At 38.7% G+C, this 72,089-nt stretch overlaps 1 protein-coding gene across 1 annotated transcript; it reads right to left on the bottom strand.

Annotated features, from left to right (window-relative positions):
• Positions 1 to 48,329: 48,329 nt before the first annotated feature.
• On the bottom strand, positions 48,330 to 71,167 carry FH (fumarate hydratase). Its single transcript, XM_023216187.2, has 10 exons — positions 70,979 to 71,167; positions 68,532 to 68,666; positions 64,939 to 65,049; positions 63,194 to 63,370; positions 59,591 to 59,773; positions 56,988 to 57,153; positions 55,032 to 55,235; positions 53,440 to 53,567; positions 51,145 to 51,298; positions 48,330 to 48,684 (listed from the first exon to the last, which is right to left on the bottom strand). Exons 1-10 carry the CDS (start codon positions 71,108 to 71,110, stop codon positions 48,542 to 48,544), a joined length of 1,533 nt encoding a protein of 510 aa, XP_023071955.1. The 5' UTR covers positions 71,111 to 71,167; the 3' UTR covers positions 48,330 to 48,541.
• Between the last annotated feature and the right edge of the window lie 922 nt (positions 71,168 to 72,089).

The raw sequence follows: 72,089 nt of genomic DNA, 5'->3' as shown, positions 1-72,089 counted from the left end.
TGAGTTAGACTTTTGTTTTTTGGCCTAGAAATGTTCTGCTTATACAGATCAGTTAAGATTTTAGTAGGTTTCCTATCTATTTCACTTTGAGAAACATCATGATTAACTAGCCAACAGCATACGTGTCCTGGAGTCAGACTATTCTGGCTGCTGCTTTGACTCTGCTGTTCATTATAATAACCATACCCACTTTGCCTTTGGTGGTTAAGTGCCACCGCCACCACTTGACTCCTGCCATATTCTGGGATCTAATTATTCCCATTGCATTTAGGTTTTCCAATCAAATGACTGTGGTTTCCTTTGTAAGGTGGGGCCTACAAAAAAGAGCAACCACAAAGCTTGACAAAGATGCTGGGTATCCCTCAACATTTATTTATTTATCCAAAGTATTTCTCAAAGTATTGGTGAAAGGTATGTCTTCTAGATTATTCCATCATAGGTGAGTAAGGTAAATGACAAATCCACTCTAATCTTCCAGTGTCCTTAGGACTTTGAATTTCTTCCTCTCTATTAAACTAAGTAAGGTCAGGCATTTCTAGTTCATTTATGGTGGGCCATCTTTTTATCTTTGTTTCACCCAGCCAGTTAGAGTCCTTTCTGCCAAGCCATAACACTGAATGCAGAATCTCTGCTTATTGAGCCCACATCAATAAATTCAGCCTGATCCAATTTTATGTTCCTTCTACCATTTTTCCACACCCTTAATTCCCACACATGTTCCACATCCATAATTCCCATACGTGTTTCCGGGATTTCTGCTTGTATGAACTAATAACCCCAAGGAGTTCTTTTGGAATTCAGTGCACCCTGTTATGGGTCATACTTCGTACCTCACCTTTAGGGCTCTGCTGGGACTTGAGTCCAGTCATAGGTCTAGAAACAAAGAGGGGTGGTCAGAATGAGTCCTGAGGAGAATCAGAATTGTCTTGCATGGCAGTTCTCTCAGGAGAGACCATTACCATTTCCTCAAGCAATGCAGGGTTAAACCTCTCAGACAGAGGTGGACAGGCCAATACCACTGACACTGGGGAGGTTGCTGTCAGGAGGGATGGGGAGGCCTCTTCTACTGGGGCTGGGGAGATTTCTCCCTCTGGAAAAGAAAGTTTATCAGAATTTAGGGGCTGAGTATCTCCAGATTCATCAGGGTCTTCCCATATGGCCCCATTTCAAATTACAGGATTCCATTCTTTCCCAATCAATGCCCTCACTTTAACAGTAGACACCCTGGGAGGCTGGGATTTCAACTTGTGCTGTAATTTAGCCAATCATCAGATGAGGTTCTGCATTCAGCCTTCAGCATTTTCAGCCCTGTAACTATTGGAGATAAGGCTGTCCTTCAGGGCACACCTGGAAGCTCTTAGGTCATTTGTGATTCTTCACCTGGAAATGCAACTCCCTGAATTGAACTCATTTCTTTTTTTCCACGATACATCCAGTAACATTAGGAGCAACCAGCCAGCATCATTATATTCCCTATTTTTCCATAAATGTTCAAAAGTATCATATAGAGAGTCACTTAGTTCACAACAAAATACCTACTAATGAACAGTCTTTAGCACCATGTATAGTACAGAAGATTCTGCTTCACCTCTGGCCTCACACACTGGACAGGGAAAGGAAGAGGGTACTTCATCAACTGGCAGCCAGTTTATAGATTGAAAAGCTTGCTCAAAAAGGGGAGCTGTCCAATAAAGGTCTTTCTCCACAGATCCTGAATAAAGAAAAAGGAAACAGTCCGGTAGCCACAGAAAATAAATGTGAAAGGTATTTGGGAAAATATAATTAAAAAGAAAACTTTCTCCCTATCAAGAAATCTTCTCCCTAAAGAGAGTTGAAGTGGGAAAAAATAGCGCTTTTATTATTGAATAAGTTTTGGCAAAAAACAGAACTTCAACAAATTTAGTTTAAAGATTGAATTGGCTTTTATTAGCAATTCATGAATCAGGCAGCATCCTGTCTAAAAATAGAGGGAGCTCTGTTGGGTAAGGTGAAACAGCTAGTTTTTGTAAGGTGCTATCTTGCCGAATAAGGAAACAGAATAATACAAAAAAGTGGATTGGTTAACATCAGGTTACTTTAGGTTACTTTCATTCTTTTCTGTAGTGCTGGCTCAGGTTGGCTGAGCCCTTTCTGACTGGTCGTTGTGAATCTCTTGTTTGACTATGTGACACTTAGCATGAATGCCTCCATTTGGGTTTGGTCTGTTGAGGCCCAGTACAGGAGCTCAATCCAAACCTACAGCCTTCCATAAATGTTATTTAATAGCATTAAACCAGAATGTAATGTGCACCACTACGAGATTGCAAAGACAGAAAGAAATCTCACATTTTTATATAGCCAAGCAGCCACAATCCATTACACATGTGTTTTCAAGGTAAGCAATAACTAATCCTCTAATAAGAGGCCTTGACAGCACCAACTGTCACACAAAGTTCATCCTAACTTTACCTAGGCATGGGGCTGACCACCTGTATTAGCAATTGGTTTTATCCAAAGGAAGAAGCCAACTTCTCATATCTTCTATTGGGGAGCAGTTTTGCAACTTGGAGCAAGATACTCACTGAAGTCAGACTTCTACCCTGACACAGAAACTGGGAGATGGGGGTGCTATGTCCTTTGATGTTTACATTTCAAAGAGATGGTTGCCAGATCCTTGGGAAGACATTCCAGGGTAACAAAGCTGAGGAAAGTCCTACCTAATCTTCAAAAGGATTTAAATACATTTCAAAGGGAGAAGAAAATACTTACAACTAGAAGTTTTCTAAGGTAAATGCTTAAAGAAAAAGGAAGAGAGGAAAATCTCTTTTCGTATTTTCAAGATGAATAATTAAGCCTTTTAATTTTAGTTTGTGCATAGTAAGTCCTCAATTAATGTAGTGGATAGGTTCTTGGAAACTGACTTTAAGCAAAATGATAATGAAACCAATTTTACCATAGGCTAACTAATATAAAAAAAGAGTTAAGTTTCTGTAACATTTCTGGTCACAAAAATGTTACCAAACCTCTAACAAAGGACTGAAAAATACTTCTAATATTAAACCTTGAAATAAATGAGAGCTGCACATACATTTAAGATCAATAAAAACAAGTAAGATAATTATTTACCCAATTTCGGAATCAGTGACTGAAGGCAGCCATAGGTAGGTTCAATCAAGGAATAAATGTTTTCACAGCTAAAATCATAAGGAGCACCCGCAATCACCATGTGGCTTAAAAAACCAACAATCGCACATATGGCAGCTCACTGAGTGCTTTCTTGCTGCATCCTTTATTGTTGTGCCTTTGCATGATTATTGTATACTTTACACATTCTTATTTGACAATGATTTATGTTTACTCATTCACTCATTTTCCAACCCACTCATTCCAGTTCAGGATCATGGGTGGCCGTGCAGCCCATCCCAGCAGCTTAGGGCAAGGCCAGAACCAGCTCAGGACAGGACACCATCCCACTGCAGGGTGCACTCACACACACCCCCGCACTGTCACTCACACTGGGACCAAATAAACACACCGTTTCACTCCATGTGCACAACTTTGGGATGTGAGAGGAAACCCGAATATCCACAGCAAACCCACACCGACATGCGGAGAATGTGTAAACTCCACACAGAGAGTGGCCCCAGATGGGAATCTATTTTTTTCCTCCAATGTTAAAATGAAACAAAGTTATGCTAGGACCTACTGTATTTTCATGAAAAGGTTCTGTTGTAGAGGCTGGAGGAGTCATGAGAAACCTGTGTGAGCTGGAGTTATGTGGTAACACAAACAATGAATAAGCAGAAATTATAAGGTAGATAGAAGACACCTATCTGCAGATTCATATAAAAATCTATAATTGAGAGAGTGCTAGTAGAGATGAGTGAGAAGCAGCCATGTGGCAAGCAACTGAGACTATCTGAGCAAATCCACCACTTTGCCGTTGCAGTTGCCTTCAATATGGAACCACCACTTTCCAGGCTTGGCTGTCCAGATTTCCCTGAGCTCCCCTGTGTATATATTATTACAACCACCACCACTCCCTTCCTCCATATACACACCATTACTTGAAGTGGCATGAGGGGGGTCTTCATTTCATGGCTAAAATAGTGCTTGCTTAAAACATGATGGAAATAGTTGTTCCTAAAGGGCTTTCTGGAAAACCTGGGATGCTACTGTGCTGAACACACTGTCATCCACATATAATGGACTCTTCTTGGGGAGCCTTGACATCTGGAACATGGGAAGGTCATTCTGTGGATTCAGGGTCACTCTGACAATACTAAAAAGGGCCTACACAGTGTTATACGCACGCAAATAAATGTCCTCAGGTGAATGAAGAATCACAAATATAGTAGCTCTGGTTTGTGAAAGGCAATATTTGATTGTCTTAAACAAAGGGCTTTTTTTCTGTTGTTGTTTTTTGTTTTGCACGATTCTTGGAGTCTGCAACTTTAAGCAAAATGACATGTGATGACCTTGACTGTATGTCGTTGGTAAGACCTCCTTGGTAAGAATTTAATAGAATTAGCCTTTGTGCAAGATATTCATCTGTTCTTCTGTTGCTCTGCTTATTTGTTCAACCAACCAACAATTACCAGGCCATGCAGGGTTCTATGAACTGAGAACACAACAGCTGATAAGCTAGACCAGGGCCCTGCTGTTGAGGCACTTATATCCCACTGGGAGACAGAAAACAAGCAGAGGCATACGAAGACATAATATATCAGCTGCAAAGTTCAGGGAGAAATAAAGCAAGGGAGGGTGGATACTATCTCAGACACTGTTCAGGGAGATCACATATTATCTTGTGTTCATCATCACTTAGGCCAGCAGTATGAGCTAAAATGTGGCAAACAACATTTTTCCAAGGCTCAGAAGGAAAGAAAGCACTGAGAGTTGGATGCTCTAAAGAAGTAAATATGAAAATTTCCTTTCTGGGCTACAGAGGTGTGGCAGCTTTTAAGAACCTTTTCTCTAGCTTCCCTCGGAGATCACTTAAAGAAGCCAAGTGAGGTATCTGGTCTTTGTCATTCCTATTAAAGATTTCATCACTGAACGACCCCTGACACATTTTCAAAAGTGATCCGATCATAATGCCCTATAGGAGGGCAGTGCTGCCAGAGGGGGAGAGCATCAGTCTAGCCACCCAGAGACCCCAGTCCTATTCCAGATTGATGCCAGATACTTATTTTTATCCTTGTATGATGTGTCTAGTCCACCTGAAGTCTCAGTACCAGTTTCAAGTAGATGAGATAATGGAGTTAAATGCTGTGCCTGTGTGAATTTCAATCTAGCGAACACAAAACCACTTCTGGGGTTGTAATGCAGCTGATTTCATGCATCCCTTCTCTCCTCTTCTCTCCTCTACCAGACCACAAGCTCCAGAAGGACGGAGACCTTGTCTTGCTCATTGTTTTTATACTCCAACTCATAGCACCATACTTGGCATGTAGTGGCACTTCATACATGTCTGCTTAATAAGTAAGATCAAATCAAATCAAATTATTTGTAACAGCACTGACTTCCTTGTCCTTGATAAGCTTCTCTTTGAAGCAAAGTAGGAGAAATAGTGATATAATTTCTGTTATTATCTGTCTTGTACTATATTTGGTGAAAGTGAACTGCTTTTTATAAAATAAGTGGCTAGGGCTGGGGAGTTTTAAAATAACTCTTAAAGGTAAAGGTTTTGAGTCCCTGAAATGAAATGCTCAATAAAGCAATTACTCCCCTTGGTGGCTTTCCAGAGTCCTGTACCTTTGGGATTAACTTTCCCTTTTCTCTGTTTGCACAGTAGTCCCTGGGGGAACTCTTGCTGAGGACACTTAGTAATGAGACATTGCTTGTTCAGGCTCATACTCCCTTCTGGGAGAAACGCTATACCGGGCTTCTCACTCCATCTCATCCCACACACGGAGGCTTCACCATCCTGGCAACCTTACTGTGCTACCTTTGACCACAAAACAGGTAAGCGCTCAGGGTCAGACATAATAAATCTTGTATGGTGAGGATATCTACAATGTTTGGCACAATCACATTGTTTGAATTTATAAATGATTACAGCAACAATTTATACTGTTCATATTAAAGTGAACTCACAGAATCACTGGAAGTTAGCAAAAAATAAAACAAGCCCCAAGTAAAGTGATAAATATTAAATTTTGGAGCGTCCAGACACCAAATGTGAGTACAGTCAAATGCAAACTCTAGTAAAGAAAATAGGCCGAGCGTGGTGGTTCACGCCTGTAATCCCAACACTTTGGAGTCCGAGGTGGGCAGATCACCTGAGGTCAGGAGTTCAAGACCAGCCTGGGCAAAGTGGTGAAACTCCGTCTCTACTAAAAATACACAAATTAGCTAAGCATGGTGGCAGGCACTGGCAATCCTAGCTACTCAAGAGGTGGAGGCAGGAGAATCTCTTGAACCTGGGAGGTGGAGTTTGCAGTGAGCCAAGATCACACCATTGCACTCCAGCATGGGTAACAAGAGTGAAACTCTGTCAAAAAAAAAAAAAAGAAAAAAAAAAGAAAAAAAAAAAGAAAAGAAAGAAAGAAAAAGAGAAAAGAAAATACATCTATGCTGAATTGTGCGAAACAAGCAGCCCTCTATGGCATCAAATGAGTGGGGGTTGGTAACAATTGTCCAATGAAAGCAGATGTTCTCTGTCAAGAAAAACAGGGATTAAAGAGGATTTGGGCCTGATTCATCCAAACAATTGCAATAGCTAGAGCACTAATTTCTCATACTCTGTCTTAGTCCATTTTCTACTGCTATAACAGAATACCACAGACCGAGTAATTAAAAAAATAAAAATAAAAATGTATTTGGCTCACAGTTCTGGAGACTGGGAAGTCCAAGAGCATGATGCTGGCACTTGGCAAGTGTCATCCTATACCAGAAGAATGGAAGGAGGAAGCAAGCTTGCAAGACTTGCAAGAGAGAGAAAATTGAGCCAACTCACCCGTTTGTGGGGAACCCACTCCCATGACAATTAACCTGCTCCCACAATAATGGCATTAATTCATTCGTGAGGGGAACTGCCTAATCACCTCTTTATGGTCTCACTCTTAACACGGTACAGATTAGGACACCAAAGCCCATTGTGTCTTGGCAACTTGTCCATAATCACACAATCAATAAAGGATTCAGTGAGACCCTCCACTCTCCTCTGGTAACTCCAGATCCTTTCCAATGCCACTCTACTGCCTCTCGAGCAGCCTCCAACCACCACATTCTATATCACATTCCATATCATGCTCTTGGCTAGAACCCCAAGCCTGGTTGCAAAGACCTACCCCTCTCAACAGTAATATCATCCTCAGACTGGTGAAGAGTGATATGGTTTGAATGTTCCCTCCAAAAGTCAAGCTGAAATTTGGTTGCCATTTGCACAGTGCATAGAGGGTAATAACTTAGAAGAGTCATCAGCAAGATTAAGTTTATAGGATGTAGAAGATATTCTATAAGAGTATGAGAGAAATAATTTATATTTATATTTATATTTTTATCTTGTTCTCTTTTCATATCTATTTATATATATATATATATTATATATATATATTAATGTACATAGTAGTACCATGGTACATAGATAAGTTAAAAATTGTGTGGCCAAAATAGTGTGAAGACCACGGGTTTAGAGCATTATGAGTTGGAGAAGCGTGTTCAGATTTCTACTCTATGACTTACTTATTGCCTCAACCTAGGCAAAATCTTCAAATTTCCTGAGCCTCACTTTCAATGTATGTATTACAAGGACAATGATAGCACATATATCATCAGAGTGGTACAAGGATCAAATGAGTGCTTACTATGGTGCCTGGCAAGAAGTAAGTGTGAAATAGATAATAGCTTTTATTACTCATCAACAAAATGGAGATTATCATTTCTTTCTTGCCAAATTATTGTGAAATTTAATGACATGGTATATTTAAAAGCATGTTGTAAAGTATAAATTCCAGACAAATGTAAGACACTATTTCTTACTGTTTGCTGAAAAACAGTTATTTTCAGGGCTAGAGTATGAAACCATTTCAATTTCACTTTTGTTGTGTGGGACTACCTTACTTTTCTTCATACCTCAGGATTATCATAGGGATACCTGGGGCAAAATGTTCCTGGGGCTAGTAGCCTGAGATTTTTCTCTATAAACAGAGAATCTGGACATTACCTGGGTTGCTGAGTGTGGGCTCTCTAAGGTCCTTCTGCTACAAATGTTAGCATTTTCCAGCTAAGACCAATATATTCTAGTATTCCCCAAAGTTCTTGTCTTTTAAAATCAGAGTAAGAACTTGAGGTGGTTTGTTCATATAAAGCAGTGCTTTAGAATAAACAAGATTTATGTATTTAATAAGATCTACAGAATACTGGAATTCAGTACCAGAGTAGGTCTAGGAAACGTAACGGGCTCCCAGAGCAAGCTATTTAAATGAAAGAAAACATAACCAACTTAATTCTAACCTTCTTTGAGGATAGTAAATTATTTATAACTGAAATCATTTCTGTTTCATCTCTAGTAATATCATATTATGTTGGCTGGCACAACAAGGAATAAAGTAAGAACCATATATTCTGACTTTCCCTATTGAACCACCTTTAATCTCTCTCTGTTTCAATGACCCAGAGGAACAGTGACAACATGAGATTCAAGACTCTGTGAGCTGGACAGCAGATGGAGGCACACTGGGACGTAATCCTGGCAGTTAAGAGACATGTGAATGGGCTGATGGGGAATGATCTTTTTGTGAAGTCTGTTGTTGGCAACACCTTGTGGCAGAAGAAACAGCTAAGTGATGGTCCCCACAGTGCCATTCTCCAGTCTTGAAGGTGGTGGATGACCTCACTGTGACCGACCCACTATGGGCTAACAATGTGGAAAACAGTAATGGTCAAGAAACCCTCCCTGTCCTTTTGTGTTCCAGGCAGAGAGCCACCATCCCCATGTGACTAAGAGAAGACTCACGGATGAGCTCCTTGAGAACCTATGACAAAGCCAGACACAATTCCTCCTAGGGTCTGAATGCTTGTGTCCTTCCAAATTCGTATGCTGAAATCCTAACCCCCGAGCTGATGGTATCAGGAAGTGGGTCCTTTGGGAGGTGGTTAGATCATAAGATTGGAGCTCTTATGTATGGAATTAGAGATCTGACATTTTTAAAAGGCCCCCGAGAGCGGCTTTGCTCCTTAAGCTGTGTGAGGATACAGCAAGAAGGTGCTGTCCATGAGAAAGCTGGCCCCCACCAGACACCAGTCCTACAGATGCCTTGATCTTGGACTTCACAGCCTCCAGCACTATGAGTAATAAGTTTTTGTTGTTTATAAGCCACCTGGTCTATGATATTTTCTTATGGCAGCTTGAACAGACTAAGCCAACCCTCCAAATTTTCATTCTTTGGTTCTCACTGACTAATCTGAACAAATTGCTCATCAACATAACTTGTTCAAACTTAATGAAGCTTCTCTCCTTCCCCCAGGCCATTGAACTTTGGCTTGCCCCTGAGCTTAACCAAGCACTAAAACACAGAACATCTCTCCTCAGTGATCCTTCCCTGTTCAAATTGTCTGTTCACACCACATACTCATCCCACTCCCACACAGCCACTCCTCTCTAGGATTCTCTACGCCTCCATATAAAAAAAGAAACCCTTGGCCAGGCACAGTGGCTCACGCCTGTAATCCCAGCACTTTGGGAGGCCCAGGTGGGTGGATCACCTGAGGTCAAGAGTTCGAGACCAGCCTGGCCAACATGGCGAAACCCTGGCTCTACTAAAAATACAAAAAAAAAAAAAAAAAATTAGCCAGGCATGGTGGTGTGTGCCTGTAAACCCCAGCTACTTGGGAGACTGAGGCAGGAGAACTGCTTGAACACAGGAGTCGGAGGTTGCAGTGAGTCGAGATTGTGCCACTGCACTCCAGCCTGGGTGACAGAGTGGGACTCTGTCTCAAAAAAACAAAAAAGGAGAATCCCTTTTCTGCCTGAGCTTTCAGACACTTGCAGATGCTATGGTCAGAGCATTCTCCTTAAGGCAATAGTGACCCTCTTCCTTTTGCAATAGAACTTATGAATGGAGTGTCTCTTAAGTCCAGATTTGTTTTTTTACTTGACAGAGGAAAGCTACACATTTTATTCTGCCTTTAGTCTTAGGATTCTAAGTATGATTTTATTCTTGTATTCATCTATTAAATACCTACATATCAATATATATCAAGCTCACTCTTGGTGCTGGAGATAAAATAAGAACAAGCTTTCTCTTCCAAGGACCAATACCCTATTAGGGGAGTGGGAGGGAGACAGATAAGGAAAAAATAAACATCAAATGATATGAAGTGCTTTGGAGAAAAGTAAGCAAAGTACAGTAGTGCCCCCTATCCACGGTGGATACATTCCAAGACCCACAGTGGATGCCTGAAACTGTGGATAGTGTTAAATTCTCTCTATATATATTCTGTTTTTTCCTACACATTTTTTTGTGATAAAGTTTATTATATGATAAATGTGGTAAGATTCACCATACAATTGCTTTTTTTTTTTTTGAGACAGAGTTTCCCTTTTGTTTCCCAGGCTGGAGTGCAATGGCACCATCTCGGCTCACTGCAACCTCTGCCTCCCGTGTTCAAGCGATTCTCCTGCCTCAGCCTCCCAAGTAGCTGGGATTACAGGCATGTGCCACCACACCCAGCTAATTTTGTATTTTTAGTAGAGACGGGGTTTCTCCATGTTGGTCAGGCTGGTCTCGAACTCCCGACCTCAAGTGATCCACCCGCCTCGGCCTCCCAAAGTGCTGGAATTACAGACATGAGCCACTATGCCCAGCCACAATTTCTTTTCTTTCCTTAAGTCGAAGATTTTCACTTTTTCACCGAATGGAAGCAATTTATGGCTTTTCTTTGCATGTCTTGATTGTTAGCATCTCTACTGTTGCACTTTGGGGACATCATGAAGTAAGATAAGGAGAACTTACCACAATCACTGCAACAATGTGGAAGTCAGTCTGATAACCTGGCCAGCTATGAAGTGACTGATGGACACGTGACAAAGACATCGTGAACATACTGGACAAAGGGATGATTCCCATCTTGGGGGGACAAAACAGAAAAGTGTGAGTTGCATCATGCTGCACAGAACGGCACCAAATTTAAAACTTATGTGTTGTTTATTTCTTCTTTCTTTGTTGAGACAGGATCTTGCTCTGTTGCCCAGGCTGGAGTGCAGTGGCACAATCTTGGCTCACTGCAGCGTCAACCTTCCAGGCTCAAGCAATCCTCCCACCTCAGGCCCCCAAGTAGCTGGGACTACTGGTGCACACCACCAAACAAGGCTAATTGTTTTATTTTTTGTAGAGACAGGGTTTTGCCATGTTGCCCAGGCTGGTGTCGAATTCATGAGCTCAAGCAATCTACCTGCCTTGGCCTCCCAAAGTACTGGGATTACAGGTTTGAGCCACTGCACCTGGCCTGAATTCTTGATTTGTAAAATTTTTCACGTACTATTTTCAGACCACAGTTGACTGCAGGTAACTGAAATCATGGAAACCAAAACCCATAGTGGATAAGGGGGTACCACTGTAAGAAGGGGTATCTGGGCTTGGGGATGAGTTGGTATTGTATATATGGTAATCAGGTAAGATTTTGTGAACACCAAAGACCTTGTATTAGTCTATTCTTGAACTGCTATAAAGAAATGCCTGACACTGGATAATTTATAAAGAAAAGAGGTTTAATTGGCTAACGGTTCTGAGGCTCTACAGGAAGCATGGTGGCTTTTGCTTCTGGGGAGGCCTCAGGAAACTTACAATCATGGTGGAAAGCAAAGGGGAAGCAGGGACATCTTACATGGCCAGAGCAGAAGGAAGAGAGAGAGGGAGGGAGAAGGTGCTACACACTTTTAAACAACCAGCTCTCACAGGAATTCACTCACTATCATAGGAAAAGCACCAAGGGGGAAGGTGTTAAACCATTCAGGAGAAACTGCTCCCATGATTGGATAATCACCTTCCACTAGGCCCCACCTCCAACATTGGAGATTACAATTCGACATGAGATTAGGGCAGGGACACAGATCCAAAACATACCAGGCCTACAAGCAGTCATGGAGACGACTAAGTGCAAAGCCCGAGATGTGTGTTTGGGGTGTTCACAGAAGAGTAAAGAGCCGATGTGGCTGGAAGATAGTAAGCACGGGATATGAGATAAAATCAGAGAGGCAGCGTGTTCTAGGTCATGCAGGGCTTGTGAGCTATCGTAAAGACTTCGGCTTTTACTCTGAATGAGGTGGAAACCTAATAAGCATTTTGAATAGTAGTGCTATGATCTGACTAACATTTTAAAAGATCTACTCTTGATTGTATGTGGAGAATAGGCTAGGGAAAGAGCAAGGACAGAAGCACAGAGGCCATTTGGGAATCCATTGCAACAATATGTGCAAGGGATGATGGTGACCAGGACCAAGGTGGTGGCAGATTGCCGAGCGGAAGGGCAGGCTGTGGGAGATCAGAATCAGGACTTGAGTTTGGAGCACATTTTGCTTTTTATGCTTATTACACATCAAAGTGGAGCTTTCTAGTTGGGAATCAGATAGATGAGAGAGAGAGAAGTTGTGATTTTGGGAGGGAGATCTTCACAGATTTTTGATGTTAATATCTCTGAAAGGAATCTTTCTAATTATTTAAACAATTAAGACAATGAGCTAAGTCAAACGATTATTTCATTAATGATTGACTATTGTTAAGTAAAATATAATTATTTAGCTTTGTCTGCTTGATCTGTTTTGCCTGATATGCTGACTATGCTTTTGCCTCAAGCTTTTGCACTTTGTTCCCTCTGTCTACTAGAGTTACTCAAAGTGCAACCAGATAAAAAGCAAGAGCCAAGCTGGGCATTATGGCTCAGGCCTGTAATCCTGGCACTTTGGGAGGCCGAGGTGGGAGGATCACGAGGTCAGGAGTTCAGGAGCAGCCTGGCCAATGTGGTGAAACCCCATCTCTACTAAATATACAAAAAAAAAAAAAAAAATTAGCTGGCCATGCTGGCACATGCCCATAGTCCCAGCTACTCGGGAGGCTGAGGCAGGAGAATCGCCTGAACCCGGGAGGCGGAGGTTGCAGTGAGCCGAGATCGCGCCATTGCACTCCAGCCTGGGTGATAGAGCGAGACTTTGTCTCAAAAAACAAACAAACAAACAAAAAGTAAGAGCCAGAGTGCAAATGAACACAGTGCTTCCTTCGTCAAGAAAGTCTTGCAATAAAAGAGAAAAATGTCAGCTGCAGTGAATAGTGTCCTTAATGACGGAGCTGGAGCTGGTTTGCATTCTGGGGAAATTGCAATCTCCTCATCACTAACTGGAAGAAACATACCACAGACCATACTTTGAGAAGGAAAATTCTAGAGCATCACTGAAGCAACCCCAAATAACTACACGACTTTTCTTCATTCCATTCAGGAATGAACGAATGTCAGGTCCTCAGAGAAGCATTTCCTTCTAAAACAGCTGGCTTCAGTCCCTCTCGCTTTTAGTTCTCTTTGTAGCATGTATCATTATTTGACTTTATATTATGTAATTATTTGTTTAATATCTCTCCATTAAAGCAAACTCAATTAGAGTTGGAACTTGCTCTGTTTCATTTTCTATATCCCCAGCACCTAGAAAACTGCCTGGCACCTAGGAGGTATATAATAATGAAAATGAATGAATAGTAATAAAAAGGATGAATATAGGTATATGAATATCAATGTCCCTGCTGTTTAAAATTTTGTCTTCATCTAATAAATCTGTGACCTTCTTTAACAGCTCATTTTCCTTATCTTAGGTTTATTCCTTATAAATAATATAGTATGGGATTTGGGGCTATTTGGTTTTGTTTTTAACCAATTTGAAAATTTTTCTGCAGTCATGGAATGTAATCCATTTACATTGTCAAAATGATATGTTTAAGTTAGGCCAGTTATTATACTTTTTGCCTTCTTTCTTTTTGAAAACAAGGTCTTCACTCTTGTCTTTTTCATATACTGCTATATGGACTGTGATTTGAAAACTGTTTCTGCCTCAGACATTCTGTATTTTTTTTTTGTTTCCTAATTCTCACATCAGAGATGGAAGACTAACTTGGTTTCTCTCCCTATTATCTATAATTAATAAATTAGCAGTTTTTAGTTTGTCAATGTTCTAACCACCTTTTGGTTTTCAATATTTGTGTTTTTCATATCCATGTAATCCTTCCTGTCCCAAAACATCTTCACTCCACCAATACTTACTATCAAACCATACATGCAATGCGTTCATCGTTTTGTTAGGAGTCAGAATTTCTTTTCTCAATCAGGCAGACACTCTTCTTCAGAAGAAGGCCATGGATATAATGATTTTTCCGTGATCCATTTTATGTGAACTGCATATTTTCAGAGCTCCTACAATATTTCAGTGTAACTCATTTCATGGTGAAATTTTGAGTCAAGCAGGAATTAGGATGAATTATTTCAGTCCCAGTCCAAACTATTTACTGCACAGTCTACAGATTCAAACCATTTTCATTATCTAATAGCCTGGGGCATGGATAGAGAACATTAATGATAGATTCTCCCTCAGTGCACATTCGTCTATGCCACCAATATTGCCAGGTCACTAGAGAGAAGTCCCTGTCATTTTTCTCCTCATAGTCTCCTGAGTTTTAAGGAGCAAATTTGAACTGTATCTGCTCTCTACTTCCGAGGCCCCATGAAACAAAAGTAAATGGGGGGACCTATGGGCTTACTAGTGGAGTCCAAATATCGTTGGTGGGAAATGGTAAGAGGGTGCTTAAAGCCTCAGGGCCCAATTCTGCCTCCAGTTCTTGAACTTTCTAACTTGTCAGGGAACTCTTCATGGCTGTCTTCTCATTGACTTCCTTAACATTCTGATCTCTGAAAAGCAGACAATCAGGTTAGCTTTCCTCCAAACCAAAATGTATCATCTCTAGTTTTCAGCTGTTTTAAATATATATTTGAATATTTTACTGGTCATTTAAGGGAAATTTTGAGAGGAGAAACAAAAATTGTTTTCCCTCATGCCACCACCACCTTGCTGAAAAGTAATTTCTATGTATTTTACTCAGTGGCAAGGATGCTAGAAAAAAAAAAAAAAACTTGGAGAAACAATTCTGGTAGCAGTTTACTAATGGATGCTTAACATGTTTATTGAATGCTGTTATCAAAATGATCTGGGTTGTTGTGAATTCACAAATATCATGACATGCTTATTGGAATCTCTATAATTATCTGAATCTAAGGGAGTAATTATGGATATGGACCAGATGATGGGAAAGAAAGAAGAAAAATTAGAGAGAAGTGAGTGATCATATTTTATCTGTTTAAACTGTCAAGGGCTAGGAGTGCAGGAGATCTGAAAGTAGAAATAATAAATAAATAAATAAATAAATAAATAAATAAATAAATAAATAAATATTAGCTTTCCTCAATATCTATTGTCCTCCAAAAACCAAGATGGTCATATGCATGAGATTTATAAAAGTAATAATAATAAGCTGAAGAAGAAGGCAAATCTGTGTATCTATCCTCAAGTTCTGATGAGAAAGAGAATGGCAGGCTTTCGTGTCTTTGGTATTTTAAATCATGTATTAATTTTTGTGTCACACCATATGTGGGCAATTCAGCAAAGGATAATTTAAATTGTCCTAAATTTCCTCTTTTGATGCTTATTCATTCTGTTACTTCTCTTCATTTCTGGCCAGAACTGTGGGGAGACAGCACCTCAGCAAAGTAAACAACAGTTCTGTGTCATATAGACAGCTGTTAGGTTTCAGTGATGGCGGAACTGATTGATGTGGAGAGATAACTCTGGCCACTTAATGAATAGATTTAGGCAAAATTAAAGGCTAAACTAATGATCTTGTGGAGTTGATCTGAAAGAACAATCTTTCATTACCATAATAAAATACATGATTATCATTAACAAATAATACAGTTAACGTTATTAACAACGTGCTCATACAGGCAAGAAGCAAAGATTAGCAGCCCTTCTGGGTCTGTTAATTTGCTCACGAATCACAACTATTGGAAACATAAAACCCAGGCTTTCACAATCAGCTCTAAACGTGGCTCACTAGCTCATGACATTAGCTACTGTGTTGTGTTTGGAGTGGAATTTGCAAGCTTACATGGAGTATTCAGAAGGATGGAGTCTATGGTGGCTTTGCGTGGCGAAGGTAGTTTGTGGCTTACAGACCTATACGCAGAGACTAGAGCCTTGGGGAGATGCCCATAGGAACAAAAGCCAGGGGGTACTGCTGGTGGAATAGACGCGCAGAAGGTGGTGGGGAGGCACGGGGGTGAGCAGGCAGATGGAGGGTTGGAGGGTGTCTTGGAGATTTAGCTAATTTTCCCATATTCCTAAGTATAATTCAGAGGCAAATCAAATCTGAAGCATTTTACTTTCAGAAACTAAAAAGTCTTTCGTTTCTATTCATATGAAAGTCCGAGGTGGTGCCAAATATATAAAATGTGCGATCACAGAGCCCGAGTCTTGCGATTTTGCTGCTATTTCCTCACTAGGCTTGGCTGGGACACTTCTTGCTCACAACAATCACTAAGCTGCATTTTCTATTTGGAAACAGCCCAGGTGCTTCACAGAGAGAGAAGAGCAATTCAATTTCATTTGTATTACCCCAGCACCCTCCCTGCCCTATTCTACCAAGGTGGCCTAGATTCAAATGTTGAGTTAGTGACAACTTAAGGGACTTTTAAACTTCTACCATTGTACAGATAATGAAACTTGGAATCAGAACAGTTAATGGCCATGGCCAAGGTCAATATCCAGTTAATGAGAAAGCCAAGACTAGGAGCCTGCTCTCCCAGATCTTTGAACAGCTCTCTTTTAGTTGGAAGAGAAAGCTCACTTCAAAGAGACTACAAGAAGCAGACATATTTTATTGAATTCCAGGATGTCATATATTTTATCTACCACTAAGAAAAAAAGTTGTCAATTATAAAATGCCATTGATTTAAAAATGCATGCAATTGTAGACATGCTAAATAATATATTTTAATTATAAATGTATATAATTTTAATCTTAAAAATATGTATTTTTAAATCTTAGAATTGAGAAAATGTGGTAATAAAAATTTTCATTGCTCCTAAATAAATTGGAAGCTTATCCAGGCAAGATATTTTATTCTTTTTTTTTTTTTCCCCAGTCTCCCTCTGTCACCCAGGCTGGAGTGCAGTGGTGCGATCTCGGCTCACTGCAACCTCCAATTCCTGGGTTCAAGCGATTCTCCTGTCTCAGCTTCCTGAATAGCTGGGATTACAGGCACACGCCACCACGCCCGGCTAATTTTTGTATTTTTAGTAGAAATGGGGTTTCACCATATTGGTCAGGCTGGTCTCGAACTCCTGACCTCAGGTGATCCACCCGCCTCGGCCTCCCAAAGTGCTGGGATTACAGGTATGAGCCACTGCGCCTGGCCAAGATATTTTTTATTACTCTCAGATGATATCAAAAACCATGCCAAGCTCAATAGCTTTGATCACCTCCTTTAATTAGTTGCTTATTCTACAGTAAGTCTTCTATATTAAGCTTAGTCTATAGTTAATGATTCTATAGTATTTACTTTGTGATAATCCATTAATATAATCCATTTATATTTCATGAACTTATCTATATGTTTGATTAAAATATTAAACTGTTCTATTTTTAGAACATGCCCACACTCATTGTTTACCCTAATTAACATGGTGCATTGGTGTGGTACATTTGTTACAATTGATGAGCTAAGGTTGATCTATTATCATTAACTAAAGTCTATAGTTTACATTACAGTTCACTCTTGGTGCTATACATTCTATGGGATTTTTAAGATGTCCTGTATCCACCACTACAGTATCATATAGAGTAGTCTCACTCCATAAAAATGCACTTGCACTCAGACTATTTGTCCCTTCCTCCCTACAAATCCTGGGAAACCACTGATCCTTTTATTGTCTTCATAGTTCTGCCTTTTCCAGAATGACACATAGTTGGATTCATATAGTATGTGGTACTTTCAGACTGGCTTCTTTTACTTAGCAATGTGTACTTAAGATTGTCCCGAGTCTTTGCATGCCTTGATTGCTCATTTCTTTTTGTCATTAAATAATATTCCATTGCATAGATGTACTAGAGTTTGTGTATCCTATTGAAGGACATCTTGGTTGTTCCCAATTTTTGGAAATTATGAATAAAGCTGCTGTGGACATTTGTGTGCAGACTTTTGTGTAGACATAAGTTTCCATTTGATTCGGATAAATATGAAAGAGTGCAATTACTGGACCACATGGAAATAGTTATGTCTAGCTTTGTAAGAAACTGCCAAACTGTCTTCCAAAGTCGCTGTACCATTCTGCATTTCCACCAGCAACGAATCAGAGTTCCTGTTGCTCCACATCCTTACCAGCATCTGGTGTGTCAGTGTTTTGTATTGCCACCATTCTAACAGGTATGCAGTGGTATCTCATTGTTGTTTCAGTTTGTGATTCCCTAATGATGGTACTATATGATGTTGAGCATCTTTTCATAATTTCCCATCTGTGTATCTTCTTTGTTGAGGTGTCTGTCCAGGCCTTTGCTCACTTTTCAGTTGGGCTGTTGGTTTTCTTATGGTTGGATGTTTACAGTTCTATATATTTTAATTTTCAGATTTTTCAGAGCAAGTAAAAACATTTTAAATAATTCACAAAATGGTATAAATCATTCACAAATAAAAATGTGTAAATAATTTTTATCAGAATCAGAAATTTCCATTACAAATAAAAATAAAATCTCTAAATTTTAAAAATTTCTGTTTTCTCTACTGTAAAATAATATTGATTTAGATAAGATTTTCTCAAGCACCAAAAAACTTCTTATAATATTGAGTAGAGACTTAACCAGTCAGATAAATTATTTTCCTCCCCCCAACTTTATCTGCTAAGCTTAATAATCAGAACTAAGCAAAACAATACTTGCTTATTAACAATTTATAGACAAAAATGGAAAGAATTTTGAGACGTGCATGCAGATAAACAGGTAGAAAGTTCCATTTTATGTGTCATAATGGTATATCTACAAAAAGGTCAAAGCAGTTGGCAGGTTCGGTCAATTTCCTGAAAAACAATGAAAACTGATCAAGTGAACTAATTGTTTAATTGGATTACATGGTGAGTTTTCTTCTAGATAGCCTGTCTTGGGGGTCTTTTTCAATCTCTCCATGTACAATTTACGTAGAAGAGCACTAACTGTTCTTTGTAGAGTTTTCACGAGGACTTTTAATAGTTTCTAAAGCTCTTTAGTAAATTAAAATGTTAATTCTAATAAAATAGAAAAATCTACATAGATAAATTTCTGGATAACACAGGCCATACTGCTTAATCCTAAAATATTGCAACAAATAATACCAAAAATAAGATTATTTCAAAGCCCAAAGCAGTGTTAACCTAGACATCTGACACCACCAGTCTGCAGATACGGGGGCGGGAATGTGGACCTCCTGTTTGATGGAGCAAAGTGAAAGTGCATATGCCACCTCCTTCCCACCACCAACCCTGCAGATGCAGATGGAGGTCAGGGATGAGCTGGGGTTTCATTTTACACATATTTCTTGGTTATAAAATAAAACTAAGGACATATGGCTTATTTCTCAGGCAGCTTCGAATACCCATGAATCAACATATTATGTATAAAATATGACTATGTGAGTAATATTGTTTGAGGTTATTTCAATTGTTTATGAAAGGTAACTAAAAGCAAGTAAAACAACAGAAATTATAGTAGATATTTTACTATTTAATTTTCTTTTTATAAAGTGAGGTTCAGAAAAATGATGGCATGCACTGGCTTTCATCCTAAGGCAGTTGCCTCTTCCTTGCCCCTCTGGCTTCATTTCCCTGCGCCAAGCTCAGCCACTGGGATTCTTCCCAGAGCTCCAGAGACTATAGTTAAGCTGACCGAGTTGCCTACATAATTTCTGCGTCCTGTCACCCTTTTCTTTGACCTCAGTCTTCAGATCTGGCAATCTCTGAGTTGGTGGGAGCCCTTCCATCTTCTTCATCCTTAGAAGCAAGCTTTGAGTCCCTTTCCTCTGGGACAAACTATATTAACTCTTTAAAATGTCTAGATCTTGGAAAACAAGGATCTGTATAAGATTCATCTTTGGGATGGTTTAGTCCCACCTCTCTGCTTTTCTTTGTTAGGCTTTTGTCCACAAAAAGACTGTTTTAGCTCTGGGATCAAAGTTAGCCTAGAAATTGAGAGCACACAGCCTGGCTATTCTTTATTAGCTGGGCAGAATGGATACAACTGGTTTACTTAGTCACCTTACTATGTAACTGGATTCATTAATCTTGTTGACTCCAACCACTGTGCACATTTTGTATAATCGGCAACTCTTTTATGATTACTACCAATAACTAGCAACTGTTGTCTAATACCACCAACAAAATTGCTTTAAAAATGAAAACCACCACCATCACCACCACCCCAATCACCATGATCACCACTCACACGGCTGAATCGCCCAGCCCCACGATGCATTACGTTACCCTACCTTAAAACCTCGGCTCAAGAAAAGCATCTCTTTCGCTGTACTGTGCATCGTTCATATCAGTGCCACAGTAGGATCATGGAACTCAACCTCAGTTGGGCTGCCATTAGTCCTCCGAAATATTTGGCATCTCCTATTTTGTCCTTTTCCCATCCTCCTCAGCAGGTTTTCTAAAATTTTGCCACTCTTCTCAAACCAATTTCCCCAGAGCAGCCCAGAGCCTCATGACCAAGCTGCCTCTTTCACAGAGATAATTCTTTCATTTTAGCAGGTGAGAAATTCCACAGTTTTTCATACTCATCGAAACAAATTTGCATATTCTGCACCCAGCCCCACCACTTTTGCACTAATCACAGAGAAAGGGTTTTTCCAAGGGTTATTCCTCTGCTGAGCTTTGGAACAGTCACCCTTGCATCTCCATTTGCCATCAGTTACTCTGCCTCTACCTGGCATCTCCCTTCACTTTCTCCACCTCTTCCTCCTCTCCTTCCTGTCTCCTTCCTCCTTCTTGATCTTTGCCCTCATAGTTCCTGCCTGTGTCCCCACAATGTTCCTCCTTCTCCCATTTCCCTCCCTATCTGACTCCCATCTTTCTGTGTTTAGCCATTCAGTATCCACTGGTTGGTTCCTTCCCTGTAAGAACATTATGCTCACGTCTCACCATATTCTCTTTTTAGCCCATACTAAATTGTGTTCCTGCCCTATCACCTTCCTTCCTTTGGCAACTGAGGTCCTCAAAATAATGGCTTATTGTTTCTACTCTACCCACATCTGCCGCACTCACGTACACACTGAAACTGCGTTTTCTGGGGTCATTTAAGGTCATATTTGTCAAATTCAATAAATTATATTAAGTGCCAATACTTTACACTGATAAGGTTTGGCTGTGTCCCCACCCCAATCTCATACTGTGGCTTCTGTAATACCCACGTGTGGTGGAAGGGACCTGGTGGGAGGTAATTGAATCATGAGGGCGGGGTCTTTACTGTGCTGTTCTCATGATAGTGAATAAGTCTCATGAGATCTGATGGTTTTATAAAGGGGAGTTCCCCTACACATGCTCTCTCTCTTGCCTGCCGCCATGAAAGACGTGACTTTGCTCCTCTGTTGACTTCCGCCATGATTGTGAGGCCTCCCCAGCCATGTGGAACTGTGAGTCCATGAAACGTCTTTCCTTTATAAATTACCCAGTCTCAGGTACGTCTTTATTAGCAGTGTGAGAACAGACTAATACATATACTTTGTGAGGAATCCAATACTGTTGAAAATTCCTTTCTCTTAAAACCCTCTTTCCATTTGCTTTCTAAGATGCCCCTTTTTCTCAGTGTTCCCCCACTCCTCTCTGGTCTCTACCAGCTCCTTTGCTGGCTCCTCTGATCTGCCTCTCTGATGCCTGTGCTACAAGGAAGCTCTGGGCTTCTCTTTTCCCCTGGTGCAATCTCCAGGCAACCTCTTCCACTTTTTTTGGGTTTTGTTACCACCCACATATGACTGATCCTCAAATCTCTCTCTCCAACCCTGACCAAGTCTCAGGCTTACACATAGCTAATTTTCTGTAGAACATCTTCACCTGAATTTCCCCAAAACCCTTATGCTCATCATGTTCAAAATAGAACACGTTCAGCAAGGTTACAGGAGACAAGATCAACACACACACACACACACACACACACACAAATATTAATCACATTTTACATGTTAACAATGAACATGCAGAAACTGAAATTACAAACACAATATTATTTACAATTGGTTCCAAAGAAAATGAAATGCTTAAGTATACATTTAACAAAACATGTGCGGGATCTTACGATATAAATTACAAGATGCTGATGAAAGAAATCAAAGAACACTTTAATAGATGTAGAGATATACCAATTCCATGCATTGGAAGAAAACAATAAATATAAAAATTCTGCCAAAATTTACCTATAGATTTAATGCAATTGTTATAAAATCCCAGTAAGGTGTTTTGTGCACAGAGAAAAATTTATTCTAAAATTTATATGAGGCTTAGCGTAGTGGCTCATTCCTGTAATCCCAGCACTTTGGGAGGCCAAGGTGGGCAGATCACCTGAAGTCAGGAGTTCAAGACCAGGCTGGCCAACATGGTGAAACTCCATCTCTACTAAAAATACAAAAAAAAAAAAAAAAAAAAAAAAAATTAGCTGGGCGTCGTGGGGAGCGCCTGTAGTCCCAGTTACTCAGGAGGCTGAGGCAAGAGAATTGCTTGAACCCTGGAGGTGGAGGTTACAGTGAGCTGAGATCGTGCTGTTGCACTCCTGCCTGGGCAACAAGAGCGAAACTCCATTTCAAATAAATAAATAAATAAATAAATAAATAAATAAATAAAACAAAATAAAATAAAATTTATATGAGAGATCACACACTCTGGAGTAGTTAAAACAATCTAGACAAAGAAGGAGGAGCCATTCCACCTGATGTTAAGCCTTACAAGCTGCCTCCAGTGAACAAGGCAGTATGGTATTCGTGGAAGGAAAGACACAGAGATCACTGGAACAGAACAGAGAATCCATAAATAGAACCCTGAAAACAAGCTCAACTGATGTTTAACAAAGGCGATAAAGCAGTTCAAATGGATAGCCTGTCCTACAAATGGTGCTAAAGCAATTGAACACTGAACATCCATAAGCAAAAACAAGAACCTTAAGCTAAACCTCACAACCTGAACAAAAATTAACTCAAAATAGACCACAGATTTAAATGTAAGACATAAACAATAAAAATATTTTTAAAATAATAGACTATCATTGGAATTGGGATCTAGTGCTAGGTAAAGTGTGCTTGGATTTGACACAAGCACAACTCATAAAGATGCACAACTCACAAGCACAACTCATAAACAGAATCCTTTATAAATTATAGGGCTTCATCAAAAGTTAAAACTTTTGCCGTGCTAAAACCATATTCAGAGGATGAAAAGATATGCTACACATTGGGAAAATATATTTGCTAACCACATATACTAAAAGGACTAGGCATCAGGAAAGAGGAAACTATTCAATTTACACTTTAAATAGGTACCAGAAGAAATAGATTCTAGAATAGAATATATTCTGGAATATATTCTATTCTAGAATAGAATAGAATTCTAACTCAGAATTCTATAACCATAAAAAATATTGGCCAGGTGTGGTAGCTCATGCTTGTAATCCCAGCACTTTGGGAGGCAGAAGCAGGCAGATCTCTTGAGCCCAGGAATTCAAGACCAGCCTGGGCAACATAGTGAAACCTCATCTTTACAAAATGTAAAAAAAAAAAAAAAAAAATTAGCCAAGCATGGTGGTATGCACCTGTAGTCCCAGCTACTTGGGAGGGTGAGGCAGGAGGATCACTTGAGCACGGGAGGTGAAGGCTGCAGTGAACCATGATTGCACCCCTCCACTCCAGCCTGGGTAACAGAGCAAGACTCTGTCTCAAAAAAAAAAAAAAAAAAAAAATCAAAATTGAAGATAAAATGAACACATTTTCAGAAAAACAAATGCTGAAAAAATTCATCACCAAGAGACTTACAAGAAATGTTAAAGAATCTTCTTGAGACTGAAATGATAGAAGATGAAAAGTGAAATCTACAGGAAATAAAGGAAAGTGCCAGTCAGTCAATAAATTGATTAATACCACAAAAAGCTGTTGCCTTATTCTCTTAAAAGGTAATTTCTTAAAAGGCAATTCACTGTTTAAATCAAGGTGGGATTTATAATACATGTAGAAGTGAAATTTAAGACATAGCATGAAGCATAGAGAAATGAGACTGAGTTATGCTCTTCTAAGGTTGCTTTATTTGGGAAGTGAAAAATGGGAAGTGCATGGTGGTAGAAGTGAGGTGAGAAATTAGCAATATGAAGTAGGAAGTGTCAGGTGAGAAGTGTGAAGTGGTAGGAATTGATTCTAAAAAGACTTTGATAGATTAAAGATGCATATTATTAGCCCCAGAGCAGCCATTACAAACACAGGAAGAGATATGGGTAAGAATTCAGCAGAAGAAATACCATGAGATGCTAAAATATCCAAACAACCCAAAAGCACACAAGAAATGAAAAACAGAGCAACAAAAAACAGAAAAGAGAAATTTAAAAAAACAGTGAGATGGAAGAATTAAACCATGCCATATCAATAGTTACAATGCATATAAGTGAACTAAAACACTAAGGAAAAGGCAGGGAGTAGCTAATTTAAAAAGGCAGGATGCATCTCTATGTTGCCTACTAGAGATGCTCTTTGAATCAAATAACACAAATAAGTTTGAAAGTATAAGAATGGAAAAAAATATAGCGCGCAGAAAATAAGAAAACTGGAATAGACTTCAAGACAACGAATATTACAAGAGATAAATGGGATGTTTGATAATAAGCAAAGGAGAAATTCATCAAGAAGACATAAGAACTCTAATGCACATAATAATATAGTTTAAACACTTATGAGGAAAAAAAACTGAGGAAACTGAAGGAAGAAATAAATTCATAATCAAAGTTGGAAACTAAAATCTTGAACAAATAGATAAGTAGACAAGAGTAGATGAAAGTATTCGTAAGGCTATAAAAGGTCTGAATACTGTTATCAACCAACATGACCTGACCGACATTTCTAGAACACTACACCAAATTACAGCAGAATATATTTCTTGAAGTTTTTTTTCTTTTAACTTTTACTTAAGGTTCAGGAGTACATGTGCCTTAGGTACGGTATATAGGTAAACTTGCGTCACAGGGGTTTGATATATAGATTATTTCCTCATCCATGTACTAAGCATAGTACCTGATAGGCATTTCATCTGATCCTCTTTCTCCTCCCACCCTCCACCCTCAATAGACCCTAGCATCTGTTGTTCCTCTCGGTGTTCACGTGTTCCTGTCGTTTAGCTCCCATTTACAAGTGAGAACATGCAATATTTTGTTTTCTGTTCCTGCATTAGTTTACTTAGGATAATGGCCTCCAGCTCCATTCATGTTGTTGCAAAGGATGGAGATGGATGATCTCGGTCTTTTTTATGGCTGCATAGTATTCCATGGTGTTTATGTACCACATTTTCTTTATTCTATCATTGATAGGAATTTAGGGTGATTCCAGGTCTTTGCTATTATGAATAGTGCTGCCATGAACATACTCATGCAAGGCTTTCTGGTAGAATGATTTGTATTTTAGGGGATATATACTCAATAATAGGATTGCTGGGTCAAATGGTAATTCTGTTTTTCACTCTTTGAGAAATCATCACACTGCTTTTTTTTTTTTTTTTTAATGTACACATGGAAGTTCACCAAATTGCCCATAGATGAGGGCAATAAATTTCAAACAATTGAGGGGAAAATAAATTTGCCTTGTCTTGTCTTCTCTGCACATCTAGAAAGTTCTACAAATGAGTAGCAAGATATGGACAGGTGATACTTTGTCCCACCCATTTTCTGCCCATCTTTTCAAACTCCAATAAGCCCAAGGGTCACTACGCCCATGAAGCCCTGATAAACGCCACCCAAAATTGGCCCCTCGATTGGTGCCTAGCTTCAACCTTCCATATTCTTTATGACACCCACAATGCCTTATCACACTTTTTTTTGCACATTTTTCTGAGTATTGGTCTCCCTTTCCTAGACCACTAGTCCCAAGAACAGGGATCACATGTAATTTGTGTGTGCAGACTCAGTCCCTAGCACAGTGCCTGTCGCAGAATAGGCATTTAATAGTTGTTCGTCAATGAATGCTATTCTTAGTAATGGTTTGGTCCATTTTAAAGCAAGTAGACTGGCCTCTGTGCCCACCACCTGCCCGCCTCAAATAAAGGAAAAATTCCAGGGAAAGACAGCATGATGAAAAATAGGCCTGAAGGAAAAGATTAAAGGAAGCACGTTCTGACTGACAAGAAGAGAAGTTTCCTTACGAATGATTTTCTGTGCCAGCAGAAGATATCGCTTAGTGACAAAGTCAGAGTGAATGACCTTAGATCACCAAAACAATTCAGAGAGAAATAAGAAAGAAATCCCCGTACAAAATAGATGGAAGCAGCAGGCTCTGCCGAAAAGCTGTGGAATTTTGATACTTGATAGTTTAATAAAGCCAGCAAAGATCAGTTATTTGGAGCAGTTAAATGTGGGTCCAGCAGAAGGATGACCTATTTGAGGATTTTCCCAAACAACAATTTTACCTATGAGTAAATGGAGACACTGCAGGGAAATGTGAAAATGATTATTAGTGTATTCTTTGCCAGGAATATTTTCCCATCATTGTTTTTGTGTCTCATGATTCCCTGACCAATCATTTAGACTTTAGATTGAGGCTGTCTCTTTTATCTTTTGAACCTTAGACCTAATGGAGAGCCAAAGACAAAGTAAAGACTAAATCCTTATTGTTGAAAGAATGTTTGTTAAATAGCATAGATATTATTCACCAGTTTCTTTGGGTTTGAATTTGTTTATTAATAAAGGAGACAAGTTTGCAGCATTCACCATTCAGGTCATCTTTCTTACCCATTATCAAATCCTCGGCCACCCAATCCTGTGAAATAGTGAAAAAAATAGCCAGTTCTATGTGTTGTTCCACTTGTAACTCGTTGTCACACTGAAAAGTGAGAGTCACAATACTGTATTATATTTTGACGTGTAGTAACATCACTAGGAAAGCTACCTGCTTTAATTCTTACACAAAAACTTTTGATTATTTATATTTCTTACATATATCGTTTCTTATATATCCTATCTTCCTACACATGAACTATTTGATTTATATGTCATATTTGAAAAACAGATCTTATATTTAGACTTTTCAACAGTATGCAGTGCTTTACCAATGCAAATGCCTTACTGATCAACCAATATTCAGTGTCTGTCTCCTCCATGTGAAAGTTTGTAAGAGCATTATTATTATGTGTTTATACTTCAGCTAAGGACTGAACCACATAGCCTGCAGAGGTGCTCTATCTTCATGTTTCTATGGTACAACAGAGCACATCTGGGCTTACATCAGTGGCTGCACTCAGTTCCTGTAGAATAATACTACTAGTCCTCATTCACCATGCTCATAAAAAGAAAATTCAATTACGAAGCCACAGCATCCAAACTACTCATGCCTGCAGCCCCGAGACCTCATTCATCTGGAGACGACAGGGCAACTAAGCATTGGAAAATCTGAAAATTTACTTCAAAACACATTTGCTTCAAAAATGTGGGTAATACTTGCAACTATAAGATTAAACCAGGTTTGTCTCATTGTGTAGATTTCTTCCCATATCCTGCCCCTTACTTTATGACAGTAATGATTTTGTGACTAAGACTGGTGTCACTCTAATATTCTTGGGACAGAATGATAGTCCAATGACTCATCAGACAGTACAAAGGGAAAACATTCAAGAAATTTAACGTCATTGGTATTTGAAATATTTCAATACTGTGAACCTCTTCCTAAAAATAAGGACAACTAAATAACTTTCTTCATTAATAAAAAGCCACAATCAAAACAACTGTGACAGAGTGTGGAACAAATTATAATTACTTAAAGAATCATCATGATGATTACTCATAAAAACCTTAACATTTGCCAACCAATTTTTCTTGTCAAAATACATTGTTTCTTCTGGCGTTCATATCCTCAATTTGCCCAATTACTCTCCATTATTTTTATTTTTATTTTTTGGTGGCTGAGACACAAAATCGTATTCAGATTCTAAAGACTTCTATCTGTAGGTACAATATTTGAGAAGTAGATGAGTACCTTTCAAAGACAAATGTTGAGATTTGTGAGTGGGAAAGATAGGGAAAAAAGAGTTACATGAGGACTTTGGCCTATGCTGAGAAGTTTCTGAGTCGATTAGGAGCTCTGGAAAACAAATGACATGAACTCTCAGCATTGCTGGTGTCTCATTTTTCTCTTTATCTCTCTTTTCACACTTCTCTTCTTCTTCCCTGGATCCATGTGTCTGTTATTTACCTTCCTCCACTCCCTCTCCTCTGTCTCCCTTTTCCTGTGCTGCTGTCTGCACACAGCAGCTGTCCAAAGACTGTCCAGCCTTCAGAGAGAACTGGGTTTGGAGTCTGCAAAAATGGGTGTCTATCCCTTTCTATAGCACCTCTAGGAAACATGAACCATGTCCGAGATACAATTAATTCCATCACATGTCATCCCCAGCAAGATACAGATTCATTTACATTAAAAGTTGTATAGGCACAGAACTCATCCTTAGGAAGCTGTGTTTGTTTTAAGTGACCATATTCATAAGCCCTCTCATAGGTTTGAGTGTTTCCCTCCCAGTGCATTTAACCTCTTCTGACCCCCTGCTGGCTGTTTGGTGACCACCTGCCCCAGCACCTTAGCTTTCCTTACTCAACAATATCCCATGCTCTAAACCTCCTTTCATCAAAATTATGCCCCATTCCCTTAGGATACTGCTAAGTGAAGTTAATTTGATTGATTACTATAAACCAAGACACTAATGATTTAATAGATATTTGAATTTATCAGGGATTGTTTGATGAGAACACTTAACATAAGATCTATCCTCTTAACAAATTTTCAAGTGCATAGCATAGCAATGCTGACTCTAGGCACAATGTTGTACATAGATATCTAGAACTTATCTTCCATAAATGCGTTTAGTTGAGGTTTTCTCAAAGAAGTGGTTCAAATAATGTCTTTATATAGTACCTACTCTATGTCAGGTACCCTGGAAAATCTTGGATATTCAGAAGTAGACAAAATACATGCGGTCCTTATCTTCTTGGAGCATTATAAGGTAGTGGATCTTTGGGTCAACACTGCAGAGTGGCTGTCTCCATACCATTCCAATCACATCATCCTGCATGCAAACCTCCCTGTAGGGAGATCTTCTATTATGACATCACACAGACTATAAAGTTCATTCTGGGTAGCATTTGTTTTCTGGGACTCAGGATGTAATGCTGTTGGTGTTGTTCTAGCACCAACAATAACCACTTGAGACAGTTCTATTCCCATTTTGCAGAGAAGACTGGCTTTACAGAATTAAATCCTCTACCTATGGGTCATAGGACAAGCAAATAACAGTATCAGGATCTAGAGATGACTTTGAACTCCAAGTCCAACATTGTCCACTCCACCACAGGTGCCACCTCAGATTCTCCCCAAGTCCCCATGGATATGGAGTGAGTAGATAATCAGGATTTGCATGCCATCTTCAGCTTCTCATTGGATGCCCACATAGTGGGAGGAATGTAACTGTAACACAGGTTTTAAGGTCTTACTACCATAATAGTCCAGTGCTAATAACGTATCATTCTTACTGTGTAAATCAAGACACTTATTGGACGCCCACATGGTGGGAGGAATAGAACTGCAAGGCCAGTTTTAAGATCTTACTACTGTAATAGTCCTATGCTAATACGTATCATTCTTACTGCATAAATCAAGATTGACAAGCTGCTCAGCCATCCAGCTCACCTTTAATAATTATTCATTACATTCATGAAACTGAGAGTTGATGTAGCATGAAAAATCATAGTGCTACTTTATGAATGTTATATAAATGAGTCAACAATGGCATCTGAACCCTAGATGGTTCATTTCTTCACTGCAGGCAGAGACCCACTAACTCAAAAGTCTGATAGCTCCAAACTCAAATTTTTACACCTCCAATTGTTAAATTGGTCCAAATAAGCAGATAGTCCAAATTAGCGTATTTGTACCCACTTAGAGCCCGTCTGTATTGTGCACTCAGTAAAACTGCTCCAAACATCTGCTAGCAACAGATAAGTTCTGGCCCTAAAGACCCCAAGCTGCTGTCACCCTTTGGAGCTGTCTGAGTCAGACTCTTGCCATGCTGCTAATGACGTTATCTAGACACATAGCCCTCTATCAAATTCCCCTCTTCCCTGGAAGTTCCCTTGCCCTTCACTCCTTCTGAGTGGTGACTCCCTGTACTTTAAACTCTGGAAGATCTCATGCTATGAGGGACTTCTCCTGCATGCAAACCTATCAAAGGGAAATAAAACTTACCTCTGCTATTGCCACCTTGTGGTCATGTATTCTTTTTAAAAATCAGCCCCCATATCCCTTGAAGCATCTACAATAATCTAAAATGTCCTTGTTTCATTTGAAGACACACAACACACATACTCCCCAAGCAAAAGCATGAAGTCAGCTTATTTTCATTTGTGCATGGTATTTGGTAAATATTCAGCCACGACTAGTATTATGGAACAGTAGTAGGCACAGGTGATTCTTATTTGACAGTTGTGTCGCTTGTGACATAGAAGTGAACTAATTCACAGAGTAGATACTAACAGTCACATCAACTCAGTAGCTCACTACTTCAAAGTTAATAGAGTGCCCTCATGGGATCAGTCCTATTTTGGAAATGTTTGGAGGTCATAGGAATAGAAAGTAAAGAACATCTTGTGGTCCCAGAAAATAAAGGAAACACTAAAAAATAAAATAAAATAAAATAAGGCTTGTTTAAGCACAAGGGCCCACTTGACTGGCTAACGTTAGAGCAAATTGAGTCACTAAGTAAATAATGGTAGTACTGAACACATAGAATAAAATATCTATGGTTCCAAATTGTTATAAATAATAAAATAAGCAAACAAACAGGGAAAGAAATGGCTCTTCCTCATAGTAGAATTTAAATAAATGGAGAAGATAAAAAACCATAATCGCCATTAGGCAACTACCACAATAGTAATTATCACAGACAGACAAGGTACTCTCATGACTCTCATGGATGCAAAAATTTATGGAAGTTTGAGAATAGAATTTGCAAGTTTCAACGTATTTCCCCAAGATACATATTAACTACAAAGGGAAAAATGTAACTTTACAGTAAAAAACATGGCTGACACCCACCTAACCAAAGCAATCAAAGTAAATATCAATGATAGGACACAGAGATTATCAACCCCTTAGTATGATGCCCTGAGGACACCACAACACCATTTCTGTGGCATTCTTGCCAAAAATCCGTAACTTCATTCCAATTATGAGAAAGTATCAGAAGAATTCAGATTGACAGACATTCTAAAGAACAGCTGATCCAGCCAGGCATATTGCACTCTGTGGTCCCAGCTATTTAGGAGGCTGAGGCAGGAAGATGTCTTGAGGCCAGGAGTTTGAGGCTGCAGTGAGCTATGATCAAGCCTGTCACTGGTCACTGCACTCCAGCCTGGGCACCGTAGCAAGACCTGATCTCTAAAACAAAACAACAGATCAATACTCCTCATAAGTGTCAACTGATAAAAGATAAAACCAAGGACTGAAAAACTGGTACAGACAGGAGAAGACTAAGGAGAATTAACTAAATGCAATGTGGGATCCCAGGTAGGATCTTGGAACAGAGAAAGGATGATAATGGAAAAAATCGTGAAATTTGGGAAAACATCTATAATTAATATTATACTGATGTTAGTTTTCTGTTCTTGACCATTGTGCTATGGTTATGATGTAAGATGTTCATATAAGGGTAAGTAAGCTGGTGAGACATAAAGGAATTTTTTGTACAATTTTTCCAACTTTTCTGTAAGTCAAAAATAGGTCAAAATAAAATGTTTAACAAAATGAATTAATATTTAAAAAGTGGTTGGTCAGTGAGGCAAACACTAGGTGCTAGTCTCATAGCTGGGGAAAAAAAAAAAAAACCTGAAATTAGGTGACAGGAAGTCTTTAGTCCAGTTTTTCGGTTCAAACAAATTGAGAAAGGGAAATGTTCCATAATTTAACAAAAGCAACCCAGACACAAACACACACCCTAGTTTTCAGCTCAGGTTGTCTTCCTAGACTTCTTAGTATATCCTAAAGTCACAGGCAGGAAGTCCAATGCCAAGGACAATTATACAGAATGGGAAATCTTATGTGACATATTTACGGTGTTTTAATTTTTGAACTTATACAGTCAGGATAATTTTCTGAAATACATGCTCATTTAGGATCGGGGAATGTTGAAAGGGATATTATTGATGAATAATCAATAAAATTACATCTAATGATTATGAAAGTATAAAGTATAAATATTGCTTACATTAAAATCAGAATGTCAGTAGAGAATATTTGCTAACAGTATGTATGTTGAAGGAGGGTTTTATTATTTTGGGGAAAATGACACAAAATTCCAGGAAATTACGATCTTACTATTCTCACCACAAGACTGCTAGTGAAACAGGAAAATCACTTTTGAAACAAATGTTTGATTATTAGGATAAAATGGCAATGAAGTTTTTCCTTCTTAATAATCAAAGTTTTTTTTAAGACTTCAAGGAAATAACGCAGAAATAACTAGAGAACTTAAAAGAACAGAAGAGACTGATAATGTGAAATCCTGCCCAGATGATCTAAACAGCTTTGTAACAAGAATGATACAATGTACATTCATGAGATGTACCAAAAATGGTTACCGTTTTATCTTGAATACAGCGAATTGCTAATTTATGTATTAAAAATTACCATTGTGTTACACAGATTACTGGTTCCCAATCCTGGCTACACCACATAAAAACCACTTGGAGTTTTTTATAAAAATGCCAATAGCTGGTCCCTTTCCTCAGAAATTCTGATTTAATTCATGAGAAGTGAAGCTGAGCATCAACGTTCCCAAAGAGATTTAAAAGTTTAAATTTAAAGTTTAAAAGTTCCCAAAGAGATTCTAGTGTGTCCTTCTCCAACAACTAGGGTGAGAATTACTGTTACAGGTGCTTTTTATTCAAATATATCTGTCATTGGATATACAAGATAACTATTATAATCAAAATTACATTTTGGCAAGATATATCATAATTCAGTCCTTGAAGCAGCATTCTTAAACTTTAATAGAAATGGATGCCAGAAAATATGCTAACTAAATTGAATCTAAATAATGATAAATATAACTAAAAATAACAAAATCAGAAGAATTTAGTTTATTGGCATCACATCCCAAGTAGAATGAAAATTCATCTAATTTCATTTAAGATTATTTTGGTGTAAGAAATGTTCTTGGTTTAATTTTTCTTTCCCCCTAAAAAGATGACTAAAAGGTGTAACTCTAAACCTGTATTTTTGTTTTGCGTCTACTCACATACCAAATGAAACCATATAGAGCTGTATCATCAAAAATCAAAAATTTGTAAGTTACCCTGATAATTTTCTTGATTATTGTGTCGATGTTTTAAAAAGCAAACAAAAACCAATAGTCTACTGAAATACTTTCTGGTAAAGCACTTTCCACCTTGTAAAAACTGTGAAATGTGTTTGAAGTAGTTCTAATTAAAATTAGCACATCTTGGAATTACGAGGTCAGGAGCTGGATGGAGACCAGCCTGACCAACATGGTGAAACCCCATCTCTACTAAAAATATAAAAATGAGCTGGACGTGGGGGCACGCATCTGTAATCCCAGCTACTCGGGAGGCTAACTTAAAGGACTTTAATTTTATGTTGAAAACTGTATTGAAGATTGAATTGCCGAGAAAACCACAACCCAGAATTATTCTGGAGCAGGCCAGATTGCCTTACCATACCAACCAATGCTTTGTGGTGTACAGGGAGGATGTTTGTTTGAATAAAACTTGTATGTTCTTGTGATTGTCAAACCAACCAGTGAAGGTGATAGAAATAGTCAAGCTTCTCACAATAGTAGCTAAAAATGTGGTTTTTTGGTTTGTTTGTTTTGAGACAGAGTCTCGCTCTGTCATCCAGGCTGGAGTGCAGTGGCACAATCTCAGCTCACTGCAACCTCCCCCTCCCAGGTTCAAGCGATTCTCCTGCCTCAGCCTCCCAAGAAGAGAGTTCTTGATCATGACCCTAGCTATGCCTCCAAATGTCAGCTAGTGAAGAATTGTTGAGCATCCTCCACACGCCAGGCTCTCTGAGGCACAGAAACTACAGAGGATAATAAAATACCTCTTTAGGTCACTTCATTGCTCCTTACTTCAGCATCCCCAGTTTAAAATAAAAGTCATGCTTCTTGCTGAATTGAAGTTAAGCTCTCTGTGGTAATTATTCTTGTTTCTTCTGGGACATACTTCATCAAACATCCTTTCTCTAGTATCTTCGGTCTATTTTCACTTCAAGTCTCTTTGTCAGTAAACAGTTCAGAGTTTAGTATCTTTTTTAAAAAGGAAGATAAGAAAGGAAGGAAAGAGGAAAAACAAGCAGAACTAAAACTTTCCTGGACTTTCCTAGTCCCTCAAGTAAAAGACTGGCCTCTTTCCTTTCTTTCCAAATATAATGAAAGAGCTTAAGGAAACATTTGATGGATTTGAGAATGCTACAAAAAAATGCAAATTTTCTGCATACCAAAACATTGTGCAGACCCAGTTATAAGGCAAATAGAAAACTGGGAAAAAAGTATTTACACGAAATATGTCATAGGGTCCATGAACTTGATATATACAAAATTCATTCAAATGCACATAAAAACACTCACATCCTAAGAGAAAAATAAAGTTAAGGAACAGGAAATTTATAGAAAAACAAATGACTGATAAATATGTAAATAACTTGTCACTACAATAGTAATCAAAGAAATTCAAACAAAAACCATAAGGTACTTAAAATTTTAGTTCAGCAATTTTTTGAAATGACAATGATAATTGTTGGCTGAAAAAGAATCCTCATACAATTGCTACTAGCACCATCAATTTATACCTGTTTCTTGGAAAAGAGCTCAGTAACACAACCAATCATCAAAATTTGCAGATTCCATATTTGCTAATTCACTTACAATAATCTGTTACCCCAAAATCAGTATTTCTGGCGGTTTTGCAGTCATTTGTGAACATGCACAGAGTGGCAAAAAATGTGGGTCATTTGACGTGCACATTCCCAGCCAGGGTCAAGCAAGGTGAGGCTCTGCCTTTTTATGTCAGCTTTTAGATTATAAATACATGTCCTGTTCATGGTCTAATTCATGATGTTTTACTCATTAGTAGAAGAGTTAAATAATGCCATCTTTATATCAGTTATCACATGTTTCAAATAGAAAGTCAACTATTTCCAGTAATAGCTGGAAGTTATTTTTGTTGAGGTGTTGAAGGTGAAACAATATTATGAATGTTATTGTTAAGTTCTATTAAAAACCTCAACACTGAAGATAAAGTAATTTGATACAGAAGTAATATAGAGACTTATTTTGGTGGAGCACACAGTTGTGGTAAAAGCAATGTTTTTACTAAATTAAGAAGCCGGTGGAACAAAAGCGTATTTGGAGCTGGTTGTGGTCCAAACACAATTCAAACAAGCTGTGATATTTTCCCGATTGAAATAGGGACTGTCTTTGTCAATGTGTATAACTATTTTTATATGCAATTTTAGAGGAACTGAATCAAAAAACTTTGTGAGAAAGCTGATGTCAGAAACAAAATAGGTTGGTGGTACACACGTTTTCTCCAGCTCTTTTAAGAGTTACCTCATAAATCATCTTAAGCATCCTACAGCGGAATATTTTTGTGAATGTATTTTCTAAATTTTAGTTTTCTTTTTTCTTTTTTTTTTTTCTTCCTGAGACAGAGTCTCGCTCTGCTGCCCAGACTGGAGTACAGTGGTGCAATCTCGGCTGACTGCAACTTCTGCCTCCCGGGTTCAAGCAATTCTCGTGCCTCAGCCTCCCAAGTAGCTGACTATAGACTACAGGTGCACACCACCATGCCCGAGAAATTTCTTGTATTTTAGTAGAGATGGGGTTTCACCATGTTTTCCAGGCTGGTCTTGAACTCCTGAGCTCAGGCAATCCACCCGCCTCGGCCTTCCAAAGTGCTAGGATCATAGATGCAAGCCATTGCACCCAGCAGTAATTTGTTTAATATTATTTAGTGTTTTGGGCTAAATAATGGCTGTCAAAGAATATAAGTCCTAACTCCTAAAAACTGTGAATGTTACTTTATATGGCCAAAAAGGACTTCACAGATGTGATTAAGGATCTTGAGACTGGGCAGTTGTCCTATATTATCCTAGTGGACCCTAAATGCCATCACATATGTCCATATTCTTATAAGGGAGACAGAGGAAAATTTGACACAGGCTGAAGAGGAGGAGGCAATGTGACCATGAGATCAGACACTGGAGTTATGTAGCCATGGGTGAAGGATTGCCGCAAGCACCAGTCCTGTGCAACCGATTTCAGCCTTCTGCCCTCCAGGACTTGTGAGATAATAAATTTCTGTTGTTTTAAGCCATCAAATTTGTGGTAATGTGTATGGTAGCCACAGGAAACTAATACAGTTGGAAATCTTTAATCTAGGTATTTAATAACTGTAGCACCAAAATTTCAGGGGTTCTTATCTCTTAAATTTGAATTGCAATGATTGAGAAAAAGCTTGCAAACAGGAAGACATTGAAATCTGTCTCAACAAAAACAAGAACTGAACAAAGTAAATGATGAGAGGTCAAATCATGCATGAGATTTAACTTGAAAAATCTCTACATTTGAGAAAAATTATCTGATGAAATTCTGACTTATAATGTTGTACAAATTTGTATTCTCTATTGGAATAAATCACTTGAGAAGCCCTACAATTTTGCAGCATCTCAATATGGCAAATTAACTATAAATAGGAACATTTTATTTGACGAGTTCTGGGTTTTTTTTGCTTTTTTTTTAATCATCAAATTAAGTTAGTCTGAGTAGAAGCAAAAAGAGAATATTAAGTTATTTATATGTTTCAATACAAAAAAATGGTATTGAAAGTATCTTTCATTTAGTAGAATTTTCTCTGAGGTTTTCAGGTCCATCAGCAACTGTAGAGAGGCTAATTGCCCAATGAAAAATATTGTAGAACTCTGTAGAACAGAGTTCACTGGAAATATCAACATTTTACATTTATTAACCATAAATGCAACTTAAATAAGGTTGTAGGCAGTTTTATGGAAGAAGTGAAAATACTAAGACCCTGCTGGAGAGAAAACTGGCGTTTTTTGTTGTTATTTTTAGAGACAAAGTCTCCCTCTGTCACCCAGGCTGGAGTGCAGTGGCGTGATCACGTCTCACTGCAGCCTCCAACTCCTGGGCTCAGGCAACCCTCCCACCTCAACCTGGAGATAATTATTTTTGAAATTAGCTTTTGAGTAGCAGTATTTAGAGCACCACTAATGTGATAAAACCAATTTTTTGGTCAATAAAAGTTTCAAAAATTATACAACTTAAATTATTTTATTCTTTTTTTATTCTTCAAAGGCTTCAAGTTTGGATGATAAATTATATAGTTAAGTAATATAACTATAATTCTCTTGAAGAATTATATAGTGTCTTATTAAAGAAAAAAAATGGCCTAATCCAATTTTACCTGTTTCACTCTCTTAAAATCAATTTAGTATTTAGCAATTTTGCCCACTGTCTCCAGGGAATTAGAAAGCTAACTGGGGCAGGCATTGTGCTGGGTACTTTAGATATACATAGGAACTTAGGAATATGAGTATGAAATACGTACCTATAGCTCCATTGTGAGAACAAGGAAATAGGTGTATAGACCTAAAGTGGTGCCCCAAATCATAACTAGTAGACAGCAGAGGTGGAATTTAAGTCCACTGGATCTACTGGCTTTTGTTTTTGTTTTCTGAAACACAGTCTCACTCATTCTGTTGCCTGGGTTGTGGTGCAGTGTATGATCAGGCCTCCCTACAGACTTGACCTCCCAGGCTCAGGCAATCCTCTTGCCTCAGCTTCCCAAGTGGCTGGGACCACAGGCATGAGCCACTATGCCTAGCTAATTTTTAAAACTATTTGTAGAGATGGGGTCTCTACAAACAGAGATGTTGCCCAGGCTGGTCTTGAACTCCTAGGCTCAAGCAATTCTCCCACCTCAGGCTCCCAAAGTGCTGGGATTAGCCAATCTACCAGCTTTTTCCTTGTCTTCCCTTAGCATCTAGAATATGAGCCACTCCAATTTAACCTCCACGGCCATGTCTTTCTCCTTCAGTGGTTATCTCTTGTCTCCCTTCTGCCTCTTCCTTGGCCATTCTTTTCACCTTCACATCTCACCTCTGTGTAAAAGTCTTGATATAATGAATCACCCTGGGTTACTAATGAAAACATGTAGCTCTCATCAAGAACTCGGCTTTCTAAATTCACTTCCTCACCTAAGGCCCAATTAAGCATGCATGACCCCAAGTTCTTTAGGAGATGGTTCAACTATGAGAGAGCAATGTTTGCGATAGGAGCCATATCTCATTCTCTTCTATCTCTTAATCATTAGGACCTAGGGCTTCTCATGCTCTGGTTCCATAGGCTTATGTTCCATGCTGAAAAAACAGGGAGGATGAAACGAGTTCTTGTGGTACCTGTCTGAGCACTCTGGCCTGTGGCTGGGAACCCAATGTTAGTCTTTTGGGGAAAGCCCTGAAGAGCAAGGTGAAATCTCAGCAGGTATCTCCAGGATGATCAGATGATACCAAAACAAAGGTCTCTCACCGACCTGGCTTGACACACATGATCTCAGCGCTCTGCTTAACATCATAAATGGCAGACGATCATCAGCAGTTTCTTTCTCCTGACCCAGATTGCATGTGGAAGCTCTAGGTCAATTGCTCAAAAATTAATTGCTGCGTGGTCAATTCAATAAATTTACTCCAAAAAGAACAATAATTCACTTTAACAGTTTTAATCTTGTCTTTATAATACCACCCTTTTTCTATTATTACATTTGTCTCTCCCAGATTTCTTTCTGCTGCAAAGACCAAAAGGACACTGAGGAGGAAGAAGAGAAAAGTAAAACATAGCCATGCATAATCTTGAGAATGAAATATTCTCAAAAAATTTTATGTGTATATATATATTTTTGTTTGTTTGTTTTTACCAAACTGAACCATTAAAAGAAGAGTAAATTTGGCTGGTGGCTTTCTATGAATTCCCTGCTGCTTGTGTGTTGAGTTGGGTGTAGTCCCAGACCAACCAGGTCATTCATAAGTCCCAGGACTTTCCCCATTTGAAATCTGTCTGCTCAAGAAAGCCCCCGGTCCTTCAGGTTTGCTTATAGGGATCCGTGAATTATTTCTGTCTCCATCTTTAGCATGACATTTTTGCAAGGTGTTGACCCCCATGGAGTTTATCTGGCACACATCTTTGGACACCTTGCTGGGAATAAGTCATTCTAAGACATGATCAGCTAATATTTCACTTTCTTGTTCTTGCTCATTTCTAAGACATCTTAGAATTTCAATGAATAAAGTCATAGCAACTCCAGCACACTCCCCTTGTCCCTACTCTCCCTATAAGTAGCGAAGCCTAACTGAATGGCGAGCATTTACAGAGACATACTTTTTGGTTTTAAGTTTCTCAATCTTGGCTTTATTGACATCTTGAGCCAGAAAAGTCTTTGCTGTGGGCGGGGTGGAGGGGCTCTCCTGTGCATTAACGTTTAGTGGCATCTCTGGCTTCTGCCCAATTAGAGCCAGTAGCACCCCCCTCTTCTGCGATGACAACCAAGCATGTCTCCGGACATTGCCAAATGTCCCCTGGGAGACAAAATTGCCCCTAGTGAAAAACACGGAAGTTGACTTTTGGTACAACCCTCCAACAGGGAATTCTAAAAGCCTTATTTAGGTTGCATCATATAGCAGTTTCACTTCACTAACATCACACAAAGATGATTGCCAACTCAAAGGATTCCATGATAGCCTGTAATATGCTGGGATATATCAGACAGCTGTGCAAAGACCGTCTGAGGCTAGGAACTTGATCTGCTGTAATCTTTATTACATAAGTCATTGTGTCTCTAGTGACCCTCAAATGACAGCCAATTTAGACTGAGAATGCCTGCTAAGGCAAAACATTCAGCATCATAGTGGATACATTGTTTCACAACTACAGATCAGATGCCAGTTTGGTTGTTGGGGTCCAGGCACTGCTATTCAATCTAGCTGATTTTATTTTCCAATAAAAATCTTTTTAAAAAAAACAAACAGAATGGGCCAAGGGAAAGCATGCTTTGTTTTAAAGCTACACAAGCATCATCGCATCACCCTCTGAAAAACACTGGCAGAGACAGTATTGCATGGGCTAAAAAGTAGATCCTATAGGTTCTCTATAGTTCAGTTTTTAAAGTTTGGACCCCCTTTTAATAGTGACCATTCACGCTTAAGAAATTAGAAACATATAAATTTCATCTTTCATCACAATGTTTCTAGAACTTTTTAAATTACACTTTTAAATTCTATATAAAGCAACTACTTCAAACTACGACAGAGGAGCTGGTGTTAATGTGGCTGATTTTCCAAGAATATTAGGCGTAAGTATCCTATTGTTTTAAAAATGTACCTGACAGAGTACTACTTACAGATGAGATGCTTTAGTTAATGAGAGTTTCTCTTATGATCCTGTTATTTATTATATGAGGAAGAAGAAAAAATAAACCAAATGCCTATTCCAACTCCCTGCATAGTAGAGGTTGGTTCTATTTTAAATACGTTCCTTAGCTTTGGATTTGGGTCACCCTACTCTGCAACTCCCTATAACTGCTAATTCCAAATCCCCTAAGGTTGTTTCAAATGAATTTCTGCTAAAAAATCTCAGCACTTGAGATGATGAACAAGACGCACTTTCAGGACATCTTTCCTTTCTTTCCAATCTTCCCTTTATCTTTCTAACCCTTGTCCTGTAATTCTTAACCCAATGTCTTTTTGTTGTTTTTTTCTTTTGAGATAGGGTCTCACTCTGTCACCCAGGCTGGAGTGTAGTGGTGCGATCTTGGCTCACTGCAGCCTCGACTTCCTGGACTCAAGGAATCCTACCACCTTAGCCTCCTGAGTAGCTGGGATTACAGGTGTACACTACCAAGCCTGGCTAATTTTTGTTTTATTTTCTGTAGAGACAGAGATCTCACTATATCGTCCAGGCTGGTCTCAAACTCCTAGGCTCAAGTGATCTTTCTCAGTTTTCCAAAGCACAGTCTCCCAAAGTCAGTGTCCCTGAGCCACCATGCCTGGCCTTGATCTGGTCTCTCTGTGGTAACAGAAATAAGGTTGGAGGGATAGATGTGTGTGTTTTAACACACAGGATAGGTATGTCCCAATTTTCTTAACCTATCCTATTACACACACACACACACACATATATACATCCCCACTCAGAAGGGCTTGGTCACCAAATCAAAGCAAAATAAAGGTGGCTAAGGACATGGTTTGGGAATGAGATAATAAGATAAAATCGGGCAATTTTTTAAACCACCAATAACCCCCAAAACTGTAAACCCTTTAGAAATTGGTAACTTATATAGACAATTTTGACTCGCTCTGCTCTCCCAGCAGTGGTGGATTTCAGCCTGGATGCTGGGAGCTGGAGGGCTTCCTCCCCTCCACCAGCGGCTTCACGTCTTGCTTCTGAGGATGGCAGACCCCGCGCCTCTGACGGACACCATTCCGGGCCCCTGTCCTACCTCATCTTTGTGAGGGAGTCCCTGGAAAAGAGCTGGTGTAGGAACTCCTGTCCAGGCATCGAGGTTTCCTGCAAAGACCATCCTGGGATTGTTTGAAGAGCTCCCTTTAGCATTTCTTCTTGAACAGGTCAGGTAGCAATAAATTACCTCAGTTCAGAAGCGGGGGTGGAGCAAGATGGCCGAATAGGAACAGCTCCAGTCTCCAACTCCCAGCGCGAGCGACACAGAAGACGGGTGATTTCTGCATTTTCAACTGAGGTACTGGGTTCATCTCACTAGGGAGTGCCAGACAATCGGTGCTGGTCAGCTGCTGCAGCCCGACCAGTGAGAGCTGAAGCAGGGCGAGGCATCGCCTCACCTGGGAAGCGCAAGGGGGAAGGGAATCCCTTTTCCTAGCCAGGGGAACTGAGACACACAACACCTGGAAAATCGGGTAACTCCCACCCCAATAGTGCGCTTTAAGCAAACGGGCACACCAGGAGATTATACCCTACACCTGGCCAGGAGGGTCTCACGCCCACGGAGCCTCCCTCATTGCTAGCACAGCAGTCTGCCATCTAACTGCAAGGCAGCAGCGGGGCTGGGGGAGGGGCGCTCGCCATTGCTGAGGCTTAAATAGGTAAACAAAGCCGCTGGGAAGCTTGAACCAGGTGGAGTTCACAGCAGCTCAAGGAAGCCTGCCTGTCTCTGTAGACTCCACCTCTGGGGACAGGGCACAGCTAAACAACAACAACAACAACAACAACAAAAGCACCAGAAACCTTTGCAGACGCAAACAACTCTGTCTGACAGCTTTGAAGAGAGCAGTGGATCTCCCAACACGGAGGTTGAGATCTGAGAAGGGACAGACTGCCTGCTCAAGTGGGTCCCTGACCCCTGAGTAGCCTAACTGGGAGACATCCCCCACTAGGGGCAGTCTGACACCCCACACCTCACAGGGTGGAGTACACCCCTGAGCCGAAGCTTCCAAAGTAAGAATCAGACAGGTACACTCGCTGTTCAGCAATATTCTATCTTCTGCAGCCTCTGCTGCTGATACCCAGGCAAACAGGGTCTGGAGTGGACCTCAAGCAATCTCCAACAGACCTACAGCTGAGGGTCCTGACTGTCAGAAGGAAAACTATCAAACAGGAAGGACACCTACACCAAAACCCCATCAGTACGTCACCATCATCAAAGACCAGAGGCAGATAAAACCACAAAGATGGGGAAAAAGCAGGGCAGAAAAGCTGGAAATTCAAAAATTAAGAGCACATCTCCCCCTGCAAAGGAACGCAGCTCATTGCCAGCAATGGATCAAAGCTGGATGGAGAATGACTTTGACAAGATGAGAGAAGAAGGCTTCAGTCCATCAAACTTCTCAGAGCTAAAGGAGGAATTACGTACCCAGCGCAAAGAAACTAAAAATCTTGAAAAAAGAGTGGAAGAATTGATAGCTAGAATAATTAATGCAGAGAAGGTCATAAACGAAATGACAGAGATGAAAACCATGACACGAGAAATACGTGACAAATACACAAGCTTCAGTAACTGACTCGATCAACTGGAAGAAAGAGTATCAGCGATCGAGGATCAAATGAATGAAATGAAGCGAGAAGAGAAACCTAAAGAAAAAAGAAGAGAAAGAAATGAACAAAGCCTGCAAGAAGTATGGGATTATGTAAAAAGACCAAATCTACGTCTGATTGGGGTGCCCGAAAGTGAGGGGGAAAATGGAACCAAGTTGGAAAACACTATTCAGGATAGCATCCAGGAGAACTTCCCCAACCTAGTAGGGCAGGCCAACATTCAAATTCAGGAAATACAGAGAACGCCACAAAGATACTCCTCCAGAAGAGCAACTCCAAGACACATAATTGCCAGATTCACCAAAGTTGAAATGAAGGAAAAAATCTTAAGGGCAGCCAGAGAGAAAGGTCGGGTTATCCACAAAGGGAAGCCCATCAGACTAACAGCAGATCTCTCGGCAGAAACTCTACAAGCCAGAAGAGACTGGGGGCCAATATTCAACATTCTTAAAGAAAATAATTTTCAACCCAGAATTTCATATCCAGCCAAACTAAGTTTCATAAGTGAAGGAGAAATAAAATTCTTTACAGATAAGCAAATGCTTAGAGATTTTGTCACCACCAGGCCTGCCTTACAAGAGACCCTGAAGGAAGCCCTAAACATGGAAAGGAACAACCGGCACCAGCCATTGCAAAAACATGCCAAAATGTAAAGACCATCGAGGCTAGGAAGAAACTGCATCAACTAATGAGCAAAATAACCAGTTAATATCATAATGGCAGGATCAAGCTCACACATAACAATATTAACCTTAAATGTAAATGGACTAAATGCTCCAATTAAAAGACACAGACTGGCAAACTGGATAAAGAGTCAAGACCCATCAGTCTGCTGTATTCAGCAGACCCATCTCACATGCAGGGACATACATAGGCTCAAAATAAAGGGATGGAGGAAGATCTACCAAGCAAATGGAGAACAAAAAAAAGCAGGGGTTGCAATCCTAGTCTCTGATAAAACAGACTTTAAACCATCAAAGATCAAAAGAGACAAAGAAGGCCATTACATAATGGTAAAGGGATCAATTCAACAGGAAGAGCTAACTATCCTAAATATATATGCACCCAATACAGGAGCACCCAGATTCATAAAGCAAATCCTTAGAGACTTACAAAGAGACTTAGACTCCCATACAATAATAATGGGAGACTACAACACCCCACTGTCAACATTAGACAGATCAACGAGACAGAAAGTTAACAAGGATATCCAGGAATTGAACTCATCTCTGCAGCAAGCAGACCTAATAGACATCTATAGAACTCTCCACCCCAAATCAACAGAATATACATTCTTCTCAGCACCACATCACACTTATTCCAAAATTGACCACATAATTGGAAGTAAAGCACTCCTCAGCAAATGTACAAGAACAGAATTTATAACGAACTGTCTCTCAGACCACAGTGCAATCAAACTAGAACTCAGGACTAAGAAACTCAATCAAAACCGCTCAACTACATGGAAACTGAACAACCTGCTCCTGAATGACTACTGGGTGTATAACGAAATGAAGGCAGAAATAAAGATGTTCTTTGAAACCAATGAGAACAAAGATACAACATACCAGAATCTCTGGGACATCTTTAAAGCAGTGTGTAGAGGGAAATTTATAGCACTAAATGCCCACAAGAGAAAGCTGGAAAGATCTAAAATTGACACCCTAACATCACAATTAAAAGAACTAGAGAAGCAAGAGCAAACACATTCAAAAGCTAGCAGAAGGCAAGAAATAACTAAGATCAGAGCAGAACTGAAGGAGATAGAGACACAAAAAACCCTCCAAAAAATCAATGAATCCAGGAGTTGGTTTTTTGAAAAGATCAACAAAATTGACAGACCGCTAGCAAGACTAATAAAGAAGAAAAGACAGAAGAATCAAATAGACGCAATTAAAAATGATAAAGGGGATATCACCACCAACCCCACAGAAATACAAACTACCATCAGACAATACTATAAACACCTCTACGCAAATCAACTAGAAAATCTAGAAGAAATGGATAATTTCCTGGACACTTACACTCTTCCAAGACTAAACCAGGAAGAAGCTGAATCCCTGAATAGACCAATAGCAGGCTCTGAAATTGAGGCAACAATTAATAGCCTACCCACCAAAAAAACTCCAGGACCAGATGGATTCACAGCTGAATTCTACCAGAGGTACACGGAGGAGCTGGTACCATTCCTTCTGAAACTATTCCAATCAATAGAAAAAGAGGGAATCCTCCCTAACTCATTTTATGAGGCCAACATCATCCTGATACCAAAGCCTGGCAGAGACACAACAAAAAAAGAGAATTTTAGACCAATCTCCCTGATGAACATCGATGCAAAAATCCTCAATAAAATACTGGCAAACCGGATTCAGCAGCACATCAAAAAGCTTATCCACCATGATCAAGTGGGCTTCATCCCTGGGATGCAAGGCTGGTTCAACATTTGCCAATCAATAAACGTAATCCAGCATATAAACAGAACCAAAGACAAGAACCACATGATTATCTCAATAGATGCAGAAAAGGCCTTTGACAAAATTCAACAGCCCTTCATGCTAAAGACACTCAATAAATTCGGTACTGATGGAATGTACCTCAAAATAATAAGAGCTATTTATGACAAACCCACAGCCAATATCATACTGAATGGGCAAAAACTGGAAAAATTCTCTTTGAAAACTGGCACAAGACAGGGATGCCCTCTCTCACCACTCTTATTCAACATAGTGTTGGAAGTTCTGGCTAGGGCAATCAGGCAAGAGAAAGAAATCAAGGGTATTCAGTTAGGAAAAGAAGAAGTAAAATTGTCCCTGTTTGCAGATGACATGATTGTATATTTAGAAAATCCCATTGTCTCAGCCCAAAATCTCCTTAAGCTGATAAGCAACTTCAGCAAAGTCTCAGGATACAAAATGTGCAAAAATCACAAGCATTCTTATACATCAGTAACAGACAAACAGAGAGCCAAATCATGAATGAACTTCCATTCACAATTGCTTGAAAGAGAATAAAATACCTAGGAATCCAACTTACAAGGGATGTAAAGGACCTCTTCAAGGAGAACTACAAACCACTGCTCAGTGAAATAAAAGAGGACACTAACAAATGGAAGAACATACCATGCTCATGGATAGGAAGAATCAATATCGTGAAAATGGCCATACTGCCCAAGGTTATTTATAGATTCAATGCCATCCCCATCAAGCTACCAATGAGTTTCTTCACAGAATTGGAAAAAACTGCTTTAAAGTTCATATGGAACCAAAAAAGACCCCGCATTGCCAAGACAATCCTAAGTCAAAAGAACAAAGCTGGAGGCATCACGCTACCTGACTTCAAACTATACTACAAGGCTACAGTAACCAAAACAGCATGGTACTGGTGCCAAAACAGAGATATAGACCAATGGAACAGAACAGAGTCCTCAGAAATAATACCACACATCTACAGCCATCTGATCTTTGACAAACCTGAGAGAAACAAGAAATGGGGAAAGGATTCCCTATTTAATAAATGGTGCTGGGAAAATTGGCTAGCCAGAAGTAGAAAGCTGAAACTGGATCCTTTCCTTACTCCTTATACGAAAATTAATTCAAGATGGATTAGAGACTTAAATGTTAGACATAATACCATAAAAACCCTAGAAGAAAACCTAGGTAGTACCATTCAGGACATAGGCATGGGCAAGGACTTCATGTCTAAAACACCAAAAGCAATGGCAGCAAAAGCCAAAATTGACAAATGGGATCTAATTAAACTAAAGAGCTTCTGCACAGCAAAAGAAACTACCATCAGAATGAACAGACAACCTACACAATGGGAGAAAATTTTTGCAATCTACTCATCTGACAAAGGGCTAATATCCAGAATCTACAAAGAACTCAAACAAATTTACAAGAAAAAAACATACAACCCCATCAAAAAGTGGGCAAAGGATATGAACAGACATTTCTCAAAAGAAGACATTCATACAGCCAACAGACACATGAAAAAATGCTCATCACTGGCCATCAGAGAAATGCAAATCAAAACCACAATGAGATACCATCTCACACCAGTTAGAATGGCAATCATTCAAAAGTCAGGAAACAACAGGTGCTGGATAGGATGTGGAGAAATAGGAACACTTTTACACTGTTGGTGGGATTGTAAACTAGTTCAACCATTATGGAAAACAGTATGGCGATTCCTCAAGGAACTAGATGTCCTCAAGATAAGAACTAGATGTACCGTATGACCCAGCCATCCCATTACTGGGTATATACCCAAAGGATCATAAATCATGCTGCCATAAAGACACATGCACAGGTATGTTTATTGTGGCACTATTCACAATAGCAAAGACTTGGAATCAACCCAAATGTCCATCAGTGACAGACTGGATTAAGAAAATGTGGCACATATACACCATGGAATATTATGCAGCCATAAAAAAGGATGAGTTTGTGTCCTTTGTAGGGACATGGATGCAGCTGGAAACCATCATTCTTAGCAAACTATCACAAGAACAGAAAACCAAACACCGCATGTTCTCACTCATAGGTAGGAACTGAACAATGAGATCACTTGGACTCGGGAAGGGGAACATCACACACCGGGGCCTATCATGGGGAGGAGGGAGGGGGCAGGGGGGAGGGATTGCATTGGGAGTTATACCTGATATAAATGACGAATTGATGGGTGCTGACGAGTTGATGGGTGTAGCACACCAACATGGCACAAGTATACATATGTAACAAACCTGCATGTTATGCACATGTACCCTAGAACTTAAAGTATAATAATAATAAAAAATAAAAATAAAAAAATATAAAAAATAAAATAAAGAAATTGGTAACTTATGAAGTCACAAAGACAACATGCACAAATATAGATTCAACTGTAATACAAGTCAATTAACATAGGAGAAAATTTAAGTCTGTTTTCCTTATTTTATAAATGTATTTTATTTTACACTTGTTTAATCCACCTTGGACCTAGCACATCCTAGGGTTTTATACACTGATCAAATTGCTCTGCCAGAGATACTTACGTTCAATAGCAGTCTCCTTTCAAACTTATCCATTTTTAAGAAATGGGAGTCTGTTTTTTTAAATTGTATACATGTTTATTTTCATTATAAATTTATTTAAATCACTTTGGACCCAGCATGTCCTTAGGTTTTACCCATTCATCAAACTGCTCTGCTGTGAGATAGCCAAGTTCAATAGCAGTTTCCTTTAAGGTTGATCCATTTTTGTGTGCTGTCTTAGCAATCTTTGCTGCCTTGTCATACCCTGAAGAAAAAATTTAAAAGATGACATATGGGTTAGTAGTGATATTTGGTTTTCTAAAGCAGAAGGTGACATAATTGTTTACTTGATATTGATGCTATATGGGCCTCCTAAATGACATTTTTTTGTTTTTAAAAATAGTTAACAGTGATTATCTCAATAATCATTTTTTATATAGAATTGAACATTTACTTTTCTTAAGAGGTAAACACTTAAACATGCCTCACTTTCTCCAACAGATTTGTTCCTAAGTTGAAATTTTCCACTAACTTAGATATATAAGGGGAAAAACGTAGAAATTATAGCACCAAGACATAAAAATATATATCTGGGTATATTTTTCAAACAACATGTTTAACTAGAAACAATTATCTTTCTAAAGAAACATTAACAAACTAAATGCTCCAGTCCAGCAGAAAAGATAGCACTGCACATCTGGCAACTGTGGTGAGTGGCTCTGAGAGAGGAGAAGTCCTCGCAGTGAGGCAGGGGCAGGCGGGGCCTGGGGAGAGGCGTTTCCAGAGCTGCTTCCAATGGCTCTTCTCTACATGGCTCTCACTGCAATGGCTTCTATCCCCTGGCCTCCTCCCAGCCGTTACAGGGACACAAATGGGGAGTCGGGGCAGAAATACAGACTGCACGAAAGATCACAAGCATACTGTTTACTTCAGAGTTATTTCAATTAATTAATAAATGCTTTTCAAATTAATAAAAGTGGGGGCAGGCCAGTTCTGCAAGCTGTCTTGTCTTAATATATACATATTTTAAGTCAAGAAGAAAAAGCAGGAATAAAAATGAAACCAATGAGGGACAGGAAAAAAAAAAAAACAAGATCAGAGAAATAGGACCAAAAGGAAGAAGCTTGATGAGGCAGTACAGATCATCAACAAGATGGCATGTGTCAATATACAATTATTAACCGGCTATAAAAGAAAGTATGGGCATAGTTACTTTTATTACTTAACTGAATTTGTGAATGCTAAATATGTTGAAAAGGGCATTTACTGATCTGAAAGGGCATTTATTGATGCCATTTACTGAAAAGGGCATCTTTCTTAAAGCAGAAATGCTTTGAGAAAGAATTTACAGGTTAAACTCTCGTGATCAATATATATCCAGTACTTTTATTTTAATAATAGCTTTAAAGTCTAAGCATTTCAGTTGTCAAGTCCAACAAGACATTATTAACCACCAGCTTGGTACATAATGAGAATGTAGGGAACCCATGACTCAGAGGGTTGTAAGGCTCGCACCAAGTCAACTAGTGACGTGGTGTTGACCCATCTCATTCTCATATGGCCTCTAACAATTCTTTTTATGTCACAATAAGTTGATTCCAAGAAAGATTTACCAGTCATTCAACTTTAGGAGACACCTCTAATTTAAAACTTTTGGCAACACATTCTGAAGTAAAGATCTGATGAAAACTGCTCACACGAGCCTCTGGGTTACCCTTTGGGTTTTTCCAGATGTAGCTGATGTACCATAATTTTAAATGGATCAAATATTATCACCAATCTCAATACCATACCAAAAAACCGATATCATACTGGGCTCAGAGCTACCTAAAAGAGTCAAGTGAGCTCTAATTTCAAAACACTGAAATTACAGCTTGATGTGAAACCAGGAATATAAAATTTGCCTTGAAAGTTCAAGATTATAGAAGCAGTAGCCATATTATGCCAAATAAGTGAATCATAACTTTTTCTATAATAGAAAGTCAGAAAATATATTAACCTCTGCTTAGCATAAAGGAGGAATGAGAAAAAGGCTTTTAACACATCATAATATAATGCAACATAATGCCTCAAAATCTATGAAAGTGAAAACAGTTTATTTAATGGGGATCTCTATGGTCAGTCTACTACCCAAATCTGTATGTTTGAGTCTACATAATGAAATATTTATAGTTCCAAAAAAGGCTTATGATACAATAGCATGGTTTTAGACAAAATATTTGCATTTTCCTCCCTCCCTTTCACTATAAGCAATGAATACATAAACTTTCTCTTTTAATTGTAACTTTCCATTTCTGAATTGAATAAAACAACAAAATTAAAGCATTGCAGAGATCTAGGGAAGGTAGAAAAATGAGTTCATTCAATGTTGCTAATCAGCAGTGCCACCTAGTGACATTACCCACTGAAGGTCTTACAAATAACCTTCCCCAAGGGTCTACATAGAATATTCGGCATCTGAATTCCATTAAAATTAAAATAAGTTTGAACTACTACTTCTCAATATATTTCAAATAAAATGAGGCATAATAGATCAAGTTTTGAAAGAACTAGGACACCATACAAATTATATAGTATCTTTCCACACAATTTCAAATATTTTAAGATTTTACTAAACCATATTCAAAAGAAATTCGCTGTTCTCACTGATCCACTTGTCTCTTAAAAATGTTTCAGCTTTTTCATTTTGCATTGAAAATGATATTATTATTCCTTAAACACTTACCTATATGAGGATTGAGCGCTGTCACCAACATTAGAGACTCATTCATCAGCTTGTTGATCCTTTCTGTATTGGCCTGGATTCCCACCACGCAGTTTTCTGTAAAGGAAACTGAAGCATCCCCCAGCAGCCTGGCTGAGTGTAACACATTTTTAATCTTTGAGAGAGAGAGAGAGAGAGAGATTACTAAGGCAACATGATTTTTATCCAATAACATTATTTGCTGGTTGACAATAAATATATAATTGAATAAACATATAGAGCTCTTACAAATTTTAAGGCACTATACCCAAGGAAACAAACGTGAAAGAAAGTATAGACATTTGAAGGCACAGAAATCTAAAAAAGGTGAAAAAGACATAAATACAAAATGACTAAGACGCAAAATAGCCCATAGCAAGTATTTAAAACAGAGGTCTACGGTGTTAGAGAACATAGAGAAAGAGAAATTAACTCCAGTTGTTGGAACTGGTGAAATCCTGCTTTATGGAGAGGACTTGGCCAGAAAAGGAAAAAGAATCTTTCACGTAGAAGGAAGAGCAGCAAAGATGCAGAGGTTCGAAAGTTCAGCATGAGTGTGAGGCAATTAGTAATGTTAGGGCATAATCTAATGATCACCAAATTTCTAGGTTTTCTATGCTTTAACCAAACAAATACTCCAGTCACTGTAAAAGAACTTTTCATATAATGTTAAAAAAAAAAGTATAAAATCAATTAGTTTGTTTTGATCTTTTTGTTTTTTGTTTTTTTTTTGGCAACATTTCCAATATTTTTTTATTAAGATATATCCACATCCTAATACCCTCTGGTCTAAAACTCCACAGTCTGAAAACTAGACTTCCAACAATGGACTCTAAGACACAATAATCTAAGTTTTAATTTGCTACTAATGACCTTATAATAAGGCAAATATTGATTATCCTTATTTTATATTAAAAATTAATTTTTACAAAGATTAACAAGGCATTGATTGTTATGCACCTATAAATGCTGGGTATCCGGTGTTAACTGTTTGGAATCTGTCCTGAGAGAAAAATTTTAAGTCTGAATTCTGCTTTGGCCTGCGTTTTTTTTTTTTTTTTTTTTTTTTGAGACGGAGTCTCGCTCTGTCACCCGGGCTGGAGTGCAGTGGCTGGATCTCAGCTCACTGCAAGCTCCGCCTTCGGGGTTTATGCCATTCTCCTGCCTCAGCCTCCCAAGTAACTGGGACTACAAGCGCCCGCCACCTCGCCTGGCTAGTTTTTTGTATTTTTTAGTAGAGACGGGGTTTCACCGTGTTAGCCAGGATAGTCTCGATCTCCTGACCTCGTGATCCGTGCATCTCGGCCTCCCAAAGTGTGCCCTGCATTTTTATTTACCACTAGAACATACATTCCATGAGGCCAAGAAATCTGTCTTGTTCATTGCTCTATCTCTATTATGCATCCAGTACAGTGCCTGATAGAAAATGGTACTCAATAAACATTTAGTGAATATATTAAATATACTCAATATTTGTCATTTGTGTATGCCTATCAAATTAAAATTAGAGTTTACAACATATTCCAAGAGAAAGTAAGCCCTTAATAAACTTTAGCTGTAACACTTTGTCCAGATGAAAGACTCTAAATGATGGCAACAGCTCCACTATCTGAAGCTGAGGAAACTGCATGAGAAATGACGTGATGCATCTAATGATCTTTGTAAAGATGAAAGAAAAAGAACAGTTTGGGTGAACACAATGTTTTCAAAGTATGTGGAAAGGTAAAGTCAAACAACGAAAGAAAGTCTGACAGGGGGCAGAAAGAGAACTGGTGAAAAAATGTTCAAGAAAACCAGGGATGAAGAATGCTTCAAGGAGGGACAGTCAACATCAACTATTAGTAAAGGAAGAACTAACTGTGCAATGCCAGCTGGACTGAGGTAGTCACCAATGACTGGGAGAATAATTCAAGCGTGGAGCGGCTATGCTGGGCTGTGGTGCCTACAGCATAAGTGAAAGTGAGTAGTGTTATCCTTTTAAGAAGACCGAATTTGAAAGAAGAGAGCAGCAACATGAGAAGGAGACAGGCATACAGGGAGGTGTTCTATTTTTCTTAAACTGGGGCTATTAAAAAAAACATCAAATCGCTTAGGTTAAAAATCAACTAATTTCTAATATGTAGCGTTATTCTGGTAACTTAATAAATGCTTGACTTCCAACTGCTACTTATGTCACCCAACTACCCAATGTGGAATCACTAGAAGTCTTTATGAAATACAAAACCAAGATAATAAGCCTTTGGTCAAAACACATTAAAAATCAGATTTAAAGCTTACCATCATTGGCTTGAAAACATTCAACTCAAAATGTCCATTGCTGCCTCCGACAGTGACAGCAACATGGTTCCCCATGACTTGGGCTGCAACCATGGTCATTGCTTCACACTGAGTAGGGTTCACCTTGCCTTCAAGAAAACCACCAATGACAGAGTAAGACTAGAATTTACGCAAATAATCAGGAGAATAAAGAAATCTAATTTCATTAAATAAAGTAAGATATACAATAAAGCAAGGGCCAACCATCAGTGTAATTAAATGAAACAAACCAACCAAGGAAAGTGGGATGGGTAGCCACAAACTGAATCATTCAATGGCTAACGAGAAGCCACAACTACACATTAAATATAGTTCTCCGCCTTCATGATTTTCGTTCATTCTATATGTATTTACGGAGCCAGACACTCAATAAACAACAGTGAATAAGAAAGATGCAGGGCCTGCCCTCGCAGAACTTGGAGGCTAGGGAGGAAGAGCTGGCAATTATGGGGGGTAAATACAGAGAAGTGCACGCTGCTATCAGAACACTTACAAAAGCGACCCTTCACTAACACTTGGGAGGCTTCCTAGGGGAAGGGGAGGCGAAGCTACAATTTCCCTATTTATCACATGAGTCTGCGGAACCCCACTTCCCTGCTCATACTCCCTGGACAAGCTCCCAGTTTGATTCAACCCAGACTCCTCTGACCAATGCAGGCTCACACACTGCAAAGATGATTGGGCGGACTACTTCCTTTCTCTGTGACTCCCCACGTCTCTTTCTTTTGGCAATCACCTTGGATTTGCAATCAACTAAACCCTTATGTAATTTTTCAACATGAAGTACTTTAAAACAAAATTTCATCTCTTCTTATTCTACAGACCCATAATTTTTATAAAAATCTAGAGTCAGGCCTTTCCTTCTCACTATTAAAAGTTACACTGTCAGTTTTAGCCCAGGCTACAATGGCCTTTATGGAACTCAGTTCTGTTATCCATAGTACTGCTGTCTCAACTCTGTTAACTGCTAATATGATTAGCATGTATTCTCTTCCCTCACCCTCAGTCACCAGTAAAGTGTTGAAGGGAAGAGCCCTTCAGCTTGTTACCAATATATTCTTCCAGACTAAAGTCACTTCATTAGTCACTTCTGAAATGTCACTGTTCACCCAGCTACATTCATCTGCCAGCACTGCCCACGCTTCTCCCCTGGAATCAATGACTATCATGCGAATCTATCAAATGACTTGCTGAAATCCAGACATACACTGTTGTGTCACTTGCTATATCTAACAAGCACATAACGCAATGCAAAAAATGAAGTAAGATAAGTTTGGTATGACTTCTTTTTATTCAATCCATGCTGATCACTTTAACAGCCTGTTTGAATGTGGGATTCAAACTACTTGCTGCTAAGTCAGATTCTTTATTCCTATCGTGTTAGGTGAGATGCCCAGAAGTCCTAATCAGAGGACCACAGACATGCTGAAACAGTGTGCCTTGCGTATCCAGCTTTGGGATAACTTTAAACAAAAAGAGACATGTTTCATAGCTAAGAATGCCTAGGACCTAGTCAAGTTCTAACTCCAACATTTACTAAGCTATGTGATTACCTGGCATGATACTGCTTCCTGGTTCATTTTCAGGCAAGATCAGTTCTCCCAGACCTGACCGGGGACCAGAACCCAGGAAACGAATATCATTTGCTATCTTCATCAGACTGCAGGCAGTAGTGTTCATGGCTCCACTGAGCTCAACCAGAGCATCATGCGCAGCCAGAGCTTCAAATTTATTTGGAGCAGTGACAAAAGGCAAGCCTAAAGAAAAGGAAAAATATCCTATATGGGTGAACAAGTTAAACATTTTTCTACTATTAGCAAGTTAAACAGAAAGTTTCAATATATGAAAAAATAAAAATTTTACTTCAGAAAAAAATGTTTACTTAAGACTCAAATTTTGTCTACATTTTTAAAAGAAGTCCTAAAGGAGTAGAAAGAATCTGGTATTACATTTTTTAAGTTTTTTCAGACAGAGTCTCACTCTGTTGCCCAGGCTGGAGTGCAGTGTGGCTCAATCACAGCTCACTGTAGCCTCAACCTCCAAGGCTCAGGCAATCCTCCCACCTCAGCCTCCAGAGTAGCTAAGACTACAGATGCACAGCACCACCCCAGCTAATTCTTTAATTTTTAGCAGAGATGGGGTTTCGCCACGTTGCCTAGGCTAGTCTCAAACTCCTAGTCTCAAGCGATCTTCCCACCTTGGTCTCCTGAAGTGCTGGAATTACAGGTGTGTAATTCCACTGTGCTTGGCCAGGCACTACATTTAAAAGATGAAATAACAAGCACAATAAATGTGCTGAAAGAAAAAACACAATCCTACTGCAAACACATGTATATGATTCCTGACCATGCTTGAGTAAAGATAAAAAGTATGTGGGAATTCATTCTAGTTTATTCCACATTCCTTTCCTAACACTATTTTTTTTTTTTTTTTTTGAGACAGAGTCTTGCTGTTACCCAGGCTGGAGTGCAGTGGTACGATCCTGGCTCATTGCAACCTCCTCCTCTAGGGTTTAAGCAAGTCTCCTGCCTCAGCCTCCCGAGTAGCTGGGATTACAGGTGCCCGCCAACATGCCCGGCTAATTTTTTTTTATTTTTACTAGAGACAGGGTTTCGCCATGTTGGCCAGGCTGGTCTTGAACTCCTGACCTCAAGTGATCTGCCCACCTTGGCCTCCCAAAGTGCTAGGATTACAGGTGTGAGCTACCATGTCCGGACCCTAATACAATTTTTAAAAGTTTCTTTGTCCACTGTACTGTGCTTCATCCTCTCCACTAGCCAGGAGCCCACAAGATCCCCTGTAAAAACAGGGTGCTAAAATGAGTTAGATGTTCTCAGTTAATAACCCCCATGTTAAAAATTTTATAAATCTACATTTGCCAAACCCTAAAAGTAGAGTTCTTTTCTATTAAAATTTGGTTTAAAGACAAATCAGCTGGTAAACTATCACGTGAAGTGTATAATTATCTCTACCCTAACCCTCTGGTAACATCTGCATCTTAATAAGATTTTTCTGAAGATGACAACTTGGCCCTAATAACAGTTATCATTATCTAAAGTATAGTACTCTCTCTACTAAAGGAAAGACATGGTTCAAAAAGGTCAATAATTCAAAGAATTATCACAGCATGACATAGGAAAAAAAAGAAATTAAGTCTGTCTACAATATATTTACTATTCAAATAGCTTACTCAACACTCAGTTTTTTCTGCCTATTTTGAAAACTGCTATTCAAAACTTTAAAGGGGAAATAATTGACAACTAACTAGTAAACAAAGCTAACACTGGTAGATTTTAATGGCATGCTGTATAAACTCCTATATGGAACATTTTTTAAAAGCCAAAGAATTAACATTATAATTTCAGAAACAGAATTGAAACACATGTTTGATGGAAAAATATTATTTCTAACTTTAAATTCACAAGGATTCAAGACAGGAACACTCAGAAAATACACAGACCAAGTATAATGAGAAACGAAAATGAGAAATAATTCACGTGATCACTAACCTGTAAGTGCAGCCACTTTTGCAGCAACCTTTTCTGCAAAGCCAATTCTAGTATTTAAACCTGTACCAACAGCAGTGCCTCCAGCTGCGAGCTCATAGATTCTTGGCATGGCAGCTTTTATTCTTGTCACTGCATATTTCACTTGTTGAACATAACCACTAAATTCCTGAAAAGAAAATTAAGGTAAGAATAAGTAATTCCTAATAGCTTACAAGTTACTCTAACTGCATTAAATAGAAATTTTTAAAAATACCTTTCAGAATACTAAATTACAAGCTAATCAAGTTTTATTTATACTACTTCAAATCTTACGATGAGCAAAGTATAGGAAAGGATGAGGGTTTGTAGAACCGTAAGGAACAACAATGCCACTGATAACACACAGCCTCTTTATTATAATCTAGTCTTTTAATAGAAAGCAAAGAAAAACAGCACAGGAAATACACTTTAAAAAGAACCACTTTACTACACTAAATTATTGGTTTACTTGCAGCCTACTAAAGAAAATGAAGTCATTTCTTATCTTTTGGGGATGTCTCAGACAACTTTGGTAGAAGAAAAAATAGTAACTCATCTCCCCCCAAAAAATGCAAACATAGAAATATTCTCTAGACAATTTCAGTGTATAAACCTTACAGGAAACATGAAGACATTCTACAGAGACTTGGGAAGCTAAGGACTCACTGAACAGCACAGGAAGGTAACAGTTTGCATTCAAAGACCTTCCAAAAAGAATAGGAGGTAACAGTAGAGTCAGATCATAGCATCAATATGCCAGTGTCGGCACTGGTTCCCAAATTATGACATGCCTTAATTAAGGCAACCACACAGAATTTATGTTTTGAACACAGAAAGGGCTCTATTAATAGTTATGCAGAAACAAAAGGCATAAACTGGGAGTTAACTGGGCAAGCCAAGATATATGGTTACACTAAATCTATCCTTTCTTCTTGCCTGAAAACACTAAAAAACCGTAAGTCCTAGGATTTCATGCTGTTCTAAAGATAACATTTCAAAAGATATAACTCTTTATAGGTAGACTTGATGCATCTGATATAACATCACTCATATACAGTCACGCACCACATAATGATGTTTCAGCCAATGAAAGATCACATAAACAGTGGTACCCTAAGATTATAAAACCATATTTTTACTGTACCTTTTCTACAATTAGATATGTTTCGATACACAAATACTGACCATTGTGTTATGATTGCCTATTGTATCCAATGCAGTAACATGCTGCACAGGTTTGTAGCGTGGGAGGAAAAGGCTATACCACATAGCCGAGGTTATAGAAGGCTCTACCATCTAGGCTTGTGTGAGTATACTCTGTGATGTTCACACAACTATGAAATTGCCTAAGAATGCATTTTTCGGAACATACCCCCATTGTTAAGCAACACATAACTGTGTGTATACACACACACTCACACACACGAACACAGCAGATTCACTTATAAAAGACACTTTGATGGGGAACAATGCACGAACTTACAATCCCAATAAAAGCAAGTATAAATGCTTCCGATAAAGTCAAACAGAAAAATATAACTTTTTGTCATAACAGGAAGAATGATGATTTTACACAGGAGGTTGAGTCATGGCCCAAATGGTATTTAGTACTGTGGTTTTCAACACCAAAAAAGGTTAAAATTAGAAACCTAAGGAATATTCAAAAGTTGCAAAACACACATACTGTTCCTCCTTAGAAATTATGCATGGTCCTAAGTACTGATGATGCAAAGAGAAATGAGACACAGCCTTAAGAAGCAACTTAATCCAGTGAGTTCAGTTCAGTCCCATCATTTGTTTCTTAATTACTCATTTCAAGTTTTCATCATTCCTTAATTTCCTAATAAGGAAATTAAGCTACCCCAATTGGAGTGTGAGTTTACTAAGACAAAGGTCATTCCCTGTATTTCCTTACATTTCCTTCACAATGTATACTATTAGATATTCCTTAAGGCATTGATAAAGAAACATGAAAATACTTTCTAATACCTTGGAGAAGAGAGTAGTATTTCCTTCACATGTGGCCAGAACCATCTTAAAAAGATCTACCTTACTTAATCACTTTAAGATTAAATTTTAAATAACCTACTAATTTAGGTAAGAAAAACAAAAGAAAAACCATAATGATACTGATGGAGATGACAATGACAACGGTGGCGATGATGGTAGCTAACATAAACGGGTACTTACTATGTGTCAGGCATGTTTCTAAGCACTCTACATGAATAAACGTATTAGAGCTTCACAACTATCCTATGAAAGACAAATTATTTTCCTCATTTTGTAGCTCAGAAAACTGAGGCACAGAAAGGCTAAATGATTTTCCTATGGTCCCACAGCTTGTACACGGCAAAGCTAAGATTTGAACCCAAGCAGTCTGACTGAATCTGACTTACAGCCAGTACACTCTGCTTTTCTTCTAAGTGGATGTCAATAAAAATTACTGATTGGTTGAACAGAATAACCTCTGTCACTGAAGTTGACGGTTACCAATTTGGCCTTTTAAGCCAGGCAGATTTCAAGGAGGACACACTGGCCATTTGTACTAAGCTCTAAATTGAATAAAATTAGTCAAACTCCTATACCTGCCCAAGAGTAAGTGGAACAGCATCCTGAGTATGAGTACGTCCAATCTTGATGATCTGCACAAACTCTTTGGATTTTGCATCAAGAGCATCATGTAACTTCTGTAGTCCTGGTAACAGTACTTCATGAACTTCTATTGCAGCAGCAATGTGCATTGCTGTGGGAAAAGTATCATTTGAGCTCTGTTGGAAATTTTTCAAAAGAAATATAAAATGTTAAATCAGAGGCAACAAAAACAAACTTCTGAATTAAACTTCTCAATTAAGAAACTCTCCAAGTAACTACTCAAAACCCAGCTCAGTTACACTTATGTGTGGCATGTCATAGGTAAGTTATTATAGAATCGGCCGGGCGCGGTGGCTCAAGCCTGTAATCCCAGCACTTTGGGAGGCCGAGATGGGCGGATCACGAGGTCAGGAGATCGAGACCATCTTGGCTAACCTGGTGAAAACTCCGTCTCTACTAAAAAATACAAAAAAAAAAAAAAAAAAACTAGCTGGGCGAAGTGGCGGGCACCTGTAGTCCCAGCTACTCGGGAGGCTGAGGCAGGAGAATGGTGTAAACCTGGGAGGCGGAGCTTGCAGTGAGCTGAGAGGCGGCCACTGCACTCCAGCCTGGGCGACAGAGCAAGACTTTGTCTCAAAAAAAAAAAAAAAAAGAAAAAGTTATTATAGAATCAAATAAGCAACATCCTGGTTTCTAACACATACTCAGAATTGTATTATATACATTAAGTATATTGAATGTATTATGTATTACATAGAATATGTATTATATCTGCCTGCTAATAAATGATAGTAAAATACAGAGAAGTATAGTTAACAACTACACTTGAAGAGAGCAGTAATATCTTCAATGTAGTTGAATATCTTATAATTATATCAAATTACATTATTGAATTATATATCCAAAATCCTATAACTGAATATACAGTGCATACAGTCTTTCATAAACAGCTCTTTATTTATTACGTTTAGAAAAATGCTGTGAGGTAGATCACCACTTTAAAAACAGGAAAGCCAAGCCCTCAAAGAGACTGTATAAATGCCAAAATACTTAGCAACTGGCAAACCTGAGACCTAAGCAGGTAGTATACACTCAGTGCTGTTTCCTCAACTGTTGACCCTGTACTTTTAAAACATAATATCAAGTTGGATGCAGTGGCTCATGCCTATAATCTCAGCACTTTGGTAGGCTGAGGCAGGAGGATCAATTGAGGCCAGGAATTTAAGACCAGCCTGGGCAACACAGAGCAATACCCTGTCTCTAAAAAAATTTTTAAAGTTAGCCAGGCATGGTGGTGTGTGACTGTGGTCCCAGTTGTTCAGGAAGCTAAGGCATGAGGATCGCGGGAGCTCAGCATTTTGAGGCTGCAGTGAGCTATGCTCATGCTACTGCACTCCAGTCTGGGTGATAGAGTGAAGCACCATCTCTAAACACACACACACACACACACGCACATACATACAGACACACCCACACACACATATATAAAAGTATGCTGTCATTTAAAAAGATACATTATTTATATATTTTGACATTTACTATGCAAAATATAAAGTACTTACAAAAGAAGTAAGATGAATGGTGTAATAAACACTTATGTACCTGTCACCTGAATTCAAATAGTTTAAATAATTATCAACATGTAGCCAATCACGTTTCATCTATAACTATATCTTTCTGAGGCAGACGTCAGACTTAAGTATATATAAAACACAAATTCATATTTAAAGGCAAGTATTAGATTGGGAAAATCCTTTATACAATGAATGTATATGAAAAAAACTTCTTCCTTACTACTTAAAAATATATTAAATTATACCTAGCACCCAGATCTGTTTCTAAGTATCATTTTCCAATAAAAATTCTCCAACAGTTCCTTGAAAAATGACTTTCTAGGGCTGGGGCAGAAACAATACAAGACAATGAGTTTGGAGCATCTTGAAGTACCAGAAAGTCAGAACACACTTAAGAAAAGTAAAAGGATGGCGGCATGCCTAAAAGGACAAAAGAGCCAAATGAATTAGGTTCCCAGAGCTGAAAGAATTTAAGCAACAAATAAACAAAAGTATGGGATTATAACCTGAAGAATAAAATAAATAACCATGAATCCATACTGATATACACAAATAATTGAATAAACAAATAAATGGGACAGGGAGAACAAATCTTCCTTGCAGAAAAATTCAACCAACAAATGTAGAACGAATAAAGAAAACTGAAAATCACTATTAAAACACCACAGAAGGAACTGCTGTAGCCAAGATTCCCTGATGAATGCTCAAAATAGTAGGAAAAAGTTCAAGGAAAAAGAAGATGTTTGCCTAGCCTCAAGATAGCGCTATTAATTACTACAGTGATTTTAACGTAAGCCCAAAAACTTTTTGATACTCCTCCCTCTAGAAACTGAAATATAGTGCCTGGAATGCAGGCAGGGTTTAGTGACCTATTTCTAATGAACAAGGTATAGAAGAGGAAAAAGTATAATTTTACCATGGAGAAACCTGGCAAGCACCAGCTTAACCAAGTGATGAAGGTTAACATCACCAGTAACCAGTCATGTTGCTATCATAAACCCCTGATATGATGCAACGAGAAGGGCCCTTTATTTCTGTGATAGTTTTCCCAAAAATTCAGAAGTCTCAGTCTAGTGACAAAACATCAGACACACCAGAATTGAGGGACATTCTACAAAATACCTCGCCACTACTTTCAAAAGTGTCAAGGTCACTGCTATGTGAAATCCTAACCCCTAGGGTAATCGTACTAGGAGATGGGGCCTTTGCAAGGTGATTAGGTCATAGGGCAAAGCTCTCATGAATGGAATTACTGCCCTTATGAAGAAGAGACCCCAGAGAGCTCCCTTGTCCCTTCCACCATGTGAGGACACAGAAAAGATGGCCATCTACAAACCAAAAAGTGGGCCCCCACCAAGCCAATGAATTGGCCAGTGGCCTGACCTCGGACTTCTAGCTGCCAGAACTGTGATAAATTAATTTCTATTGTTTATAAACCACTCAATCTATTGCATTTTATTTTTGCAGCCCCAAAGGACTGAGACAATCGCAAAAGACCAAGAAACTGTCACAGATTGGAAGAAACTAAGGGGACATGTGACTAAATGTAATGTATAGCCTTCATTGAATACTGAAAAAGAACCTGAGTGGAAAAACTGAGGAAATCCTCAGTTTTTTTTTAAAGTCTGTCGTTTAGCTAAGAGTACTAAATCAATGTTACTTTCTTAGTTTTGATAAATGTACCACGGTTACATAAGATGTTAACATTAAGGGAAGCTGAGTGAAAGGATATAGAAACTACTTGAACTATCTTTGCAATTCTCTTACAAATCTAAAATTATTTCAAAATAGAATTTTAAACAATAAAAAAATACATATATACTAAATTCAGGTGTCCTAAAAGTAATTTTTGTAAGGATTGAAACATAAAGCCAAGATTCCTAAAATAAATAATAACCATAATAAACCTTATCCATTAAATAATGAACTCTTCTTGTCAAAAAGTGAATGCTTGTTTTACAAGAAAAATCTCAGGTATGCTTTTTGATTTATAACAAAAAAAAGAAAAGCTCACATACTGACCTGGCTTTTATTAACATGATCATTGGGATGCACAGGTATCTTGCTGCCAAGTTCACCTCCTAACATTTCAATTGCCCTATTGCTAATGACTTCATTTACATTCATATTTGTCTGAGTTCCTGATCCAGTCTGCCATACCACGAGAGGAAAATGATCATTTAATTTACCTTCGGCTACCTGCAGAAAAAATGTTAAAAATGAGCTTTTTAAAAAAGGAAATAAAATTCATTCCACTATTTTAATCAACCATAATTAAGTTCCATTTACAAAACTATTTTAAATATGTTGTTTCCATATGCTAAATGACCTGCTGATTATGACACAGAGTTTGAATACAGTTGACCCACAGATCTAAGCTTCTGATGCCTCACTTGCTCCAACCACAGATACTTAAAAAAGTGAAATATTATCTATACTGAATAGTATGACAATTCACTGCTTTCAAATGAAAAGGGAATCAAAGCTGTCTTTCTTATTTTTCTCCACAGCCTCTTCTAATAGAGGGCCACCTGTTAAGGCTGGCAAATATGTTTAGTCTTTAGATATATTTGTTGGTGGTGCTCAGCAGGAATATCCAACAGATGTTACTGCCAGAGTCAGCATGATAATGAGCTAGTGACTTGAAACTGTGAGTTCACTAATAGCTACTTCATTGCACAGATGTCCAATGAGCAGTAATCACCAAATGTAGAAATAAACACTGCCCAGATTTGCCCCTATTTTTGTTGTATTTTTATACTTTCAGCTTATGTGTTAGTTTTTGGATGGTGTGCTTTGTCAAGTATGGGTGCTTAACAATCTTCTGGAACGATTTTAGCTTAAAAAATCAGAATGCACTTGAGAAATCTATTACTTGAACAACTGATCCACTTTAAAATAAAACTTTTTTCTTGTTATATAAAAATATGTGATTAGTGTAGAAAATTTTGAGAACTGAGAAAAGTAAAACAGTCACTGCTGTTCTACTGCTCAGTAATTATGACTATTAGCATGATGGCATCCCCAGTCTCTACCTCATGCAATGAGGGGTGGGGGTGGGTGGGTGGGCGTGTGTGTGTGTGTGTGTGTATGAGAAAACACACATTTTCTGTTCATTTTTTCCTAAACAAAATTAGGATCGTAAAATACATGTATTTTTGCAAACCTTCCTCCCTATTTCTCGTAGGCTAGGCTTTGTTCATGCCAATCTTCAAAAAAATAATTTTCTATAATTTACAATATAAATATAATTTATATTTATATTTATATAAATATAATTTATATAAGTAGCTGTTATAGTTACGTATTGTCTAATTTGTTTTCATTATTATAAATACTGCTGTAATTAACAACACTATATATAGTTGTTACCTCTGATTGCTTCTTTTATTATTAGCACATTAGTGAAATTATATTCTCAATATGCATTATCAAATCATCAACCGGTTTTAAAAAGATTTATATATAAAATAAGAAATCAAATAAAGTTCAAACGATATCTTTTCAAAAAATTTTCTTAAAACTAAATACATTAAGGAAAGTCAAAAGGCTTAAAAACAAAAGGTATAAAATCATCCAGAAATTTTGTTACAATGTAACATTTTAAGCACCATATTAATATCATCACTACAAATAATGCTACCACCCACCCTGAAATTCATTAATCCAAGAATTCACAGTTCCCCTTTCCTCCTGCCAGAGCATATCATCATCCAGAGTATGGCATGGGTCTGATGTTATGAAGTCAACACGCTATCACCTCCTACCTCATCTGCTGCCTTCATGATCGCATTAGCAATCTTTGGATCAAGACCATAATCCTGGTTTACTTCAGCAGCCGCTCGCTTCAAGATGCCAAAAGCTTTAATAACTGGGGTCTAAAATTAATCAGAAAAATATTTCAAATTTGCAATTTTACTTAAGCATGAAAGTTTATTATTTTGGCAGATGCAAAAGCTATACACAAAAACAATAACTTACGTAACACTATAGCTCTAAAATGTTTAGGTTATAGAGAAAGATTATAGACAGGAATTCATGAATCAACAATCAACATTATCATAGATCTATTTGTTTAAGGAACCAAATAAAAACAAATACATTGACTCTTCATATATATGTGTGTATGTCTCCCACATACATATATATACACACACATATTCACATGTATACAATACTATGCACACATACGCACAATTATATGTGTTTATTTCATACACTATATATAAACAAATCGTACTCAATCTTTTCACTAGCAAGAGCCAGTATGTTCTCTCACTGGATCCCACGTTACATTATAATTATTTCCTTCCCCTCTTAAAAAAAATAAATAAATAAATAAGGGACACATTTAACTGCCATTCAGTATGAGACTACCAGTAACTGACTGGGTTATCATTTCACCCCAAGGACAAAAAGCAATACATTCTACTTAGCTACTAAAGTCTTAATACTCAGTAACTCCCTTGACATTTCCCTCAGAAGAATTTTTTTTTAAACCCAAGATTCTCCAGACCAAAAGGTGACAGCTTCCGATACATATAAAACCCCGTTAGTGCAGATCTTCTCATTGTCGATCCCAAATCACCTCACCAAGCTTGAAAAGGATAAACTGAAATGAAAACCTAGTTTTTATAAGACAAGTGAATCGTGAGTTCTTGTCAAAATTAATAATACAGATCGTTGTATAGATCCCATACCAGGTTTGAATGGGCCAAGAGCAGAAGGGAGAAAGGGAGGAAAGGAAGAGAATGATGAATGTGGAAGAGAGACCTGTCAGCTCTGGAATCAAAGCAGAAAAAACAAAGAAAAGTAAGAAATAAGACACATTAAACAGATAAACCTGGACCAGAGTAAGTATAAGCTGAAGGGCAAATAGAAAAGGGAAACCAGAAAATTTTTAAATTTCAATTTTAAGTAACTAAAACATTAGAAATGTTTTACTCAAACCAAATGGGGACAGATGGCACACAGGATTAGAAACTTAAAAACTGTAAACATGAAAACAAATGGGAATTTAAATCTCCACAGTAACAAACACTGCGGTAGTGGGCTGAACCATCACCAAGGGCAAAGGTGAATCAACGCTGGCCATCTGAATGGAGTGAATGACCCCCAGTGTTTACAGACCATAAAAATAAAAAAGGGTCATTCACAGCAGAAAGAGGTTCAACAAACACCATAATATGGCAAAATGTATCACTGGAGAGAAAAGACAGGTCACCTTATTCTTAATTTATTCACATTAGACATTCATAATCATTTTTAGCTTTGTTTTCCTTTGGACCTCAAGTAAAAAGGGCTGAGTTTAATCATACTACTCAGTTTAGAGTACATACAGACTGTTTTACACGTAATAAAGTTCAGGAAACTAATCCACTTAAAGTCAAATATGACAAAATCGAGACCCCAGGTGTCGGCCTTTCACAGGTGTGCAATCCCAATGGCTGTGCTGTCTCTGGAGCAGCAGCAGCATGAACCATGCCCCATCAGAACCACAAAACATGCTGGGTGACACACATCAATGAAAACAGCAGCCACGCTCACTGCCACCAACACTGGCTGGGGCTGACCTCCTCCTTAGTCTCTGGAGTTGAATAAAATGAGATTTTTTTAGGATTGGTCAATACCGTTTTTCACCCAACCACGTAGTCAAACTATGTTTACCTCACCACCAAGAAGGCTGTGGATGGCAATGACAAAGATATTCTCTTCAAAGATTCAGCTGCCTGTTGTAAAGTTCTATATACCTGTCAAGAGGCAGTCTTGAAGGCTTAGGAATGACTTACAATTATTGAAAATAAAAGCATATTTATAAGATAACTGTGAAACAATATCTCACCAGATGAAGCCTGGCTACTTCGAGGCTTACTAGCCTATCCTGTATTGACTATTTTTCATGCTCCGGTTGGGCTCCAGTAGAATATGTTATGTATTTCTCAATTCTTTCACACTTTAACATCTCTGAAATCAAGATGGATCTTGTAATCAATGGTAAGTCACAACCTTAAGTGGCAGCATTTTTGTTTCTTAGTGGTACATATTGGTGCATCTTCTAATTGATGGCATCTTAAATTTAATTGAATGTGGTAGAAAGTTTTCTCCTCATTTAATCATTCACATGGCATTGAATAAATACTTACATATTATCTATTATGTCAGACATGGTTAAGAGTAATACTTTGATGTGTCTGTGTACTACACACTTTTTTGGAAACTGAAACCAAAATACAAAGTGTAATTTTTTAAAATCTCAGTTTTAAATTAGTGGGGGGAAAAAAGAATGAATATTGAAATAAAAATGTTTACCAACTGTAAAATCCTAGTAAAAATCTGTAAATACCCAGCAAGAATGAAAAGACAATCTTTAGTTCTGTCAAATAAAAATCCAAAATAACTATTCACAATAGCAAAGACATGGAATCAACCCAAATGTCCATCAATAAAGGATAAAGAAAAAGTGGTACATATCCACCATGGAATACTATGCAGCCAAAAAAAAGAATGAGATCATGTCCTTTGCAGCCATATGGATGGAGCTGGAAGCTGTGGCCCTCAGCAAAGTAACAGAGGAGCAGAAAACCAAATACTGCATGTTCTCACTTACAAGTGTGAGCTGAACAATAAGAACACATGGACACAAGGAGGAGAACAAAGCACAGAGGACCTGGCGGGGGAGGGTAAGGACCAGAATAAATAGCTAATGCAGGGCTTAATACCTAGGTGATGGGCTGAGAGGTGCGGCAAACCACCAGGGCACACATTTACCTATGCACCAAACCTGCATATCCTGCACGTGTATCCCAGAACCTAAAATTAATTTTTATTTATTTATTTATTTTTTGAGACGGAGGCTCACTCTGTTGCCAGGCTGGAGTGTAGTGGCATGATCTCAGCTCACTGCAACCTCGGCCTCCCGGGTTCAAGTGATTCTCCTGTCTCAGCCTCCCGAGTAACTGGGACTACAGGCGCGTGCCACTATGCCCGGCTAAGTTTTGTATTTTCAGTAGAGACGGAGTTTGACCATGTTGGCCAGGATGGTCTCCATCTCTTGACCTCGTGATCCACCTGCCTCGGCCTCCCAAAGTGCTGGGATTACAGGCATAAGCCACCGTGCCTGGCCTTAAATTTTTAAAAAAATCCAACATATTCAAAGCAATGGCTCAAAATAATAGCATGCTAAACTTCAAAAAGTTCTTTAACATTTTAGTGAAAGAGAACATCTTACTACTCATGAAGCCACTTTTCTAATTAACTTTACGTTTTAACTCTGAAAAATATTTATTTATAAAGTAAAGTAACTCATGAATATAGCCTACTTCATCCAAAATAAGCCAACGTTTCCACAAATGCCACTTACTGGCATGCGTTCTGTCACACCTCCAATCTTAAAGTTCATCGTAGATCTCACGGTTTGGGCGCCGTAATACTTATCATTTGGCACCTTTAGTTCGCCAAAGGTATCATATTCTACTCGGAAGGAATTTTGGCTTGCCTAGAGACAAGAATAAAACACTGTCACAAGTTGAAAAGAAACCAAGTATCAAAAGTAATTGCATCTTATCGCCGTCAAAGAGAAAGAAACCTTAATAAGTCTCACAAAGACAAAAAAACGCTATTTGGATTCTCATTCTGTTCCTCACTTTCAGGTCTTTCCTTGAGAACCCTTTGTCACACAAACTTATTAATTCAGGCGTTAAAGACAGATTGTAGAACTATTATACTATGCTGATGATAAGCATAAAGACTTTGAAATACAAATAGTAATCTTTTCCATTTCAAGAGTATGCTTATTATTGGTCAAGATTTGGCTAATTCAGTGTACTTAGTTTAATGCTTATTTTACTGAGAACTTTTGAAAATGGTCTAAGAATGATGATTTGAAATTTATAAACATTATTCATATATATTAATTACATATGTATATTCATATATATAAGAAATTTATAAGCATTACATATATATATAAAAACACTATATATATGCCATCATGCTACCAAGTCAGTACCACAGCTGGTCTGCCTGTTAAATATTCTCATTCTCAATGCACTTTTTCTCTTCTGTAGTATTGATCACACTAATTATTCATGTGTGATTTATTTGCTCATTTAAGTGCTTTGCTTACTTAATCTCCCCTAAAGACAAGAATGAAACACTGTTTGTAAACCTCTATCCCCATAGGGACTGTCTTATTTACAGGGCCTGATAAGTGGAAGGCACTCAATGAACACTGTCTTTCTACTGAATGAATTTGTACGTGTTCTTTTAAATAAAAGGTACCTTAGGGCATCAAGGGTTATGTGAAATTCTCAACATTAGCAACAGGAAGAACTTTTAACAAAACCAACGGAGGTTTTGGACCTGAGAATGGTTAGAGGGCAAAAAATATCAGAACTAGAAAAAACAAAAACTACCTCCATCTGATTTTAGCTAACATTACAATTCCAAGGGCAAGGCAGTGCTATTTTTTGACATTTGCATCAACAGGATAGATTCAGAAGTTCTCCAGTCTGCTTCCCTTTACAAAACACTAAATAAATAAAAAATACATTTAAAAATATGTAAAGGTTTTAAAATGCCCTAAAATTATTAGAGCAGAGAGTTTGAGGGATGCAAAACATCTCTGATTCTGTAGTATAGTGGTATATAGTAGGTATAGTGACCCAAACAAATTATCTTCAAGTTTAAAGTCCAGAAAAAGTACTGGCCCTTTGAAATACCCTAGATGGAGCATTGATTTAATGAACACTCACTACATGGTATTTTCACATGTGCAGTTTTGCTGAGTAGCTGTGTTTCAACTTTGCATACGGAAACCGAGACACAAACACAACTTGCCCAAAGTCTCAAAGGAGAAGCAGAGTAAGATTTGAAATTACATCTCTTAGATTGCAAACCTCATGCTACACCAGAGTGCAGAGTTATAACTCTTCCTCAACTATTTCTCAAACGTTTCCTAACAATATACATACATATTTGAAGCTTTTTAAAAGCCTGCATCCCTAAAGGTGGTTCTAAAAAGCGAAAGGGCTTACGTAAGCATGTCATAACCTGAACTTGGATCTTTAAGTTCTTAGCTGTCTTTCTGAATAAAAAGAACTGATTCAGCTATGGTTAGGTCCTAGCCAATCTGCTCAAACATGCTTCAGAATACTATGCCCGTCGTAATCGGAATTTAAGTGTTTTACAAAAGTTATGGGGGAAACCACAGTCAGCCCAACAAACTGAACAGGCAATTTCAAAAGAAGTAAAATCTTTGAAGAACCTTCTACCCCATCTGGAGGGCCTGAAAGCAGTGCAGTGCCCCTTGGCGAAAGAAACCACAATTCAGAAACCACTAGATGCACAGGCGGCCAGTGTCCGGCCAGCAAGGCCCAGCTATGGGGCAGGACAGTGAGGGAGCTGCCCCTCTCCCAGCACCCTCCGCCCACGCCGGCACTGTACTTGATGGCAGCGCCCCAGGGCTAGAGGCCTGCGCGCCAGCAGGAGCGAAGTTACCCCAAAACGCCCCGGCCTCGGCCCGCCAGGGAGGGCTCCAAGGAGGCGCCGGGAGTGGGCCCAGTAGGACCCTCTCTGCCAGCCGCCGTCCCTCCCCACGCGCTCTCCCGGGCTGCGGCTCCATCCTTGCGCTGGAAGAGGCGTCCCGAGGCCCGGAGGCCAGTCACCCCGGCGCAGGCGCTGAGCCCACAGTTTGGCGCGTCCGGACACCCGGGGAATCTCTCCCGCCAAGTCGCGGGTGCCGGGGCAGACAGGCAGGAGGGCTGAAGGTCACCACGGGGAGGCCGGGGGTTGGCGGCCTACGCTCACCATTCGAGCCGCGTTCGGGGGCCAAAACGAGGGCACGGCCGCGCCACCCAAGCCGGGAGCCGAAGCTGAGGCTGAGGCTGGAGGCCGCACAAGGCGACGCGAACGCGCGAGGAGCCGGAGTGCTCGGTACATGGTGCTGAGGCAGCCTGGGTAGAAATTCTGGGCGGCTGTGGCCACGCCTCCACGCCGGCTGTCAGAAGCCGTTCCGCCCACCGGCCTCCGCTCTCATCCAATCAACAGCTTCACATCAACAGGTGGGGCGGGATCAATCGTGAATGGCCAGTAAAGAATGAGGGGGCGGGTTAACTTTCTAGTAGTAGTGTGGGGTTTAAGGCCCTCAGATTCATGGGAAACTAGAAAGAAGGGAATTATGGGAAAGGAGGTTCCGGTTATTCTTGCAGCCGGTTTGGTTTTTATGTGTGGCTGTTAGAAGGCGGGAGTATTAGCTGGTCAATCAGGTCGTGTTTGGCTGGTGAAATATACTAGAAAGAAATATTTATTCTTTTATTTATCATGTAATCACTCATTACACGTTCTTGCCACTGAAAACCTTTTTCATTTCTTCCAGATTGTATCTTCTGTGTAGAAATTTTGGAAAGTGCAGCAAAGTGTAAAGAATGAAATAGTAATTATTCATAATCCCACAACTGAAAAATAAGATAATTACTTATTTCTTTTAACTTATCATTTTGAGATCTCTACGGTTTCCTTTCTCTTCTTAGCCTGTACCCTCAGAACCCTTTTTTTTTAAAATGTATTGTGGAAGATGTACACAATTATAGGTAACCTCAGAATTTTTATTATTTGCAGTTCTGCCAGTTTTTTGCATAGCTGATTTATACACTTTCAAATTAAAGGCATATTGTTTTAATATAATAGTTGATTACAGAAAAGCAGGAATTGATATAAAAATTGCATCGGAACCACAGTTTTCTCTTTTCTCTTTTCTCTTTTCTATTGCCTGAAACCAGATGACAGTAAAGAGAGAGTGATCGGATGGTCTTGAAGTCAAAAGTCCAGAACCTGCAAAGCCAAATTTATGAGCTAAACTTATAAACTTGCCAAACCTTTTGGAAACATTATGCTATTTTGTGACTTATAAATTTGACAC

Source organism: Piliocolobus tephrosceles, chromosome 1 (assembly GCF_002776525.5).
Source record: "Piliocolobus tephrosceles isolate RC106 chromosome 1, ASM277652v3, whole genome shotgun sequence".
In the NCBI taxonomy this organism is placed as follows: Eukaryota; Metazoa; Chordata; class Mammalia; order Primates; family Cercopithecidae; genus Piliocolobus; species Piliocolobus tephrosceles.
Note: the sequence above shows the minus strand (reverse complement) of the source record. Positions and strands in the feature narration are given on the sequence as shown.

Coding starts and splice junctions, on each gene's coding strand:
- FH (XM_023216187.2), bottom strand. CDS start 71,110: ATGTACCGAGCACTCCGGCTCCTCGCGCGTTCGCGTCGCCTTGTGCGG. Junction 55,236..56,987: donor AAAAGTGGCTGCACTTACAG/GTTAGTGATCAC, acceptor CCTTTTCTTTAG/GCTTGCCTTTTGTCACTGCT. Junction 48,685..51,144: donor AGCGCTCAATCCTCATATAG/GTAAGTGTTTAA, acceptor TTTTTTCTTCAG/GGTATGACAAGGCAGCAAAG.